The following is a 57,500-nucleotide window of genomic DNA, read 5'->3' as shown; positions in this document are numbered from 1 at the left end:
GTTTTAATAGATGTATAGTTTTGATCTTTTATTTTTAGTGTGTGCTTGAACTTGGCTCAGTTCGCGGATTTCCTTCTCACCGTGTTAGACATTTTAATCGCTTGTTATGGTTGAGAATAATTAGTTTCATAGGTGTTCGTGTTTGGGTTGGTAAAGCTAACCTTGGGTTCTACCCACGCTGAAGTTCCAGTTTGTGTGCGCAATTCCTGTGCGCAGCTGTTAGCGTTCAATTGGTTCCTTGGCGCTCGACAAGTGCTTCGGTGAGGGCCAACCAGTTTCCCCCTTTTTGCAAAATAAACAGACACACTGTGGAGACTCTCACGGTCAGCTAACCCAAACATGTCTACGGTTTTCTTACTTTAAAGCGTTGGTTCCTCACGCTAGAGCATGATTATTAGGTGCAGAGAGTGTTGCTGTAGTAGCTCTCCAGAAGAGAATAACAGAAGTTAAGTACAGAGTCGTGGCACCTCTCGTTAATTCAGCCGGGCGAGCAGTAAAAACCCCAACAATATCATCACTTGCCCTAGATGTACGTTATAAGAATTATAAATGTTTAATGATCAGTAGTGCATGCCCACTGTGGCCCACTAACCTATCCTTAATAATTAACAAGCGATGAGTCCTCCTTCCCGTCGTCCCTTTGGTGATCAGTCTTACCGGTCCACTATGGCTCCATGACCGAGCATCGATGATAAATATATCAAGAAAGGAGAGTTTACCATCATTCTCTTTTACGAAAGTGAGTTTTATATTGAGGTGCCGCGAATCAATGTAATCAAAAAATTACATAGCATCCTGTTCATTGTGGAAGACACAGAAGGTGTCGTCAACATAACGCCTATAAAGTAGAAGGCGAGTCGAATGGTTTAAATTATTTAGTCATGTTTCCTCGCGGAAACCAAGGAAAAGATTAGCTAGGATGGGTGCTAACGGAGAACCCATCGCTGCCCCATCAACTTGATCATAAAATCTTCCATTAAAGAGAAAATGAGTCTCAGCTGTAGCGAATGAAAACAATTTCTTGAGGTCGAATTTTTTATCGAAAATTTAGGGTCATGCTTGAAAATAAGATCAACAGCAATATCGATAGTTTCATTCAACGGAATATTGGTAAAAAGACTTTCAACATCAAAGGAAATAAGAAACTTGTTGTTAAGATCGAAACTCCTGAGCTCTTCAACAAAAGAGAACGAATCTGTGACCGAATACTTGTGAGGTAAAAGTGGAGCAAGTAGAGAACTTAAATACTTGGCTAAATTATAATTATAAGCTCTAATAGAAGATACAATAGGTCTGAGAGGTGGTTGATTGTGATTTTCACGTTTCTTATGTAATTTGGGAAGGCCCTAACATTTTGCTGGTTGTGAACCCTTGGGAAAAATCTTGATGATAGGTATCATTATCAATAGAATGCTTTTTCTTGAGTAAACTAATGAAATGTTTAATTCTGCCTTCTCTTAATATAGTGGGATCTTTGTCTAGTAGTTTGAATTTAGATTTATCATTAAGTACATGAAAACATTGTGTCTTCCACAATGAACAGGATGCTATGCCATTTTTTGATTACATTAATTCACGGCACCCCAACATAAAATTCACTTTCGAAAAAGAGAATGATAGTAAACTCTCCTTTCTTGATATATTTAGCGACAACTCTTCGAATGATTGTGTTTTTTCGGTTTTTCATAAAAAAAAACCTACACTGGTCTCCTAACAAATTTCTTTAGTTTTATTCCATCATGCTGCAAAATTGGCCTTATCCGAACTCTTATTAACCGTATCTACAAAATTAACAACACCTATTCCGGCCTTGAAAACGATCTTAAGAAACTTTCCGACACTTTAAAACTTAATTCTTTTCCTTTCAAGCGGTATCTTGACGGGTCCTCCTCTCAAAATAGCCGGAACTCAAGTTGATGACAATAATACACGTTACTTTAAACTCCCTTTTGTCGGCTATTATTCTAAAATAGCGAGCCTCAAACTCCGACAACTCACTAAGCGCTTTTGTAAATCGGACCTAAATATCAAACTAGTTTTCACGTCTTTTAAAATTAAAGACCTGTTCAGTGTTAAAGATCGTACTCCTGATGCTCTAATATCCATGATAGTTTATCAATTTTCTTGTGCGGGATGTACTTCCCGTTCTATTGGCGGAACTAGTCGCCACTTCTCTACTAGGATAAAGGAGCACAAGGAAGTTAGAAAAACTCGCATATTTTTAAGCATTTCAACACATCTCCTTCTTGTAAGAACAAATACTCCCTTTCTTGCTTTAGTATTCTGGATTCTGCTAACAACTCAATTGATTTAAAACTCAAAGAAGCTTTTTATAGAGATAAGATCAAACCTGAACTTAATAAACAATTACAGCATTATAACACATTTCTAGCGTTTTAGTTCACACCTTTGATGTTTGATGTCACGTTGTAATTAGTACCCGCTTTTATATTACATCATACTGTAAATATTTTATTCATCTACTTGTCTGTTATATAATTAAACAAAGGCTGATAGTTTCTAAAGAAACTGTTTGGGGCTGCGTTCAAAATATATGATTTTCATATATTTATTCTATCTCAAAGTTGAAATTGTAAATTGGCCACCGTTACGATAATAAAAGCTGACGTTTCGAGCGTTAGCCCTTCGTCGGAGCGAATGCGTTCGAAACGTCAGCTTTTATAATCGTAACGGTGGCCAATTTACCATTTCAACTTTGTTATATAATTACTTACGTTCTGTTACTCATTGATTGAAGATGGCATAAGCATACCGAAACATGTCTCTCAAAAAGTAGTCTATTTCTTACAATACTTATGAAGGCATGTAATGATAGGAATTAGGCGGGATTATTGGGAAGCATGCCTGTCTTTAAAAGATATCGACCAACTGTTTTGACCAAATTATCATTGAGTATATCAACAAATGGTCGTATTAACGAGGTGGTCCGTGGTAAGGCGGGGTTTCATTGTACATTTAAATAAAAAGCCACTGCGAATGTTAACAATTAAGGTAATCTAATTTGCCATGAAAAAAAGTCCCTAAAATGCGAAATACAGATTGCGAACTCCTTGCATCCGAACAGTTTTGTAAGGGTGGCGGAAGGCTCTACGTGACCCGTGATTAAGCCAAAAAATTGATTCGTGACGTGTGAATTTTGCGGTGATCATTGAAATTACATTACTGTTTAATGAACACGTGACGAGTGCATATGACGAGTACCCTCTCCCCTCCCATCCCCCTCCTCTTACGTGAGAACGCAACATTGAAAGGATTTTTCCGGGAACTTGTCTGCAAGACATACATTTGAAAACTGTGGCGAACAAAATACTTGAATTATTAATAACTTTTTTTCAGCTCAGCAAGTATTAACAAAACAACTAAAAACCTCCGTTTCACCTGCTAAATATCTACGTTCACATTCTGAAATGACTGCTAAATTAATCTATAATATAGCTAGCAGAGTCGTGCAATCAAATTCAGTATACGTAAGCGTGCTCAAAATCGTGATAGTGCACGCTGATAGCGTGAGCAAATTAATTGCTTCGCCAGAATTCTTTTTTTTGCGCGAGCAGTTATTGTTAGCACGGGGAAAAATAATGTATTTCGCGACAGTAATGGATACAAACAGAGACTGGGCCCAGTAGTCCCAAAACGAAGACAATTTTCCGACCTTTTCCCTTGGGTTAGAGTTCGTAAATGAGGCAGAAAAAAAGAAAAACAACGGAAAAGGAGAAAAATAAAACCAATCCCTTTTTTGCTTAATATTCCGCTTACCGCGAGCAATCACTTCTGATATTGTTGTCCGTTTTTCGCGTCGAAAAGAAAAGAAGCTAGAGTTGCTCTCGGCTATTGCCTCGGGAAACTCCTACACTTCTTTCGTGCTCTCCAAACTTCCCACGTGTTCCATAACTCGATGGTGCACGCTAAAGCATGAACCAATTGTGAATTTACTTAGAGACGTTCTTCTTTTAAACTAACTTCTGAATGAATTTTGTCTTTCCTTGGAGGCATACTCGTTTAATAACGGTGCCGAACAAAACTCTAGCTTCTTGAGTGCTTTCCAAACTTCCAATAGTGCACAGATAAAATTATGAACCAATTGTTTTATAACATAGCCTGTGGAATTGTGCATCAAATCCAACGCGAAAAACGGACAACAGTATCAGAAGTGATTGTTCGCGGTAAGCGGAATATTAAACAAAATAGGGATTGGAATTATTTATAACTATATTCAGCTCAGAAAATATTAACAAAACAACTAAAAACCTTCCATTTCACCTGCTAAATATCTATGTTCACATTCTGATATGACTGCTAAATTAATTTTACTCAGACACATTCTCCTTTCAAGCTAAACGAACAAGAATTAAGTCTTTCCTTAGATCTATGCTTAATATTTTTATTCCAAAAATATTGATATCAATATCACTATCAGCATGCTTATTTTACGTAACAAGGGCTGCTGCTCGTGTCAGTGCTATGAATTCAGAAACATCTTACTTCATTCTACAGTGCAGGGTCGGCCAAACATTTTAGCATATAAATACTATACTTAGCATTATGACTATGCTTAGTGAAAGAGTGTTGATGTTGGGTTGCATAACGGCATAAACTGATTATAAATGAAAAAAGAATGAGGCTACAAGTAGAGTCTCAGTGTCGTAAACTGATTGACAAGTTCTAACCATTACTCGTTATACTTTTGTTCAGAAATGCACGCAGTAACAAATATGGCTGATTTTGATAAATTTTAGTGAAATTCGTCACAGAAATCAGCATAAACGAAAACAGAAATTGACATGAAATACAACATAGTGAAATGAAAATGTGCCGCGATATCACGTTCTGTCAGAAGCCTGTCATATTGGTTTTGTAAAAGAATCACGGTTCAGATGATGCCGCTAAAGCTAAGTTACGTGAAGGACTGTTCAACATTAATTTATCAAATGAATGAAAATCAGAAACGGAGAACTTAAAAGCTTAATTTTCCATGGAGTTCAAGCAATCGCCAACTTGTATTTTCAATGTTCTACATTTGAAGTCGACCGATGATATCGGTTTAGGCAGCTTCTTTTGTGTATAACAAAACAACTTTAAAGACTTTAAACATGTTTAAGCATTACGTGTCTTTCAAACAAGCTCAAACACCTGCCGACAACTCAGGGAAAGAACTGTAAACACCTAAATATCAGTGAGGCATTCTTAAAAACGGATTTATTTCACCCCTATAACCAAATAGTTTTGCTAGCTGATACTGTCTTCTTAAAGTAATTTGGATTAGACGACTTCTTTGAAAAAAGTTTTAAAGTCACGTGTCAGTTACTGTGAGCATGAAATGGCAGAATTTGGCGTCGTACTGTCCTACTGACAGATGACGTTAGAGGAGATTTAAGATCTGGTGTTGCTTGAAATTTAAAATTATTACAATAAGTTGACAAATAAAGAGTTTAAAGCTTGGACATTAAAGGGGTTGAGGAAGAATGAAACGGATCTCTATGTTTGAACATAAACGATTGCTGGCCACTAGGAAGAATATGTTAGAATACTGAATGACAATAAAAATCGTTGATATTTTCCATTACAGGTCCTCGATTGATGGATTGTGTATGAGACCTGTTTATCTAAACAATTAGCCATAAGGATATTTTATGTATTGGTTTACACTAACTTTGCCGAAAAGTCGCACAATACAAATAGCATAATACCTATCGCTTTTCGGTCGCAGCGTGAGTTCAGTTTGCAGCTGCTACTGAAAATGGAGTTTGGAGTATTAAACCTATTCAGGAGTTATCTTAGTGTACTCATGATTATCGTCACTCTACCAGATCCATCTAAAGGTTTGTTGAATGTATCAGAATCAGAGATATAGCAAATTTTAATTTCGGTGAAAGAAACAAATGTTTTTATCGTCTTTTCACGAGCGAGGGAAATTGAAAAACTACTGCGGCTTCCACAAGTAATTAAACCTTGGACCTTCAAATTCCATCTTTCTTATTCTATTTATCCACTTAACGGATGAATCAGAATCCTTGGTTTATGCTACTGGCGATTTCAACTGTTTTTTTTCTAAGTGTGACTAATTATTTTTTTAGATAATAAGTGTTAGCGTTAATAAATGTTAAAGCACCTTTATTTCCCTCCTCATTCCTAGGTACAAAAGTTCAAGTTGATGCGCGCAATAAAACCCTGAGCCGCGGCACTGATAGAGGAATGGCATATGCCAGGTTTAAGCCTCACAAGTTTTCCTATCTCAACCTCACCAGCATCGGTTCAGATTTTGTTCTGAAAGGCAGCGAATGTGGGCTCGCCTGTGTCAACATTCCGTCATGTTTCTCTTTTAACTTGGGCGCGTTTCACGATGTAATTGGTAAAGTGATCTGTGAATTGCTTCCATCGGACATTTACAACAACTCAGAGAAGTTTGTCTTCAGTCAAAGTCACCATCACTATAGTATCGCGGTGAGTGGAAAATGGTAATACTTAATTAATTTATCAAAATATTGATTGATTTCTTTTTTTTTTTTTAGTGCAAATTAGCATCGCAAACAACACTGAGAACTGGCCATTATTATCTCCGGGGGGACACTCTGACCCTAACCCTAATCCTAGCCCTAGCCCCCTACCTACACCCTCATCGGCAGTAATTTGCAGTTTTTTTTTTCTATATTCCTTACTTTATTTGCTGGCAGCGACGACTCACCCCGTCCTTTCCATGTGATCCATCCCAAAGTCCTTTCTCTCTCTCAGGCGATAAATACTGATTGGTCCCTTAGAGAGACCTAATTTTTGTGTTTTCCTCTTTCTGTTTAGTCTCCATGCATCAGTTGGCCTTGTCAGAACAAAGGGACATGCGCCGCACAGTATGAGGAGAACAGTTACTTGTGCGTTTGCGCAGAAGGGTTCACAGGGAAACATTGTGAATTGGGTAAGAAAGCATCAACTATATTGCTGCATGAACTAATAAATTGAAGTGCATTTATTCGTTCATTTATTGCTCTGATGGAATATTGCTAGAAATACTTTTCACGTGAAAGTAATTTGTCTTTCTCCTTTAGCAAAGATGGTGCTTTAAATGTAATTTTCCAAATTCAGTAACTCGTAGCAGTTTCCAACCTTCATTTTCAAGTTATTTTTAATTTTCTTCAGGTGAGTTTTCTCGCGTATCAGATTAATTTTTTTCTTCTCTTTTTTTCTTTAAGATGTTGATGAGTGCAGTGCTTCCATTCGGGTTTGTGACGTCAACGCCAATTGTCGGAACACTTACGGCTCCTATCGGTGTTCATGCAAAACTGGATTTACTGGAGATGGAAAGAAATGCGCGGGTAAACTTTCGTCCAAACGCTGATTCCAACCTATTTAAACTCTGTCGCGCGTTTTTTTTAACTCTCGGACGTACATGCAAATTCATATCAAAACCGTGGTCAGTTAAAGAAGGGTGGTTGGAACCATTCTCCCTGCCTTGCATTTTTGTTAAATTGCAATTTTTAATTTTTTTTTTTTACCTAATTAGATAGCCTGTTAGGTCGTCTACATTTTGACGTTTATAGAATGGGATGCATATGCAAATGTTGCTGCTGGGAGCAATGCTATTCACGTGAAAGTAATTTGTCTTTTTCCTTTAGCGAAGATAATGCTTTACATGTAATTTCCCAAGTTCGGTAACTCTTACCAGTTTCCAACCACCATTTTCAAGCTATTTTTAATTTTCTTCAGGTGAGTTTTCTCCCGTATCAGATTGTTTTTTTCTTCTTTTTTTTTCTTTAAGATGTTGATGAGTGCAGTGCTTCCATTCGGGCTTGTGATGTCAACGCCAATTGTCGGAACACTTACGGCTCCTATTGGTGCTCATGCAAGACTGGATTTACTGGAGATGGAAAGAAATGCGCAGGTAAACTTTCGTCCAAACGCTGATTCGAACCGATTTAAACTCGGTCGCGCGTGTTTTAACCCTTGGACGTACATGCAAACTCATATCAAAACCATGGTTGAAGAAGGGTGGTTGGAACCATTCTCCCTTCCTTGCATTTTTTGTTAAATTGAAATTTTTGAATTTTTGAATTTGACCTAATTAGATGGCCTGTTAGGTCGTCTACATGTTGACGTTTATAGAATGAGATGCATATGCAAATGTTGCTGCTGGGAGCAATGCTATTCACGTGAAAGTAATTTGTCTTTTTCATTTAGCAAAGATAGTGCTTTACATGTAATTTCTCAAATTTGGTAACTCTTACCAATCATCATTTTGTGTTTTGCTGATTTACAAGCTATTTACAATTTTCGTCAGGTGAAGTTTTCTGCCGTATTACATTTTTTTTTTCTTCTTTTTTGTCCTTAGATATTGATGAGTGCAGCGCTTCCATTCGGGCTTGTGATGTCAACTCCAATTGTCGGAACACTTACGGCTCCTATCGGTGTTCATGTAAAACTGGATTTATTGGAGATGGAAAGAAATGCGCTGGTAAACTTTCTTCCAAACGCTGATTCGAACCGATTTAAACTCGGTCGCACGTTTTTTAACCCTTGGACGTACATGCAAACGCATATAAAAACCGTGGTTATAGAAGGGTGATTGGAACCATTCCCCCTCCCTTGCATTTTCGTTAGATTGCAATTTTTTAAAGTTTTTCTTTACCTAATTAGATAGCCTTTTAGGTCGTCTACATGTTCACGTTGATAGAATGGGATGCATATGCAAATGTTACTGTTGGGGGTCTGTGACGTCATCCAGCTGGTAGACTTTTCAATTTTTACAATTTTTCCAGCAAACATTTTTCGCTTGTCAAAAGATCAGTAGCTATTGAACTCGACAGGAAATAGACTAGACTCAGAAAAATAAATAGTAGGTTTACTGTACTTCCCTTTTCAACTTTCGTAATCCGTATCAACCCGTAAACTACTACCCACTTGGCGTTTAGTATCTCCTATTTATTACATCACTCCCAACGCCCGTTGGTAAGATAAAGCGAATCCTGTGTTGTGATTGGCTACCCGAGTGGGCAAGATGGGCCCATCTTGCCCGCTCGGGATTGCCCGCATCGATCCCGCGCATGAGGAAAATCATTATTAGAAATACATTCGTAATTCTTAAACAATTCCGGCTATGAAAACGCAAAAGGCGGCAGAAGATAGTCAAAACAAAGAAAACAGTTATGACTCTCGTGAGTTTATTGTGCTACAAACATAGTTGGCTTTTTTCCTCAGCTCTAGCAGTAAACACGTCATTCTTGATTCTTACTAAAGCGAAATCTTTTTGCAATGTGATAAATCCCTTATTAACCAAGCTCGTTCGTTCAAGATGGCTGGATATTAGCCTCGTGTCTTTTTTTTTTTTTCGCATTTTTATAGACCTCCACTTCATCTCGGTCCATAAAAATGCAAAAAAAGAACTCGGCCGATATCCAGCCATCTTGACCGAACAAGCCTGGTTAATGACACAGATATCTACCAGCTAGCCGATTCCACCAAGTTCACAGCAAATATGTTTCGAAGGTAAACGAACACCTGTCGTGGATAGTTGCCCAGATAAAATCCTCTTGATAAAATCTAAAAAGCCAAGAGGGGGCATGTAGTATCCTTTTCCCCTCTGCCTTTGCACGTCTAGGTTCAATCCAAAAATCGTCCGACAACCCCCAGGGGATAGATACTGACTAGTCCCTGACCAGGTGGTCTTCCTACTAAAATTTGTCCTCTTCACAAGTCGATTTTCCCCCCAATGATCATACGTCAACTTTTTTCATTCAAGATTAAGCTTGCTAATTTGTTTCAGATTTCAATGAGTGTTTAAGTAACTCTTTTCGGGGTTGTGACGTAAACGCGAACTGCCACAACACTTTTGGCTCTTACGGCTGCTCTTGCAAAACTGGATTTGTTGGAGACGGGAAATCATGTACAGGTACACTTGGCTCAAATAATGTGCTAATCACTTTGAAGCTTCAAACCCCCCCTCCCCTCTCGGGCAGCCCACGGGCATTTGACTGTCCTTCGGGCCCGGGGGGTATGAAAATTAAACTTTGCCTGGGTAGGGTTAATTTGGGGTCTGAATTAGTTGTTGCTTCGGCAGGTGTTAAAGAGAGTTATTTTATATTTGGTGGATCTGATGGAGAAGGTCTGTCGAACCTCAAAAACTGAGACAGTTATTTCCTCAAAAACAAAATGAAATAAGAAAAGTCAGCGAATACCATTTACTTGTGAAGTGAGGCGACAACTTTAAGCATAGCAAGAATCTTTAAAGCGTATGGCAATACTTGTATATAAAAGAGTAAATTTTCCTTTTAAAATTGAAGATTTCAAACAGGCTGACCCGAATCAGAATACTATTTTTCCTTGGGTGGGATTCTGGGTGGAAATCACTCACCCACCCACTCTCTCCTCAGCTGTTCCAACCTCGTTACCAGGGCTTTTTCCCTGGAAACAAGGTTGCAGCTATTCTTGCATTTTCTTCCCTACCCCCTCCCCGTTAATACCTCGACATTCTCTGCATGTCGCCAACAGAAGCTCTTCACCAAGTTAGTTTGCATAGTTAATTCGAATAAATAACACTTTGAATGGAACTAGTTCTCGGATGTGTCTGCATCTTATCAGAGCTTATCACAGCACTGCTGTATTGTAATTTACGAAATGTTTCCATCAACTATTGCTGGTGCCTTTATTTGTGTCATTTCTATATAGATATTGACGAGTGTAGTTCTTCAAATGGATGTGATGTCAATGCCGATTGCCATAATAACCAGGGCTCGTATAGTTGTTCCTGCAAATCTGGATTTATTGGTAATGGAAAATCTTGCCAAAGTAAGAGTACTGGCTTTGAATAATGCATTAAATCTATAATTAGTACCACAAGATATACTAGAAGCAAAGATTGTAGTCCCTTAAAGAAACTCAGTCATGAACTGCAATGATAAACACACTTTGTCGTCAGTCAGTAATGATAAAAGTTGAGCGATCGCTTTTTGTTTCCTCTAACAGGGGCTAGAAACTGCGGGGAGCTTTATAACACTGGAGCCAGAAGCAATGGCGTTTATATAATTGACCCTGATGGCTCAGGTGACTTTAATGTTTACTGTGACCACACAACCTCTGGCGGGGGTTGGACTGTGTTCCAGAAGAGACTGGACGGCTCTGTTGACTTCTTTCGCACCTGGTACCATTACAAACACGGCTTTGGATACACAACAAGCGAGTTTTGGCTCGGACTGGGCAAAATACACCGCCTGACTAGTAGCGGGGTCTATGAACTTCGCATAGATTTGGAGGATTTTGATGGGAATGCTGTTTACGCTGAGTACACCACGTTCAAAGTTGAGAGCGAAGGATCTGATTACACTTTAAGAATCGGAAGCTATTCAGGTAAATTTGCTCTCAGGGACCGGACATGGTAAATAAAAGAAAATAATGCTTAAGAACACTAATTGCCAGGGAGGGGGGGAGGCCAATTGGCTACATATAAAGAGTTGAATTGGGGGTAACCGAGATTATAGCCCACCACTAATTTTGGAGCGATTTTATTGGTTACTTTACGTCATGTGGTGCAAAATCACATGACAGTTATCACGCAATAACCCCCGTCCGCGTCGATATTTGTCCTCCGATTTTTTCCGTGAAAAAGAAACATAGTCAAAACAAGAGTTTCAACTTTTCCGTTCTCCTATTTACATGTAAGGAAACCAAACTGGTTTTTTTGAGTCTAGCGATAGTGACATTAAGGAGCTGGTCGCAAAAGTCAAGTTTTTGAACAGCACGTCGAAAAATGTGAACCAAAAGCGCCAAGTTTTCGAGTTGTTGATCTAAGGGGCATTATGAGAGTTAATTTCAAATGACAGCTTGTCAAGTTTTGGTCCAATCACTCTCAAAATAAAGTTACTTAAACCAATCGAATGTACTTGCTTGCTTGCGTCAATCACGCGCATTTGCCATTCGGATCACCGCTGGCTTTTTCACTGTGTTAACGCTGTTACGAGGATCGAATTATTTTCACTGAATCTGTCACGCAATCCCAGACTTTTCTAGAATTACCTATTGTCTGTAATATTCCAAAAACTTCTTTCATGCGACTCAGCAGTTTCCAAAAATAGTACAACTTGTAATGCGCTGTAAATTGTAATAGAACATTCTAGATACCTAACGTAAATGTATGAAAGCTGGCTTGTGAGAAGTACAAAGAAGATTTGCCTGAGGGCTTACCCTCGTGGCTGGCTGACTGAACTTGGGGAGGCTATGATGTGATGAGGCGATTACCTTTTGACCTTGCGATTTCCGGAGAGAAGAAAGAGATGAAAAAGACGATAGCCAGAAAGGAAGAGGATAAAGAATTTATCGTTCACTATGAAGTCCTCCGGAAGAGTTTGTGTACACGAAAGAATGTGATGAATCAAGCAAGCCAAGCGTTGTGGTCTTCAGTCGGCGGAAGTTGAAGTTTGAAGTTGATCTGGGACGATGAACACTTGGACGGCATGAAGGATTGTAAGCCTGCTTTACGAACTGCTTAACTTAATCTTTGACCTAAGTAACTTAGACAGTGTAAAACTAATTAAATAATAGTTAAAATGGGTAACTGCTTGTTGTTACGTTTTTGTTGCGTGCCTTATATCGTACTCGGGAGTCTATTTTTATTTCATGTTAAAAGCTGGATCATTGGATAATGCAATTCAAGACTTTTTACTGGCTTAGCCATTGTGGTATATGAGCCAATATACCATAATCTAATATCTATACATTGTAACATCCGGTTTCTTCTTACAAAATAAAGTCGAGAAGATTTGTCTGGTATCTTGGGGGCGTTTTTTTATTAAAACAATTATTCCACTCGCGCTTTTGGATAAGAGATTATTAGCCAACTCAGCGCTACGCGCCTCGTTGGCTATCTATCATCTCATATCCAACGCGCACTCGTGGAATAATTGTTAAATATGCTCTGTTAGCGGACATCTGTTGGTCATTCATGCACGTAACAACGCGCAGTTTAATTGCGATGTGATAATTAATGGAAGGAATATAAAATAGATAAACCCCGTTCTCTCTTGCTGGTATGTCGGCTGATAATGTCCTTGGCTGAGAGATTGTCCTCAAAATTTCATATTTTCCTTTATAGCTTCGCTTCTCGGCCAATTATATTCATTTTTTGGACAATCTCCCAGCCGTGGACATTATCACCCGACAAACCTGCCGCCCGAAGGGGTTTATTTATTAAATAAATTCAGCGAGTAGCAGAGACTAATAAAAGTCGAGCATCCTAACTTTTTGGCCAAACTACCTCCTCTTGAGTTCCTATCAGTTAAGGACTGTTTGATAAAGTCTTTTAACAAGTGCTAACAGTATAATCATCATCTCTCGACGACAATAATTTTGATCGAATCATTTCAGGAACTGCCGGAGACTCGCTTTCTTATCACGATGGTTACCCATTTACAACAAAAGACCGAGACAATGATTCACAGGAGAAAGTTAACTGTGGCGAGGTTTGTAAAGGAGGGTGGTGGTACAAAGCGTGTTGGAAGAGCAATCTAAATAGTTACTATCACCGAAGAAACTACCAAGCACAAAACGATTGGTACAATGGCGTTGGCTGGGCCCACTGGAAAGGACATGATTACTCACTTAAAAGAACTGAAATGAAGATACGACCAGTAAGCTTTTAGTTACCCGCTGTGGCCTCGGGGTTTTTCGAGTTCTTTTCATCGTAATGATGTTTTGGAGAAAATCTTCGATGATTCGCAAGGATTTTGGCTGTGTGAAAATAAAATTTACCTGATATCCCCTCCCCCTCCACCCTCTAGGCTCGATGGTATAGTCCTCCCTCATCAAAAGTCAATGTTCTATAGTTCCCACCTTTATAATCTGTTAGGTTAGCTAAGACTCACCCCCCTAGGCCTCCATTCCCATAAAAACGATCCTGTGATTTCCCCCAAAACCCTCAACCTCCTCGTCCTCCCCTCCCCAAGGTGATAAATTATGATTGGTCACGCCTCAGAATAAACCAAAAGAGGATCTTCTCTTGAATAAATGGAGCATAAATTGGAAATCCATGAAGGTTACTTCTGTTGGACACCTTAACTGGAGTCTTAATATTTAAGTATTAGATTAACGTTCAGGACCATGATATGGAGCGAAAAACGTTTTCAGTTTCTTATCGCTTTTTGGTACACCCTATTAGCTTTGCTTGGCCCTCAGTATGTTAATGTAGATACTTATACCGGTGTCATAGCATGTTTTGTGTACAATTATGTGACGTATTAGCATTATAGCTGTCTTTATGAATCAAAACAGTAGCTGATATTGATACTTGAAATCTGTGAAACTTATGTCTATCTAGTGATGTCAATGTACTGTAAATAATGGGCTCTCAAGCGAATAAATTTTGAGGGATGTTTGTGAACGACCTCGTTGTTTCCTTTGGTATTAGTCGAATTAATCGTTGAAAGAAGAAAGTAACTGATAACCCCGCAAATTGTCGTCTAGCTTCGCTAACAAAATCCGACTTTTTCCATGGGTTACAACATATTTGTGGTCATCATCTTGATCAATTCAGTCTTGCACGAATAACTTCGAAAGCACATGCTTCTTGTAAAGCGGAACCCATAGTGGTTAATTCCAGGTTTCCAGTTTGCCACACCGCATTTATCTCCTTGGGGATCGTTTAGAGGGAGAAACAGAGCCAGACAGAAAGACGGAGAGAGACCACTAACGGTGTGTTTTTCGTTACTCGTAATGATCATACAGGTCTTTGCGCATTGCACCGAAAGCAAACAAAGCAATTATCCTGAGGAAAAGACATGGAAATGAGTAAACGGTTAAGGAAGAAAGGCTTATTAACTTTTATCGAGCTTATGAGCTGCGTTTTGTCATCGAATTCAACTGATTTTACCACTGGCCATCGGTATAATTTACATCTTTCCACAGAAATTGTAGTCTCCTTCGCAGCCGTTGTTTGAGCTCGTCACGCAACGCTCCCTCCCAAACCCACCGGCTGCTTAAAGCAGAACCACATTCCTTTCCCTGGTTTTAGCCAATCACGATTTCGCTCATATAATTCTGAGTAAGTCCCGCCAAGACTAGTCGTCCAATCAAAACTCGTATTCTATCAGCGTCTCATTGAGCAAAGAAAATGGCAACTCTCAAAGAAGCTTTTGTTTCGACCGCTTCCAAATTCAAAATTCCTAGTTTAAATGATTCCCAGAAGCTGATATTGACAAAATTCTTTTGCAAAAAAAAAAAAGATGTATTTGTAAACCTGCCTACAGGGTTTGGAAAATCCTTGATTTATCAGGCTCTTCCACTCGTGTGCGATCACTTCAACAATCTTGCTCGCATATCGTTGTTATAGTTTCTCCGCTCGTAAGTCTTATGGAGGATCAGGTCAATTACCTGCAAAGTATTTGAGTCAGCGCGGTAAAAATTAGTTCCCAAGCAGAGATTGACCGCCCTAGTATTGAGTATGGAAAATATTCGTTAGTTTTCGGCTCACCAGAAACGTGGCTCAAGAATGATCGTTGGCTATCGATGCTAGGAAATCATGTATACCGTGTGAGGTTATATGCTGTGGCAATATCGATGAAGCACGTGTTATAAGACAGTGGTAAGACAAGAACCAATTCCTTACTTCTCTTAACGTGCCATTTTAGCTTCGTCTTATGTTATTTAAGTTTATATATTTTCCTTTTACAATTAAGTCGAGTGGTTAACAATAGGAATGTTTTCTCACTTTTTCGAGGGCATTTCCAAAGCAGATGTGATAGACGTAAGCTTAATTTATAAAGGTGTTATCGTGTTCACAGTCCTGTCAAAGAGCTCTTCTCCTCGTCCGTCCGCAGCAGTCTCTTTCCCCTGGGTTTTTCTCTTGTCAAATGAACTTTTACCAAAAATGTAAATTTTATCCTTTGTGAGTGAAATCGAGGAACAAATGAAGCATCTTGAACTACCTTCTATCAATTTCTTCGGAGTTACATCCATGGGTAATTTTTGAGATGACTAGCCACTCTAGAAAGCGCCGATGAATTAACGCGGGGAACTTACGTCATTGAAATTTGATTGGTTTTGTCGTGAAACCAAAGGCGACGTGTGATTGGTGCAAACGCGCATTATCATATGCAGTCACCGTGAAATCTAAACAAAGGGAAAGGAATGTGGCTCGGGTTTAAGCACAGGCGGTTGGTGGGCGAGGGAGCGTTGTTACCTTTGCGGCTTATTTTAATAAAAACGTGCCTTAAGCACGATAAGGAACTGTTTAACCCTGATTGGGAATATAGCGACCCATACCAGGACTACAACATACGTAACAAGCGACTTCAAAATCTTAAAGCACGTGGGAATAAGTCACGTGATATTACGCAACGAAACAACCGGAAATGAAAATAACGAAACGGAATTAAAATGGTAGCCACAAGCGTTGCGTGACGAGCCCAAACAACGGCTGCGAAGGAGACTACAGAAATTGAGACTTTGAGAGACCGCTCATTTGTGTAAATTGTATAGTCCTAATATTGGAGGTGTGTCAGGGGCGTGACTGATACAAGCGATTCCAGCTTCCCTCGGTCTGACATTCTTTCCAGTCTACCGCCAAAAGAACAACAAGATGGCGTCTGAAATGTTAGTACTTGAGAACTTCATCGGTGGAAAATTCGTACCTTGTACGAATCACATTGACAGCTATGACAAATCAACGGGGAAGGTGCACTGTAAGGTTCCAGACTGTAATGAAGACGAAGTCGATTTAGCTGTCAAGGCTGCAAATGAGGCGTTTGAAAGGTAGTATGTGATTGGCGACCACAGTTTGTCATTGCTTAATTGATCGCACATTGTTGCGGTTGAAACACACGCTGGTTCTGCTCTTGGTTAACAAGGCTATTTCCTCAGGCGAAGGAATTGCAGTTCCAAATTTAGTCATTGGATAAAGATGAAATCATGAATTCTTGGATTGACTCGATCAATCTTAAATGAAATTGCGAAATCTCTATGCTTTGATGTGCAATCATTGAACAGGAAAATTTAAATATGACTTTTTACTCATGCAAAAAAATTAATCAACGTTAGTTGGTTAATTCCAATGCTTAATAGGAACAAAGAATATATCTCGCGTGCACAGTATTTAAACCCTACTCAAGGTTTATCGAGGAACAAGTTTTTAAAGCAGGTGGCAAGTTTAGAGAACATGATTTACATTTAGGTTTATTGAATTCGTTGCATACACACATACATACATACATACATACATACATACATACATACATACATACATTCATACGTACATACGCACGTAATATCATTTTACTTTTAATAACTTTTTACTATTTACTTTTAATAACATTTTACTTTTAATAACATTTTACTTTTAATAACTTTACTTTAATATCATTTTACTTTTGAACTCTTTGGTTTGTTTGACTTATATATCGTATAATTGTGGACATTTTCTGATGACATTTTCAATGCAGCTGATCTGTCACCACACCAGAGTATAGGGCAGGTATAATGAGAAAGATTGCTGATCTCATTGAAACCCAATTTGATGAATTTGCTGAGGCAGAGTCAAAAGACCAAGGGAAACCAGTGTTGCTGGCAAGGACAGTTGACATTCCACGTGCTTGCCTTAACTTTAGATTCTTTGCTTCAACAATTATAAGTTCCTCAGCTGAAAACCAGTAAGTGCTTGAGACAATTTTAATTAACTACCATAAGTGACAAAGAAAGAATTTCTCTATATGATCACAATACAGTATCAAGCAGACAAGTGATGCGAATAAACAAGAATAATTATATGCAATTATGGGTTTATTGGTTGATCCAATTCCAAATTGTCTAATATAATAATAATAATAATAATAATAATAATAATAATAACAATAATATTCATTGATTTGTATTGCGCAAATATCAATCCAGAGAAAATAATTAACATGATAAGAATTGTATAATAGACAGTCGGTGGAGTTACCGGTGAAAACTCGGGACCAATAGTAATCAAGAAACTGTAGTGAGTGTCTGGATTTATCTCTCACTGGTACATTTAGGTAATGACAAGGTTAATCATGCTTGATTATTAAAATCAGTTATTTCTAAAAATATTCTGCTGCCAGCCAACCTTTGCTTCTTGAATTGACCATCCATGCAATTCTTTATGTAATAGTTCAGCATCCTGCTTTATCACATGATACATGTCTATAGCTGCCCAAAGATGTTAATTTGCCATTTGAAGTATAGCAATATTGCAGAAGTTCTCCCTCTCTGATTACAGGCATCCCAAGCTCATGTCTTGAAGAAAAAAATGAAAGATTATTTCTTGATAGCTTTACTTGTTGTGTAACATGGTTTTCGTCTACATGAGGAACCATTGAGAATTTGAACGCATTATGATAAAGAATGGCATTGACCACTTTCATAAATAGCTGCCGGATTAATATTCTTTTGTTTGAATTTAAATTAGCCTCTTTGGCCTTGCTTGAGATAATGTATTCTTTTGAATTTTGTACTGGAGAATGAGGCTAGTAGGGCTAATTTAAATTTAAACAAAAGAATATTAATCCAGCAGCCATTTATGAAAGTGGTCTATAGGGACAAAATATGGTCAATTTACAACACTAAATATTTTGAAATATGAACACTTTACCTGTAAGATTGATAAAACTTACTCACCCTTACCACACAGTCATAACAAAGCAAGCCCAAAACAGCAGAAATTGCCAAAATAATACCATCATGATGATGGACATACAAGGAGTGAGTAAGTTTTATCAATCTTAGATGTAAAATGTTCATATTTTGGAATATTTTCAGAGATTTCCTTAAGCCCCAGCGACCGGCAAAAATCGCCAGTTAGTCATCTTGGGCGTACCGGCTACTCAGATCCAAATAATAATAATAAAGAAAACTTTGTTTTGCATCCTACGGCAACTTATCCATTTGCGACGCCTACTTCTCTTTGGGTAAATATATTCCAAAATAAATAACGTTTTCCTTTAAGAGCCAAGTGTCCTCAAATGGTTTTGACTGAATAAACCTGAAAGTTTCGTCAAGAATTTCGCCACACCATCACTTGCATTGATTCTGGCTGCAGAAGTCGCTTGAACATTGCACATTTAGCAAACGAAACAGGCTCAAATTTCAAGGCAGCGGTTACCGACGAAAAGCAATCCATATATATAAGACAACATACTCTCAAAACACATGCCAAAATACACTTCTCTCAGCTCTTCCCTCCTCCCATATCCTCCCCCCCTTGTGCCAGAAGTGCATGGAAGGCACTTGCACACCGTTATAAATTCCTCTGCTGGCTACTCCATTTTATTCTCCTCCTACTCCAAAATTTAGGGAGAACCCTGTATTTTGTGTTATAAATTGACCATATTCTGTTCTTCTGACTATTCCTTATGATGCATTCCAATTTTCAACAGTTCCTCATGTAGCTTAACACGGTGTCACACTATGCATGACACTTTCATGAAATGAACTTTTGCTTTTCTTTCAAACATGAGATGCCTGTGCTTTAACACCTTTGGCACAATAAACTGACACTTAAGCAAGTTAACTTTATTTTCATTGTAATAGTGCCAATGTTCTAGAAAGTGTTGGTGTACTGAATTGCACTATCCGGAGTCCAGTTGGCGTGGCTGGATTGATCTCCCCTTGGAATTTGCCTATTTATCTCCTGACTTTCAAGATTGCACCTGCAATTGCTTCTGGAAACACTGTTGTCTGCAAACCAAGTGAAATGACATCTGTGACAGCATGGATGATGGCAAAGGTGCTCAATGAAGCAGGTACAAAACTGAGTAACTGTCAGTACAAGGCTGTGCTTTGAAAAAAAAAAAATGAAAAGAGCCCTGCCGTGCTCTGAAAGTGTGAAATCCAGAGTGCCTAGCATATGCTTTTTATGAAAAAACTAAGATTCCTGAGTCGCCTAAGAGCAAAAATAAGGCGTCAGGGGTGTTATATGAAGTAGTTTTTGGGGCTTCCCCAGAATCCCGGAGGAGTGATTAAAAAGCATGGCTTCATTTACTGTCATTCGCCTCCTTGAGTATTGCCATCTTCTATAGTGATAAAAAAGGGGCAATCAGGCACTGCTAGACCACAGTCCTGTAGTAGTTTCACCTAATCCTTTCACTCCCAGAAGTGATTATTAGTCATAACTTCTCAATATAATATCCCATACATTCATTATTCAGTCAACATATAACAAGAATACTCAAACCTATCGGATTGTTATCTTGATCTAATATCAAATTCACATGTGGACTAATTTATAAGGAAATTTATTATATGGCTATGTCTCGCAAGGACTGGGAACTATGGAATTCACAAATTTGATTGGCTGAAATCAATACTGAAAGCGGTCTAGATTTTGATTCCCATCTAGTCCAGCATTTAGACCAGTCTAGAAAAAAGATACAAAGAATATGAAAAATTGGCCTTAGAGACACAGCCATATAATAAACATCTTTAGTTATTAACTGAGCTAGGTCGATCTGTATGGGAGAATCTTGACCTCAATCGCCGGTACAGACCTCACTGCTTTTGGTCTGTACTGGTGACCTCGGTCAAGATTCTCCCATACAGACCTCCCGCTCGGTTAATAAGAACTAAATATTTAATTCATCAGGTAAAGTGGAGAATTAACAATCAGATCTTGGGATGAGTTATAGAGTTACCGGCAACCCTTTCTCTCTAAGGAGAGACCAAGACGTGATTTCTCCTTACGATATCAATACAGAATCGAGAAGAAAAGTGATGAGAATATACAAATTAAAATATCAACAAGGGGATTATTATTTTGATCCAACAACAAACTCTCGGAGCCAACTTTCTAGGAATTATAACATAACCAAAGTAAAGTGCACTCTCTGATTGGTCAACTCAGTAAAGCGCATGCTCTGATTGGTCAATTTGGCATCCACCATTTGCCCATGGGTGTATGCTACTCAGACATGAGCAAATGCAAAGACTAGTTTTCCATGCATGCTTGTTTTTTCTAGTCATGTAAGATTTGCTAAATAAAAGAAAACTATTTTACTACAATGTTATGTTTTAATAATGAAATAAATGGTAAACACCACAGTGTATACTATTGAGTTATGGATGCACTTGGTAGGTTTGCTAAGCACTCAAGAAGGTAGAGTCGTTCTCGTCTATCACCTTGCATGACTCTTACGCTTCTTTCCTGCTTAGCAACCTCCCGTGTGCATCCATAGCTCAATAGTATTAATTACACTGTGGTGTTTACCATTAAATGTCTGGCAGACACTAGTGAGAATAAGTGCTTAGATCTTGGGTATCATTTACAGGCTGAAAATTAAAGAAGCCTTTTTTATATTATTGTGCTTGTTGTTTACACCATTATAATAATATAATAACTATGCTCAGAAGATAATTACTAAAATTTTATAACTCAACAGTTGTACAGTCATGTTTCTCCTAAACATCAGTTTTTCACTGTGTTTAACTCACAAAGTATGCTTCAGAGCCTGAGTATTTAGTCATTTTTAATCAAGTGTCAATACTTAAATCTTGGATTGCAGGAAACATAAACTAATGATGTTAGTTTATGTTTACTTTGTCTTTAGATTGGTGCTGAAAATCTTGTGCCATCCTTGCAACCAATAAGTTGCAAGTCTTAAGCCAGTTGCATCTTGTTTGTATCATTTTCAGGCAGTTTCAACTGTAGCTTGTTTGACTTTGAGTTCTTCCCAATATTAGGCTCTTCTGATATTTTTCTTTGTCCTGATTTGCCTTTTTTCAACATTCAATCAGAATTCTTCCCCTTTAATGCATCTTGTCTTCGTTCACGGCTGTAGGCCTGCCTCCTGGTGTTGTTAACCTAGTGATGGGCACGGGACCCAAAGCGGGCGCTGCCATCGTTAGACACCCTGATGTTCCTGTGATTTCATTCACTGGTTCAACTGTCACAGGTCAAGCCATCACAGAAATGACAGCTCCTTACTATAAGAAAACTTCATTGGAAGTGAGTACGGTACTGTTTTTAAGTACCAAATGTGAATATAATCATGTACATGTCCAGAACATGGTGCAGGTACTTTAAATTTAGACTGCAGGTTGAAAGGTAAAATCTATCCTGGTTGATAATTAATATTCTCTGTTTCCAACCTTATTAATTATGGTTAGCAGGGCTTGACACTCACTTTTCAACTTACTAGCCATGTGGCTGGTGACATCTCAGATGTTACGGCAATTTTAGTTTGTTTAATATTAGCCAAACTGGCTAGAAGAAATTGAAAACCACCAGCTAAAACTGAATTTCTACTAGTTTGTGGCAAGGGGGCTACCGTTAGTGTCGAGTCCTCATTAGAACTGTAAAATGAAGAAACGTATTAGAAACAAACTTGAATGAAAAATTAGTAATAACTTAATAATAACTTACAGTGACTGTAAGAGTGAAAGTGACTGTCTCTATTTGGACTTGAATATTTTATGAATATTTATTATTTATTTATTTTTTTTTGTGTGTTTTTTATTTTATAAATATTTTATGATTCTGTGTGTGTGTGATGAGCTCAGCTCATCTCTTGTGATCTGTCAGTCTGTACACCAGACAAGTAAATCAATACCATTAAGTATTAAAATGTAATTGACAGATACATGTATGTTCACATTTCTTTCTTGAGTATACAATGCATTCTATTATTTCACTCATTTTTTTTTCAGCTTGGAGGGAAGAATGCAGCAATTATTTTTGATGATGCAGATTTAGAGAAATCCATAGCAACAACTGTCAGGTGTATTTGCAAATTTATCTGTTTAGTATTAAAAGATAATAATTAAAACACAGTTTATAACGTTAAAAACTTCAAGTTGGGTTAAAGCAACCATACTTTGGGGCGACAGAACTTCTCTTGGGGGTAACAGAACTTGGGGAGACTGTGCAAGGGGGGGGGGGGGCATCGTCACCTGTTACCATCCAAGGTAGACTGGAGAAATCAAGCTTCATGGTACCTTGATGTGTCTTAGAAAACAGTCTGACCACCATGCAGTTCTCTCACATTTTTTACTATTTTCGGTGTGCATTTGTACACTCAACTGGTGATTATTCAAGAATTTGAATATGTTTTCAACAAATTTTTTTCTCTAAAAATTTCACACTTACAGGTATCTGTGTTACATGAATCTTTTGAATCAAACTCTATTTTTTGTGAACAAGTTTGTTTTGTGTGGTGACTGAGAAATAGTGTTGAGCGGCCAAGTGGTCAATTGACATTTCCATTCAGAGCTCAGCTTTTGACTCTTTACTGGCAGTGTTTTTGATTATGTATTCTTGGCTTGTTTAAGGTGAAAACGGTTTTAAGGATCTATATGCACACAAATATCTTACCAATGGTAAAAATATGAATACTTCTTGATTTCTACTTCAGGTCCAGTTTCGCTAATCAAGGAGAGATTTGTCTCTGCACTAGTAGAGTTTATGTGCAAAAAGGAATTTATGACCAATTTTTGGAGGTTTTGTGGAACGAACGAGGTACAGCATTTTTTATTCTCTATGTTATGATTGTGAAATACACAAATCTGATGTGTAGGAACTGTTGTATCAGAACCGTTAAGAGTTGTTGAGATCTTTTACCATTCCATATCTCTTTGTATACTAGGCAACTCAAGGTCGGTGCTCCAAAAGATCCAGCAACCAATGTCGGGGCGTTAGTCAGCAAGGAACACTTGGCTAAGGTATTATCATTATCTTTATCGTTATGGTTAGTGTTAGCGTCAGCGTTATTGGTATCGTGGTCGTTATTGTGATATTTATTTAAAACGTTACCTTTAGCTTTATTGTTACCGTTAGCGTTATCATTATTCGTTAGCGTTATCGTTATTGTTAGCTTCAGCGTTTTTGGCGTCGTTATCGTTGTCGTTTGCGTCATCGTTACCGTTACCGCTGTCGTTAGTGATAGCGTTATCATTATCGTTAGTGTCAGCGTTATTCGTATCGTTGTCGTTAGAGTTATCAATATCGTCAGCGTTAGCGTTATTGGTGTCGTTATCAATGTTGTTAGCGTTGGTGTTATCGTTATATCCGTTGTGCATGTAGCGTATTACGTGCCTTGCATCATATCCATATCGTGTTGTTTCCTCTCAAGGTCCTTGGATATGTGAAACTTGCTGTGAATGAAGGTGGAAAAATTGTTTGTGGCGAAGGAAAGGACTCTCCTTTGGAACTCCCGAACCCTTATACGGAGGTAAACACAGTTGTGTACGTTTGTTTACTTTAGTGTGGTGATAGCAGGTTTGTTTTCAGTTTTCAATATTTTGTTATTTTGTTATTTTTTTTTTTACGTCATAGGGATACTTCATGCGACCCACGGTGATCACTGGTTTGTCAGACAACACCCGCTGCATGCAAGAAGAGATATTTGGTGAGCGAGGACAGCGCAATTACTTCACTTCTCAGACCTCTTTCTTAAATGGCGGGATTAGTGTCGTGTGCGCTATAAAGTACGCTCTGATTGGCTATCGCTTGGTCAATAGTGCTGGGTCTCTGTATGAGATTTCCTTCTGTTTTTACAGGTCCAGTAGTGGCGATTGTACCATTTGAAAACGAGGAAGAGGTACGTGTTATAAGGAAACGGAATAATGCAAACTTATATTACCGCGCACGTGTCTTGCAGCTTCACGCGTGCTTGACGCACGTGCAATTTCCACACATTACACATGCAAAATATGCCCAAATGCGTGAAATTAAAAGTATGTGTAAAATGCGTGTGAATTACACGCAATCAATCAACCAGTGAACTCATTGAATACGTGTACTTTGAAAAACCTTTGTAATAAGACACAATGTGAATTCTGTACTGCGACTCCCTATTATCTATGAGCCAGAGAGCGTCTCAGTGGAGAAAACATATCGAATAGATCTGTTGTACAATTAACAGTCGATAAACTGGATGGCAATCTTCTTTGCCGCCGTTTTTTTTTCTTTTTGATCTAGTCTCGGGTGTGCTCCCTTAGGCAAATCTCCTGTCGATGTTTACTCAGCATCTGTCTGTGTTTTGTTTTAGTTTTGTTTGTGTGTCTGTTAGTTACATTTTTTTTTTTATTTGTCCTATCTTTTTTTTTTCCTGGGCTTTTCCTGTCAGGTTATCAAGCGAGCCAATGGTGTCAAGTATGGACTAGCTGCAGTGATTTGGTCAGAGAATCTGTCGCGCACTCACCGAGTAGCTAAACGCTTACAGGTACAAGAAAGAAGTGAAAGAAAGTTTTCTGAACGGCGCGTACTTTAATATTCCTATTTGCTGACAGACTTATCAGTTCATGGCAAGGTCTTTTTTGTTTACGAAATTGCCTGATCTTTTCGACATCTGTCTTTTAGTTTAGTCGTAGTCAGCGTCATAGTAATAAGTTTTTGGTCCAATGTTTTTATTGTACAGTACAGTGCAAACAAATTTTTTTATCGAGCGAGCGCTGTCCTACTGTCAGTTGTGACAAAATGAATAACATGTTTCTTAAGTCGATAACATTGTGACAACTGTGTTGTGATTGTGTCGCTTACTGCAAATGTGAAATGTCGCCAAATGTTTTGGTATAACAACGTTAAAACACAGCTTTGCTTATATTTCGCCAGGCAGGGACAGTGTGGTGCAATTGCTGGTTGGTCCGTGACCTTAACATGCCTTTTGGAGGAGTCAAAGCTTCTGGGATTGGCCGAGAAGGAGCCAGAGAGTCTATGAGTTCTACACAAAAGTAAAAACAGTTTGCGTGGAGATGTAGTGTCCACCGTATCATTATTTTTAGGCGTGAAGAGTTAAGCCACTAACATAGCTAGGGCAAGGTGCCCGTAACCCCCCCCCCCCCCCCCCTTGGTCGGCCTTCTTTTGAGCAAACAACCTATAATATTCAGGTGGTGAAAACGCTATGACAATATCTGATATCACACATTTCCATTCGATGTTGATTGGTCGATCAAAACGATGCGGTCTTGACAAAATCTCTCAAGGGGACCAGACAGCTAACTGGTTTGTTTGTCGACTGCAGGCCGCTGGCTACCCTCGCCGGGCTTATTTTTGTTACCCAACATACTGTGCGATCGGCGAACGGGCCCACAAATGTTTCAACCAGCCAAATTCGAAATTGGAAAGCCAATCGATCTGGTGATGAAAGCATCGCTAGTGAAAGATCTGTGGGAGGAATTGGGAATCGAGTGAATGGAAATGGAACTGCAACATCTCTGCTTTGATTTTCTGGAGGAATCGAGACTGGTGGTAATTTTTTGGCGGAATTATTCGCTTCGGGCGACGGACGCTTCTAAAATAGGTTTCCGGCCTTGTCTTTCTTTTAGCAGTTGAACACCAATATAGCGCTAACTCGCCGAAAACGCTTCAAAATGGCCTGAGACGCTAGGAATCAACAAAGAAAACAACAAGGCAATAAGGTAAGCCCATTTTATTTCAAAACAAGACATTTTTTTCTCTCTTTTAAGGCAAACCTATAACATCCCATACAAACCTTTATAAATATAAAACGTTGCGCAACACAGTAAGAGTCACGTCCGCTTTTCTAGTAGTGAGCTTGGGCTGCCTGTGCTTACTCGGATGAAAAAGGGATAACACTATGAGGGAAGTCCCGATGTCGTAAATGATTGACAAATTCTAACCGTTGTCTAAAAATTATCGTAGTCACGAAAATGGCAGATTTTGATAAATTTTGGTGAATCTCGTCAAGGCAAAATCAACTTCGCGGAGTTGATGATTTTGATAAATTTTAGTCAAATTCGTCAAAGCGAAATCAGCTCGGCCGCGTGGATGATTTTAATGAAGTTTCGCCATTTTCGTTAATTACTGCAGGCATTTCTGGACATATCTTATTAGTAATCGAAAAGGTAACCCTAAAAAACATTTCCCATTTGCGATGTGTCATTTTGGGTGAGTAAAAGCTTAGACATTATCTTGCTATACATATGCTATTTCTAAAGGTGTCGACCAGTTTTTAACGTGTTTTAAAGCAATGAAAGTTAATCATCAACCTTTTGTGATAATTGAAATTGTTTTAACAACAACAAACATATGAAACATATGTATGAACTGCGGTTATGAAACGTATATGTGCACGATCCTTCGCAGTAAAGCACTATTTGAGCAATAGTGAAAATCAGACCTGAAAAAAATTTCAGGCCTGTACGGGATTCGAACCACTGACCTGGTTCGAATCCCGTACAGGCCTGAAATTTTTTTCAGGTCTGATTTTCACTATTGCTCAAATAGTGCTTTACTGCGAAGGATCGTGCACATATACGTTTCATAACCGCAGTTCATACATATGTTTCATATGTTTGTTGTTGTTTGATTTATCTTCTACGGGTTTATGTCGAATTAATTTGATGGCCTGCTCCCAGTTGGCTTGTTAGCTCAATTGGTAGAGCGCTGCACTAGTATCGCAGAGGTCAGTGGTTCGAATCCCGTACAGGCCTGAAATTTTTTTCAGGTCTGATTTTCACTATTGCTCAAATAGTGCTTTACTGCGAAGGATCGTGCACATATACGTTTCATAACCGCAGTTCATACATATGTTTCATGTTTGTTGTTGTTTGATTTATCTTCTACGGGTTTATGTCGAATTAATTTGATGGCCTGCTCCCAGTTGGCTTGTTAGCTCAATTGGTAGAGCGCTGCACTAGTATCGCAGAGGTCAGTGGTTCGAATCCCGTACAGGCCTGAAATTTTTTTCAGGTCTGATTTTCACTATTGCTCAAATAGTGCTTTACTGCGAAGGATCGTGCACATATATGAAATTGTTTTGTCACTTTTTTATTTACCTTGACCGAAAGAAACTAAGTATTTAATTATTCCTAAAATGGCCAAATTAAAATTTTTAACCGTTGGCCGGGTGAAGCCATTACTTTTACCCCATGAAGGAAAAAAAAAAAAAAAGAGACAAAATGGAAAAAAAAGCTGATAGAAAATGATTAAAAAAATAAAAAAATTGCGAAACGAAGCAGACAAAATGGGAAGACCATAGACGAAAACATAACATGACATGAAATACAACATGGTGAAAATAAAATCTACCACGGTATCACATTCCTTCAGGAGCCTGATATATTGGTTTTGTAAAAGTGTCACGGTCTAAACCTATTCATGTAGCCAAAGCTAAGTTAAAAAACTGGAAGCAATGGATGTTTATAGGAACCAATAGATATATTTTCAATGTCCTACATTTGAAGTCGAAATCAGTTTAAGCAGCTTCTACAAATTAAAGAAAATACATTTTAAACCGTGTGTAACAAAACAGCTTCAAAACAATAAGCATTACGTCTTGCAAAACACCTGCCGACAACAGGGAGATACTGTAACCACATAAGTATCCTTGAGGTATTCTTAAAAACGGATTTGGTCACCCTTATTCCCAAATAGTTATGCTAGTTGATACGGTTTTTTTTTTTAAGGTAATCCGTATTTTTAAACTATTTTTAAAAATTTCTTAAGTAACAAGTTAATTAGTTGCTGCGAGCATGATATAGGATAGCAGAGCTTCCTGCTGTCAGATGACATAAAAGGTAATTTAATAAATGATCTGGCGTTGCTCTCGAACTTGAAGAGGAAGAACAGGTATACCATTTCAAAATTATTACAAATAAAGATTTTAAAGCTTGGAAATAAAAGGGGTTAGAGAGTTAAACTGATCTACAAATCCTGACACATACGATTGCAGCTCTATTAAGAATACCATCAAGGGAACTAACCAACACAATTAAGTTCGCTGATACTTTTCATTGAGGCTCTTAATTGATGTATTGTGTACGAAACCTGTCTATGTAAACAATTAGCCATTAGGGTATTTCATGTATTGTTTTACACTAAGTTTGCCAAAAAGTTGCAGAATTGAACTCAAATAATAGCATCTCTTTTCAATCGCGAGGTGAGATCTCTTTGTAGCTGCTACTGAGAATGGAGTCTGGAGTATTAAAACTTTTCAGGGGTTATTTTGGTGTACTCGTGATTATCGTCACTCTAACAAATGCATCTTATGGTATGTAGTGAATTATGTGGATTTTTCGGAATTTCTATAAAGTATAGTTGTGTGGGATTTTATCTATTTTGTTCCCCCCTTAAGTAGATGATGAATACATTAAACCTCTCAGCCGAGGCACAGGCGAAGGTTTTGCTTACGCCAACTTTGAGCCTCACAAGTTTTCCTATCTCAACATCACCGGTATTGGGTCAGATCTTGTTCTAAAAGACAGCGAATGTGGACTTACTTGTGCCACCACACCGTCATGTTTTTCCTTCAACTTGGGCGTGTTCTACGACTTTATGGGTAGAGTGTTGTGCGAACTTCTTCCATCAGACGTGTTCAACAACTCGGCCAAGTTTGTCCACAGTCGCAATCATCATCACTACAGTATCACGGTAAGGGAAAAACTCGAATGTTTGTTTTTTATAACGTATATAAAGCAAAACAAAACAAAACGAAATAAAACTTAAGCATTTTTCCTTCGCTTTTGCAATTATGCAGAACACCTAGCTTGAAACTGAGTACTGATTTATGAAACAATAATGAAACCTCTGCAGCCATACGCGCAGTTCTGTTATTTTGAAATGAAAAGCCAGATAAAAGAGAGTTTCTTTAGAATATATCCAATCCACTCGGAGTTATGATAATCCCATTGAGAAGCCGGTTAAGGTTCATGCAAATAGAAGCTTTCTTTTGGTTGCTATAAGGTGCGACAAAAGTCTTGACGACCAGAGGAACTGTAGGTGCCAAAAATATCCGTTGAATACACCATGTTATTAATTAGATCATTCTTTTCAATTGAAAATTTTGGCCAAACCATAATCTTAAGGCAAATGTTGGAGACAGTGTGGCCGAGTGGTTAGAGTGTCGGACTTGTAATCCACCGCTCCCGGGTTCGAGTCCCACCCTGACCACTGGATTTGTTTCACGGTAGCCCCGAGTTCAGATCCTTGGCCAGGCTTGTAAATAGCCAACTGGTTTGCCTCCGGCCAGTTGGGGTTTTTAATGGTGTTTCTTAATGATGTTACGTTCAATTTAGACCATTAATTTGTTTCATTTGTTATCAAGGACCACAATGGAACCTGCTGGTTCACCAGTAATTGTGTAATCCTATAAAAGTTATTATTAATTTTTTTTTTCCTTAAACACTTGCAATAGGGCGTCTCTGTTTTTTCTTCACAGTCTCCATGCATCAGTTGGCCTTGTCAGAACAATGGGACATGCGCTGCACAGTACGAGGAGAACAGTTACTTGTGCGTTTGCGCAGAAGGATTTATAGGGAAACATTGTAAATTGGGTAAGAAAGCTACAGCGCTGCATGAGCTTGGAGTGCATTATTCATTCATTTATTACACTGATGGAATGTTGTTAGCAATGCGTTTCACGTAAAAGCAATTTGTCTTATTGATTTAGCGAAGTTGGCGCTTTAAAATCCAAACTCTCACCAAATAATTTATCTCAACCACCATTTTCCGCATCGCTAATTTACAAGCTATTAATATCTTTCTGTCATATCAAGTTTACTTCCCTATCAACTTGTGTTTCCAGCAGCAACATTTGCATATACATTTAGACGACCTAACAGGCTATCTAATTAGGTAAAAAAAAAAAAAAAAGCCCATCTTGCCCGCTCGGGATTGCCCGCATCGATCCCGCGCATGAGGAAAATCATTATTAGAAATACATTCGTAATTTTTAACCAATTCCGGCTATGGAAACGCAAAAGGCGGTAGAAGATAGTCAAAACAAAGAAAACAGTTATGACACTCGAGAGTTTATTGTGCTACAAACACAGTTGGCTTTATTTTCTCGGCTCTAGAAGTAAACTCGTCATTCTTAATTCTTACTAAAGCGAAATCTTTTTTCAATGTAATAAATCCTTCATTAACCAAACTTATTCGTTCAAGATGGCTGGATATTAGCCCGTGTTTTTTTTCCGCATTTTTATAGACCTCGACTTCATCTCGGTCCATAAAAATGCAAAAAAGAACTCGGCCGATATCTAGCCACCTTGACCGAACAAGCTTGGTTAATGACGCATATATCTATCAGCTAGCCGATTCCACCAAGTTCACAGCAAATATGTCTCGAAGGTAAACGAACACCTGTCGTGGATAGTTGCCTCGATAAAATCCTCTTGATAAAACCTAAAAAACCAAGAGGAGGCAGGTGGCATCCTTTTCCCCCTCTGCCTTTGTACGTTTAGGTTCAATCCAAAAATCGTCCGACAACCCCCAGGGGATAGATACTGACTAGTCCCTGACTAGGTGGTCTTCGTAAAAAAATTTGTCCTCCCCGCAAGCCGATTTGCCCCCCAAAGATCATATGTAAACTTTTTTCATTCAAGAATAAGCTTGCTAATTTGTTTCAGATTTCAATGAGTGTTTAAGTCACTCTTTTCGGGCTTGTGACGTAAACGCGAAATGCTACAACACTTTTGGCTCTTACGGCTGTTCTTGCAAAACTGGATTTGTTGGAGACGGGAAATCATGTACAGGTACACTTGGCTCAAATAATGTGCTAATCACTTGGAAGCTTCAACCCCCCCTCCCTTCCCTCTCGGGCAACCCACGGGCATTTTACTGTCCTTCGGGCCCGGGGGTATGAAAATTGAACCTTGCCTGGGTAGGGTTAATTTGGGGTCTGAATTAGTTGTTGCTTCAGCAGGTGTTAAAGAGAGTTGTTTCATATTTGGTATATCATATATTTGGTATTTCACATTTATTTTCCGCATGGCTAATTTACAAGCTATTAATATCTTTCTGTCATAACAAGTTTACTTGCCTATCAACTTGTGTTTTTGACCACGAATATTGACCAGTGTAGTATAGTACTGCTGTAATAGCCGAGTAGAGCACGAATCGTTAACTCTTCACTAGATATCAATCTTTGTTCACTACAGATTTGTGTCCCGAATAACGATCTCAGAGAAACTTGCGCAGGGAGCTCGACCCACTCCCCCACTCGTTTTTGAAATAGGGAGTAGTAATTCTCCTTACTGAGTGGTATACCGTTTCTTATGATGCTAGGGAAGAAAATCAGGAATTGGATCGACAATAAATCCCTAGTTGATATATTTTTCTTTATACTTGTCTACTCGGCATTGTAATGATATTGTGAGGGGAAATTCTGTCTTAAGAACGAGTCTCCTGTAAGAATCAAACATCTTGGGAAATGAAAGTTTTCAACCCCTCTTCAAATTTTGCATGCAGTTAGGCACTCAGGTGGGATGCATGAAGATACCCTTTTTAAAGGTTGCAACACTCTTTTTGCCATAGTAACAACGACTGCATATATTCGTCCTTTAGCTTCATTTTGAGATTAATTGCAAGAAGGTTTATTAATTTTTTTCTGCCCATTTCACATTGTTGTTCCTTCTACAGATTTCAAAAATTGTGGCGATGTGTTTAATTCAGGAAAAAAGAGCAGTGGTATCTCCTCCATCAACCCTGATGGTTCAGGGGCCTTTAATGTTTTCTGCGACCAAGCAACAGACGGTGGGGGGTGGACAGTGTTTCAGAAGAGACTGGATGGCTCTGTTGATTTTTATCTTAACTGGGCTAGCTACAAAACTGGCTTTGGTGGCTTGAATGGAGAGTTTTGGCTTGGACTGGACAAAATACATCGCCTTATTAACAGCGGTAGTTACAAGCTTCGCGTTGATTTGGAAGACATGTCGGGAAATACAGCCTATGCCGAGTACAATACAATTACGGTTGGCAGCGAGGCAACTAAGTACCAGCTGAACATCGGAAGTTACTCGGGTGAGTTTTGAAATGATTTTTGCATAGTACCTTTCTTTTAATTACGAACATGTGACTGTTTGGAGAATTTATCTTAAAACCACGCCACAAATATATAAAAATCCACCAGCATGTTGTCCAATGCCTTCCTTCTAAAACAGTCAGTACTGTAAAATAATTACAAAAAAAGACAGGAATAGTTTTCTTTATTTTTTAGGCAACGCAAGTGACTCTTTGGCTTATCATAATGGTTGTCAATTTATCACAAAGGATGTGTCCTCTTCCAGTTGTGCTGTGAATAATAAAGGGGCCTGGTGGTATAAAAGCTGTTATCATAGCAACCTTAATGGTGTTTATCATCACGGAGTATACACCCGTGATGATAGCATTCGGTGGCGTGGATTCCTGAGTCACTCAGCTAAAAGAGCTGAAATGAAGATGAGACCGATCAATTTCTAAAAGTTGAAGCCTTTTGCCAAACAAATTCCTAAAGTCGACAACGCGAAACATTTGAGAAATTATTCTCTTTTAAACACTCCAGGAATGGCGGGAAGGGGAGGGGGAGTGGGTGGGGAAGTTGAAGCAGAAATGGAAGTATTAAGAAGAGTGTTTTTCTCCTCTTCCTCTTCCTTCATCCTCTTTCCCCGTAAACACATCGCGTGGGACCCTGTAGTAAGCTATTAAAACACACGCATTAATTTTTCTGCGATTCTATTGGCTACTCTTCGTCACGTGGCGTAAAATCACTGAACTGCTATTAAGCGATAACCCTCGTCCACGTTGATACTTTCCACCGATTACTTCCGTCGAAAACAAACAAAGGCAGTGGAAGAAAGCCAGCTCAAGAGTTTTATTTTTCCATCTGTACACTTTACCTGGAAGAGAAACGAACTCGTTTTGTAGAGTCCAGTGATTGGATGGTGACATAGAAAATACAGTTCTCAAATACTGCACTGGAAGGACGCACAAAAATGTTAACAAATCCCTTCTGATCATGAATTTTGGTACGTCGGCTGATAACGTTCTTGGCCGAATGGTTGTCCTCGAAATTTCATAGTTGCCCTCCAAGTTCACTTCTCGGCTACATATTAATTCTCCGGACAATAACCTAGCCGCGAACTTTATCAGTCGGCACATTAGCCGCCCGAAGAGGTTTATCTTCTAAGTAACGTAAACATGTATTACACGACCAATCACGATTTGAAAATTTCTTGATGTTGTGTGCTTAAAACATGACTTTGTACGATTCCTAGCTTACCATGATGTAGAAATTTCGATACATCATTATAGCAGGAATTTCCATGCATCCTTTTGCAACGTAAACTGCTTTTCAGTTAGTTACTGAAAACTTACTTTCCTTTCAAAATATATTTTTCCTTCATTTGGGAAAGAGTAAAATTGCATAGTTACCACTGCTATCTACTGAGTTAAGATTGGGAAATCTGTTAAGAAAAATAACGTCTCTTTTTGGATGAAAAAAAAAACAACAACAACTACAACCAAGAAGTTAGTTTGTTCTTAAATAATCCTTCTCCAGTTGAGAAAAGCACAGCAATCTGCCTGGAATCTTTTTTCCAGTCCTTTTTAAACTTATCTTGCTTGTTTCGAGGTTATTCCAGGAAATGTCCCATTAGACTAAAATTTCCATCTGATTGGAAGATTTTTTTTCAGAGTGGTATCAATCCAGCAGTTTAATGTAAATAATCACGTGTGTACTTGATTGTGAATTTGAGTTTACTGCGGTTTCATGAAATGTATCAGAGCGATCCTCATGAAACCGCAATACACATATTTGATTTTCATATATCCAAATTCATTGATTTATCACTTCGACGGGTTTAATAGTTGCAGCCTTAATATAGACATTCCTTGCTGTTGCTGTTAGCGCAGTTGATAAAGCACTGCACTGGTATCGCTGAGATCATAGGTTCAAATCCCGTACGAGCCTGAACTTTCTTAAGGCCTTATTTCTACTCACGGTTTTAGAAGTAGGGTTTATTACTGCGAGAATCGGTTTCATACCTTACTTGATTGTGTCATAAAATATTTAGCTAGTTTAAAATAAGTTAGTTAGTTAATCAGTTCAGTATGATTTAGTTATTCGTTTATATTTAGAATGTAGTTACAATCTGTATAAATTTAAATTCCCAAGTTATTTACTACATAACCGTACAAAGGTTTGTTCGCTATGTCGTGAAACTCAGGGCCCTTGTATTCCTTTCTTTTGGAGATCTAAATAAATCTTCCGTTGAAATGTAAGTTGCCGTCTTCCGCATCGGAGGACTAGTCTGGTTTTCCAAATTCCAAATTTCTGTTGATTTCAACTTTTTTTACTGCTTTATTTGGTGTATCACTGCACCGTTCCATCCGCGATCGCCACATATTTTGTTTTGCTACATGATACGCTGGTCAGTTTTAGGCAAAAGGTTCCGTTTCATCCCATTTGATTGTTCCGTCGAGAATGCGTGACATCTCGGGGATGTCACGCAGTGTATAAGGGACGGTTTGTGAGAAATCATGGGTTTCGGGCAAGCGGTTTTTCTGTTTTTTTCCCCTTCTCCCTTCCCCGCGCGTTGTCACTCGTACCAAATCTCTACCCACCCAATACGGTGACAGAATATGAATATTCGCCGCACTGAATCTCGCACTTGAAAACACAAACTACCGCCTACAAGCGAGCTAAAGGCTTTCAGAATAACTACTGTGTACCGAATTAGTTAATTCTCTCTGCCACCCTTCGAGAGGATTTTTCACGCGTTATTCTAGATCCTTGTGATTTTTCCTTTTCATTCTTTCCAGATGAATGCAAACTATCATTGATGCGCTGTGAAACGCATGCGCATCCAATTGGGTCTCTCTTACGTTTTACCTCAGTGGAATAACTGTAATATTGACCGCCAATAAACGATGCAAATGCTATACAAGCACTATGGAAACACTCAGTATTTTTCTCATAACTCAGTCATATCGCCCATATCCAGAAGAGCTATGAGGAGATCTCGAACTTAATCAAACGACTTCCCATGGTTTATTCGATGTGTAGACGTTTAAACTTAGACAAGATTAACTGATATCAATAATAAGCATGGGAAATATTGTTATGTAAAGCAACTTTGAAAATAGGGATGGAAAATTTTATTTTAAAAATCAATATGAAGACGTTGGGAATTAATGACTACATTATTTTTTTCTGAAAAAAAAAATTGAAGATGAACTTCGGTAATGAACAACAGCTCTCGATCAGGCCTGAAGACTCTTCGAAGTTCCACTTTTCATGAATATCACGTGTTTGTTTTAATAATCAAAAAAAGTGTTTGCGGTAGTGAAATTATAAGTTTCGTCTTATGTCTTTCAAAAGATTGATTCATCAACGATTTGCTGATGAAAAGTTTGTCGGTTGCAAACTGGGGAGAAATAAGACTCAAGGCGTAGAAAATTTGCGTGGAAAAACTTGAGTGATGGTTAATAAGTTGAAGGATACATCATTTGTCAAAAAGTACTTTAAATTATAAGATCTCAAAAAGTAGCCTATTCTTTCGAAAATTGTCTTCATAGAGACTTGAGGCTCCCATATTTATTGTTTTTGGGCAACCTGACGGATCAGCTGACAAGCACTAGCAAAATTAAAAGAGATTGTTGCGCTGTGGGCCAAGTAATAAGACAAAAAAAATTTAATAAGTAGGTTTTAAACGCAGATAAATGGAGATGTTTACCATCATCACCTAGTTTTATAAAACAACCTTCCACGTAGAGTTTCGTAATTCAATAATTGTCAATACACAATAAAGCGAAAGGAATATCTAAAGGGGGTTTTAAAGGCCTTTTTAAAACGTTTCATTTTAAATAAGTTGAATTTTTGTGGTAGATATTGCTTTCTAAACCAGTTTTTTGAAGAAACGATGTGAAAAATTCCGCTTTAAAAATGTCATACGCAATCGTTGGGTTGGGGCATTCGACAATTCACTTTGTATATATCGGTTAGGCAATGTATGCTACTCTCTCTGAAGGCGATCCTCTCGACTTCTCGTCGAGAGAAAGCTTTCCCTTTTTTTCTTTCCTCATGATAATTGTTTAAGACAATATTTAGCTTTCATAGTTTGGCTGTTCTCCAATCCTCCTTTTTTTGTGTCGCCACAAACTACAACTGATTTCAGGCCAGATCGCCCGTGTGGACAGCGATCGAAAGTGTCGAGCGCGCTCACGAAATGTTTTTTTGCTACAAATTAAAAGATGCACTTAGTCATTTCACAAACAAAATATGGAAACTTCACTTGGAATCAGTGGAGAACCTTCTCTTCGACTTTAATTTGCATATCAAAAACTCACTAAATTGGAAGAAAGAATGCTTAAACTGCAGGTGCAAGCACAGAGGGCACACACAAGTGGAGTGTCGGGTCGTTTGTTCGAAACATAAAAAAAATTTATGGGAGAATATTGAAGAGTCGTAATATCGTAAACTTTTATCAAGGAATGTCAATGTTAAGGCTCAAAATAAATGTAAACCTACCTCACTTGCTGTGTATTGTCGTTTCTGTGGCTCTAAATGGCGAATTTGAGCGATTTGATGAGTTTTGCGTTGACTGTTACTTCACGTTATTAAGAGACAAGGGTGGAAAGCTCATTTTCGACCGCTCCAGCGCGAAGCCGATTTTCACCTAGAAATTAGAATCGCCCGGCTTCCAAATCAAACACCAGATAAACTTAAAGGTTGACGCTTCTTCTCGTATGATTCAAACGAAGATCCATTCAAAATCCAAGCGCTAACTGCCGAAAAAGTTTCGAGAAATGTAGCTTTCCAAGCGATCGGCATCCGCGGTACAGATTTCGTGTGCTAGGGAGCAACCGTCACGCTGTTTGCTCCACACTGATTGGATGATGGTAAACAATGCCTGTTTCAAATGACTCATGTGAGAGGGGAGTCAGGGGCATATTCTCGCCGGCGATTCATCTACTGACTAGTCTGGTGGGAGGTTTATGGCTCGTGACTGAAAGGTAAACAGAAATTATGCGTTCTATCGTTGCATTTCTATATCGTTTAGTCTCTGAGAAAGTTAATTTACCTTGTGATGTTCATCCGCCATGACAACCGGAAAGCATGGCCCATACAAATATCCATGATCCTTTGCAATGTCTTAGAACCTCCGCTAGGACATCTTCCGGTAGAATAATATCAAAACATTACAAGGACTCTTCAATATTCTCCCATACATTTCTTTAAATTTCGAACAAACGAACAGACACGCCGCTTGTGTGGGCTCCCTGTGGTGCAAGTCGGGTGAAAAAAACCCTCAGCGAGAGCGATAGTTAACAAAAGAGTCTGTTTCATTGACGCTATGATCTCTAGAATTTTGTCCTAAAATTTCTCAGGAAATTTGGTCAGAATACCACAGAGGTATTAATTTGAATATTTAAGCTTTTTTATGCGCTTGCTTTTTCACAGAGTTTAACTGATAATTTCGTTTCTCATTTGATGCTGCTTATAATTACTAAAACAGGTGCAAGAAGAGTCCCTAAGGACATAGACATTGAAAGGTGGAAATAACGGTCTGACGAGAAAACTAAACAAATTAACTGTCTCAAAACACATTAATTAATCTCGCGTTTCGCTGTGACGGGTGGTTAAACATCCATTTATCAAGGCCACATGTGATTGGCTAACACGTTTCTAGAGAGTGTAGCCTTAAATTGGTGGTATATCTCAGTCAACAAACTGCTGTTAAGCTCCTCGGTTTGCTCAATAGCTCCAAAACATCGAAAGGATTTCTGTTCAGCTGGTTTTTTGCGGACATGGGAGTTTTTCTCCTCTTTTTCCTTATCTCTGTGGTTCTTCCCCTCGGACAATTACAGTCCTGCCCAGGTGGTATGTTTTTAAGCTTGTATTTTTTGAGAAGAAACCTTTCTTATTCTGCTCCTAATTGTTCAGCTATGCAATATATCGAAAGAAAAAAAAAAAAAAGGAAACGCACATTTTCGAGAACTGAAATTCTCTTATATAGAGGCCTAACTGACAAAATGGCTACTGAAACTCATCGTCCATTTTAAAATGCTGTTATCTTTTGCTCATTCAAAATTATTCTTGATTCCTTTTCACAATATGTGAGGTGTGGTCGAAAAGTTTTTATGACCGAACAACATCCGCAATTACTTTATTGGTCATGTTTCTTACAGCTTATAACCTCGAATTCTTTTCAGACACTCATATAAAGATCCACTAAAGTTTTATCAAGATCCTTTAAAATTGATGAATATATTTTCGCAAATTCCCTTATTTTGGCTCTTGCACGAACTGAAGGAAGAGCCTAAAGTTAGCCTTGCACTCAGGGAAATAAAAATTGATACATGAACTGACTAGTTGGAAAGGCAATTTTTTTATATATATTCCGAAAAATTGCCTTCCTTCTTTTTACATTCTCCTGTGGAATAAGAATCTCTCTTTGGGTGCATAATTATTCAGTGGTGTCATAGTTAGTTGACATAATTTGTTTTTTATCACGATCACGAAACCCGCGGGTCTCCACTAAAACGGGACCGAAGCTCTGCTTCACGTCGCGCTAGTTTGCTAACGGGATTAACGGGAGATAAAAATTATAACTGTTAATGTGGGATAAATTGGCTACAATATTTTTATGTATTCGTTTACACTAACATTGCCAAAAAGCTGTACAGTACAAAAAGAATAATACCGATCGCTTTTCAGTCGCAGCGTGAGTTCAATTTGCAACTGCTACTGAAAATGGAGTTTGGAGTATTAAAACTTTTCAGGAGTTATCTTAGTGTACTCATGATTATCGTCACCTTACCAGACCCAAAGTTATGTTGAATATATCAGAATCAGAAGTATGGCAAATTTTAATTTCGGTGAAAGAAACAAATGTTTCTTTCGTCATTTCACGAGCGAGGGAAATGGAATAACTAGTGAGCTTCCACAAGTAATCAAACCTTACACGTTCCAATTCCATCTTTTTTTCTTGGTTTTCACCTACGTGACCTTAGTTCTTGAAAAGCGTCGTTGATCGCCATAGTTGAACCCCCTTAAAAAGTAAACAGAGACGTGTAGAGAGAGATGTGTGTGAGTTGTAGTGCGATTGTTCTCTGTATAATACCTGGCTGTGGAGTAAAATCTGGAAACAAGGAAGGTATTGGTCTATTCCGCATACCTATCGTTGTTGATAAGAACGGTGAAAGTTACAAACAGCTGACAGAAGATCGCCGAAACGCGTGGATTTCACAGATAAGCCGAGACGACACGAAATCGAACGGCTTGAAAAGTGAGAGAGTGTGTGGTAGACACTTTATTTCTGGGAAGCCTGCCTTACTCTAGGACAGATACAACGTCGACTGGAAGCCTACAATTAACCTGGGAAAAAAGGATTACTCAAAAGAGCCCGATTAGCAGGCAGCGGCGGCGAGAGCCATCAGGGCAAAAGATCGCAAAAGCGAGGCAATCGCTTCTTGAACAATAACAACGCGATCATGAGGCGGCACGCGAGCGAGCAGCTAAGCGCCGTAAACTTAACGAAAGTGACCAGCAGGTCTCGAAGATTGATTTCCCTGCATCATCAGGGGAAGAGAGATTGGAAAGCGAGAGTATGACTTCGGAAATTTCCGATTTCCAGGTGCAAGAGCCGCCGGAAAAAGAGGGGTGTCACGAAAACTAACACCCCGAAAACTAAGACTCGCGCTCTTTTCATAGATTGTCACTTTTCCAGTGGGTCCTAGTTTTCGTAATTACGAAAGCTCATTACGAAAACTAAGACATAAATAGAATATGTTGAAATGTAAAAAGCGAATAGTAGACATCAATTAACACCCAGTCTTTTCAATGATTAATCACTTCTCCGGTGGGTCTTAGTTTTCGTCATTACGAAACCTCATTAAACTTAAAACTTAAAATGGCGTTAAACTTAACTTAACATAATCAACCACTACCCACAAATAACATAGCTAGTCTCGGCGGGAAGTGTGTGGACGCTAAAACATCTTACATAGATTTCGGTTCAACAAAAGATTCAATAAATATACAAGAAACAGAAATTAAATCTTAAATCATTAATATTTACGAAAACTAAGACCCAATCATATTTTTCTTATTTATTAATATTTTGAAGGTGAGCGGGAGAGTTTATACATCGTCTTGATTTGTTAACGTTGCTTTTCCGGTTGGATCGAAGAAACTGGTTGCTTTAAGATTAAGTAGAATTTTCTATAGCCTTTCCTTGCGTTTGGAAGTATTTTCTCGCGCGACGGGCGATTCTTAAATTTCCTCCCAGACACTAAGGTATTTTTAGAATTGTTTTGCAACTGTTTTGAATCGTGCTACAAGTTAAGATGCAAAAATAATGGAACTTGAGGGAACTTTTTAAATGGAACAGTTCAGACTTAATAAGGGTTTGCCCACTTTATAAGTAGTGTCGTTACTTGTAAAATTAACGGAAAACGTTTTTTATCACATTTCAGGTGGGATCTTAGTTTTCGTAATTACGAAAGCTGATTACGAAAACTAAGACCCCATCTTATTTTTCTTGTTTATCAATTCGCTATTAGATAAGATGCAATGTGTTCTATTTCTCTCGGGCGAATCTTCTGTGGCATGGTACTATGTATAGGAAAATGATGTGTACGTGTAGTCTCAAACGCGACATGTTTATCTACATCTGTACCGCCACCGACCGCGGTTCCAATTTTCCTAGAGCACTAACGACTACAGTATATATGGGTTGGCTATCAATCTGTTGCTGGTGAAGATAGGTAGGCAGGGAGTTAGGGCGAGCGTTTTCTTTTTTCCCACGAGATCTAGTTGAAAATTGTTGAGTGAAAGCTTCACACGAAATGTCGGGAAGTAGTGACAAATCTGCTGCAAGCAACTTTAAGCCGGGATTTTTTGTCCTAGACAGGGTTCTAAAATAGCAGGTGTTTCAAGGTCTAAACCTATTCATGTAGCCAAAGCTAAGTTAAAAAACTGGAAGCAATGGATGTTTATAGGAACCAATAGATATATTTTCAATGTCCTACATTTGAAGTCGAAATCAGTTTAAGCAGCTTCTACAAATTAAAGAAAATGCATTTTAAACCGTGTGTAACAAAACAGCTTCAAAACAATAAGCATTACGTCTTGCAAAACACCTGCCGACAACAGGGAGATACTGTAACCACATAAGTATCCCTGAGGTATTCTTAAAAACGGAATTGGTCACCCTTATTCCCAAATAGTTATGCTAGTTGATACGGTTTTTTTTTTTTTTAAGGTAATCTGGATTTTTAAACTATTTTTAAAAATTTCTTAAGTAATAAGTTAATTAGTTGCTGCGAGCATGATATAGGATAGCAGAGCTTCCCGCTGTCAGATGACATAAAAGGTAATTTAATAAATGATCTGGTGTTGCTCTCGAACTTGAAGAGGAAGAACAGGTATACCATTTCAAAATTATTACAAATAAAGATTTTAAAGCTTGGAAATAAAAGGGGTTAGAGAATTAAACAGATCTACAAATCCTGACACATACGATTGCAGCTCTATTAAGAATATCATCAAGGGAACTAAACAACACAACAAAGTTCACTGATATTTTTCATTAAGGCTCTCAATTGATGTATTGTGTACGAAACCTGTCTATGTAAACAATTAGCCATTAGGGTATTTCATGTATTGTTTTACACTAAGTTTGCCAAAAAGTTGCAGAATTGAACTCAAATAATAGCATCTCTTTTCAATCGCGAGGTGAGATCTCTTTGTAGCTGCTACTGAGAATGGAGTCTGGAGTATTAAAACTTTTCAGGGGTTATTTTGGTGTACTCATGATTATCGTCACTTTAACAAATGCATCTTATCGTATGTGGTGAATTATGTGGATTTTTCGGAATTTCTATAAAGTATAGTTGTGTGTGATTTTATCTATTTTGTTCCCCCCTTAAGTAGATGATGAATACATTAAACCTCTCAGCCGAGGCACAGGCGAAGGTTTTGCTTACGCCAACTTTGAGCCTCACAAGTTTTCCTATCTCAACATCACCGGTATTGGGTCAGATCTTGTTCTAAAAGACAGCGAATGTGGACTTACTTGTGCCACCACACCGTCATGTTTTTCCTTCAACTTGGGCGTGTTCTACGACTTTATGGGTAGAGTGTTGTGCGAACTTCTTCCATCAGACGTGTTCAACAACTCTGCCAAGTTTGTCCACAGTCGCAATCATCATCACTACAGTATCACGGTAAGGGAAAAACTCGAATGTTTGCTTTTTATAACGTATATAAAGCAAAACAAAACAAAACGAAATAAAACTTAAGCATTTTTCCTTCGCTTTTGCAATTATGCAGAACACATAGCTTGAAACTGAGTATTGATTCATGAAACAACAATGAAACCTCTGCAGCCATACGCGCAGTTTTGTTATTTTGAAATGAAGAGCCAGATAAAAGAGAGTTTCTTTAGAATATATCCAATCCACTCGGAGTGATGATAATCCCATTGAGAAGCCGGTTAAGGTTCATGCAAATAGAAGCTTTCTTTTGGTTACTATAAGGTGCGACAAAAGTCTTGTCAAAAATTTTTATACTTTGAGAAAATTCATTGAATGATATTTTTTATGATACACTTTGACGACCAGAGGAACTGTAGGTGCCAAAAAGATCCGTTGAATACATATCTCTTATTAACCAAGCGCGAGGGCCGTACTGGGAGAATATCGGCCCGAGGTCTTGACAGTACGGACCGAGCGCAGCGAGGTCTGTACAAAAAGACCGAGGGCCGATATTCTTCCAGTACGGTCCCGAGCAAGCTTGGTTAATAAGAGATTTATTAAACGACTGAAGTTCAAAGAGACACAAATGCGGTATCATTCGGGACCATTCGGGACAGTGCCCGGTCCAATACTTAGAGAATATTGACCAGCAATAGAGCATTTTGATTGGTTGATTATAGTTATTGGCCTCTGACTTCCCGAGTCGTGTAATAAACCATGTTATTAATTAGATCATTCTTTTCAATTGAAAATTTTGGCCAAACCATAATCTTAAGGCAAATGTTGGAGACAGTGTGGCCGAGTGGTTAGAGTGTCGGACTTGTAATCCACCGCTCCCGGGTTCGAGTCCCACCCTGACCACTGGATTTGTTTCACGGTGACCCTGAGTTCAGATCCTTGGCCAGGCTTCTAAATAGCCAACTGGTTTGCCTCCGGCCAGTTGGGGTTTTTAATGGTGTTTCTTAATGATGTTACGTTCAATTTAGACCATTAATTTGTTTCATTTGTTATCAAGGACCACAATGGAACCTGCTGGTTCACCAGTAATTGTGTAATCCTATAAAAGTTATTATTAATTTTTTTTTTCCTTAAACACTTGCAATAGGGCGTCTCTGTTTTTTCTTCACAGTCTCCATGTATCAGTTGGCCTTGTCAGAACAATGGGACATGCGCTGCACAGTACGAGGAGAACAGTTACTTGTGCGTTTGCGCAGAAGGATTTATAGGGAAACATTGTGAATTGGGTAAGAAAGCTACAGCGCTGCATGAGCTTGGAGTGCATTATTCATTCATTTATTACACTGATGGAATGTTGTTAGTAATGCGTTTCACGTAAAAGCAATTTGTCTTATTGATTTAGCGAAGTTGGCGCTTTAAAATCCAAACTCTCACCAAATAATTTATCTCAACCACCATTTTCCGCATGGCTAATTTACAAGCTATTAATATCTTTCTGTCATGTCAAGTTTACCTCCCTATCAACTTGTGTTTCCAGCAGCAACATTTGCATATACATTTAGACGACCTAACAGGCTATCTAATTAGGTAAAAAAAAAAAAAAAAAAGCCCATCTTGCCCGCTCGGGATTGCCCGCATCGATCCCGCGCATGAGGAAAATCATTATTAGAAATACATTCGTAATTTTTAACCAATTCCGGCTATGGAAACGCAAAAGGCGGCAGAAGATAGTCAAACCAAAGAAAACAGTAATGACACTCGAGAGTTTATTGTGCTACAAACACAGTTGGCTTTATTTTCTCGGCTCTAGAAGTAAACTCGTCATTCTTAACTCTTACTAAAGCGAAATCTTTTTTCAATGTAATAAATCCTTTATTAACCAAACTTATTCGTTCAAGATGGCTGGATATTAGCCTCGTGTTTTTTTTCCGCATTTTTATAGACCTCGACTTCATCTCGGTCCATAAAAATGCAAAAAAGAACTCGGCCGATATCTAGCCACCTTGACCGAACAAGCTTGGTTAATGACGCATATATCTATCAGCTAGCCGATTCCACCAAGTTCACAGCAAATATGTCTCGAAGGTAAACGAACACCTGTCGTGGATAGTTGCCTCGATAAAATCCTCTTGATAAAACCTAAAAAACCAAGAGGGGGCAGGTGGCATCCTTTTCCCCCTCTGCCTTTGTACGTTTAGGTTCAATCCAAAAATCGTCCGACAACCCCCAGGGGATAGATACTGACTAGTCCCTGACTAGGTGGTCTTCGTACTAAAATTTGTCCTCCCCGCAAGCCGATTTGCCCCCCAAAGATCATATGTAAACTTTTTTCATTCAAGAATAAGCTTGCTAATTTGTTTCAGATTTCAATGAGTGTTTAAGTCACTCTTTTCGGGCTTGTGACGTAAACGCGAAATGCTACAACACTTTTGGCTCTTACGGCTGTTCTTGCAAAACTGGATTTGTTGGAGACGGGAAATCATGTACAGGTACACTTGGCTCAAATAATGTGCTAATCACTTCGAAGCTTCAACCCCCCCTCCCTTCCCTCTCGGGCAACCCACGGGCATTTGACTGTCCTTCGGGCCCGGGGGTATGAAAATTGAACTTTGCCTGGGTAGGGTTAATTTTGGGGTCTGAATTAGTTGTTGCTACAGCAGGTGTTAAAGAGAGTTGTTTCATATTTGGTATATCATATATTTGGTATATCATATATTTGGTATATCATATATTTGGTATTTCATATTTATTTTCCGCATGGCTAATTTACAAGCTATTAATATCTTTCTGTCATAACAAGTTTACTTCCCTATCAACTTGTGATTTTGACCACGAATATTGACCAGTGTAGTATAGTACTGCTGTAATAGCCGAGTAGAGCACGAATCGTTAACTCTTCACTAGATATCAATCTTTGTTCACTACAGATTTGTGTCCCGAATAACGATCTCAGAGAAACTTGCGCAGGGAGCTCGACCCACTCCCCCACTCGTTTTTGAAATAGGGAGTAGTAATTCTACTTACTGAGTGGTATACCGTTTCTTATGATGCTAGGGAAGAAAATCAGGAATTGGATCGACAATAAATCCCTAGTTGATATATTTTTCTTTATACTTGTCTACTCGGCATTGTAATGATGTTGTGAGGGGAAATTCTGTCTTAAGAACGAGTCTCCTGTAAGAATCAAACATCTTGGGAAATAAAAGTTTTCAACCCCTCTTCAAATTTTGCATGCAGTTAGGCACTCAGGTGGGATGCATGAAAATACCCTTTTTAAAGGTTGCAACACTCTTTTTGCCATAGTAACAACGACTGCATATATTCGTCCTCTAGCTTCATTTTGAGATTAATTGCAAGAAGGTTTATTAATTTTTTTCTGCCCATTTCACCCTGTTGTTCCTTCTACAGATTTAAAAAATTGTGGCGATGTGTTTAATTCAGGAAAAAAGAGCAGTGGTATCTTCTCCATCGACCCTGATGGTTCAGGGGCCTTTAATGTTTTCTGCGACCAAGCAACAGACGGTGGGGGGTGGACAGTGTTTCAGAAGAGACTGGATGGCTCTGTTGATTTTTATCTTAACTGGGCTAGCTACAAAACTGGCTTTGGTGGCTTGAATGGTGAGTTTTGGCTTGGACTGGACAAAATACATCGCCTTACTAACAGCGGTAGTTACAAGCTTCGCGTCGATTTGGAAGACATGTCGGGAAATACAGCCTATGCCGAGTACAATACTTTTACTGTTGGCAGCGAGGCAACTAAGTACCAACTGAACGTCGGAAGTTACTCGGGTGAGTTTTGCAATGATTTTTGCATAGTACCTTTCTTTTAATTACGAACATGTGACTGTTTGGAGAATTTATCTTAAAACCAGGCCACAAATATATAAAAGTCCAGCAGCATGATGTCCAATGCCTTCCTTCTAAAACAGTCAGTACTGTAAAATAATTACAAAAAAAAAACAGGAATAGTTTTCTTTATTTTTTAGGCAACGCAAGTGACTCTTTGGCTTATCATAATGGTTGTCAATTTATCACAAAGGATGTTTCCTCTTCCAGTTGTGCTGTGACTTATAAAGGGGCCTGGTGGTATAAAAGCTGTTATCATAGCAACCTTAATGGTGTTTATCATCACGGAGTAAACACCAGTACTGATAGCATTCGGTGGCATGGATTCCTGAGTCACTCAGCTAAAAGAGCTGAAATGAAGATGAGACCGATCAACTTCTAAAGGTTGAAGCCTTTTGCCAAACAAATTCCTAAAGTCGATAACCCGAAACATTTCAGAAATTAGTCTCTTTTAAAGACTCGAGGAGTGGCGGAAAGGGGAAGGGGAGTGGGTGGGGAAGCTAAAGCAGAAATGGAAGTATTAAGTAGAGTGTTTTTCTCCTCTTCCTTCATCCTCTTTCCCCGTAAACACATCACGTGGGACCCTGTAGTAAGCTATTAAAACACACGCATTAATTCTTCTGCGATTCTATTGGTTACTCTTCGACACGTGGCGGAAAATCACTGAACTGCTATTAAGCGATAACCCTCGTCTACGTTGATACTTTCCACCGATTACTTCCGTCGAAAAGAAACAAAGGCAGTGGAAGAAAGCTAGCTCAAGAGTTTTATTTTTCCATCTGTACCCTTTACCTGGAAGAGAAACGAACTCGTTTTGTAGAGTCCAGTGATTGGATGGTGACATAGAAAATACAGTTCTCAAATACTGCTCTGGAAGGACGCTTAAAAATGTTAACAAACCCCTTCTGATCATGAATTATGGAACGTCGGCTGATAACGTCCTTGGCCGAATTGTTGTCCTCGAAATTTCATATTTGCCCTCCAAGTTCACTGCTCGGCTACATATTAATTCTCCGGACAATAACCTAGCCGCGAACTTTATCAGTCGGCACATCAGCCGCCCGAAGAGGTTTATCTTTTAAGTAACGTAAACATGTATTACACGACCAATCACGATTTGAAAATTTCTTTATGTTGTGTGCTTAAAACATGACTTTGTACGATTCCTAGCTTAGCATGATGTAGAAATCTCGATACATCATTATAGCAAGAATTTCCATGCATCCTTTTGCAACGTAAACTGCTTCTCAGTTAGTTACTGAAAACTTACTTTCCTTTCAAAATATAGTTTTCCTTCATTTGGGAAAGAGTAAAATTGCATAGTTACCACTGCTATCTACTGAGTTCAGATTGGGAAATCTATTAAGAAAAATAACGTCTCTTTTTGGATAAAAAAAAACAACAACAACAACAACTACAACCAACAAGTTAGTTTGTTCTTAAATGATCCTTCTCCAGTTTGAGAAAAGCACAGCAATCTGCTTGGAATCTTTTTTTCAGTCCTTTTTAAACTTATCTTGCTTGTTTCCAGTTTATTCCAGGAAATGTCCCATTAGATCAAAATTTCCATCTGATTGGAAGATTTTTTTTCAGAGTGGTATCAATCCAGCAGTTTAATGTAAATAATCACGTGTGTACTTGATTGTGAATTTGAGTTTACTGCGGTTTCATGAAATGTATCAGAGCGATCCTCGCAGTAATATTGATTACTGCGAGGACCGCTTTCACACATTTCATGAAACCGCAATACACATATTTGATTTTCATATATTCAAATTCATTGATTTATCACTTCGACGGGTTTAATAGTGCCAGCCTTAACATAGACATTCCTTGCTGTTGCTGTTAGCGCAGTTGATAAAGCACTGCACTGGTATCGCTGAGATCATAGGTTCAAATCCAGTACGAGCCTGAACTTTTTTCAGGCCTTATTTCTACTCACGGTTTTAGAAGTAGGGTTTATTACTGCGAGAATCGGTTTCATACCTTACTTGATTGTGTCATAAAATATTTAGCTAGTTTAAAATAAGTTAGTTAGTCAGTTCAGTATGATTTAGTTATTCGTTTATGTTTAGAATGTAGTTACAATCTGTATAAATTTAAATTCCCAAGTTATTTACTACATAACCGTACAAAGGTTTGTTCGCTATGTCGTGAAACTCAGGGCCCTTGTATTCCTTTCTTTTGGAGATCTAAATAAATTTTCCGTTCAAATGTAAGTTGCCGTCTTCCGGAGGACTGACTAGTCTGGTTTTGCAAATTCCAAATTTCTGTTGATTTCAACTTTTTTTACCGCTTTATTTGGTGTATCACTGCACCGTTCCATCCGCGATCGCCACATATTTTGTTTTGCTACATGATACGCTAGTCAGTTTTAGACAAAAGATTCCGTTTCATCCCATTTGATTGTTCCCTCAAGAATACGTGGCATCTCGGGGATGTCACGCAGTGTATAAGGGACGGTTTGTGAGATATCATGGGTTTCGGGCAAGCGGTTTTTCTGGTTTTTTCCCCTTCTTCCTTCCGCGCGCTTTGTCACTCGTACCAAATCTCTACCCACCCAATATGGGGACCGAATATGAATATTCGCCGCACTGAATCTCGCACTTTAAAACACAAACTACCGCCTTCAAGCGAGCTAAAGGCTGTCAGAATAACTACTGTGTACTGAATTAGTTAATTTTCTCTGCCATCCCTTGGAGAAGATTTTTCAAGTGTAATTCTAGATCCTTGTGATTTTTCCTTTTCATTCTTTCCAGATATATGCAAACTATCATTGATGCGCTGTGAAACGCATGCGCATCCAATTGGGTCTCTCTTACGTTTTACCTCAGTGGAATAACTGTAATATTCACCGCCAATAAACGATGCAAATGCTTTACAAGCACTATGGAAACACTCATAGTAATTTTCTCATAACTCAATCATATCGCCCATATCCAGTGGAGCCATGAGGAGATCTCGAACTTAATCAAAGGACTTCCTATGGTTTATTCGATGTGTAGACATTTAAACTTAAACAAGATTAACTGATATGAATAATAAGAATGAGAAATATTGTTATGTAAAGCAACTTTGAAAATAGGTATGGAAAATTTTATTTTAAAAATCAATATGAAGACGTTGGGAATTAATGACTACATTTTTTTTTCTGAACAAAAAAGAATTGAAGATGAACTTCGGTAATGAACAACAGCTGTCGATCAGGCCTGAAGGCTCTTCGAGGTTCCACTTTTCATGAATATCACGTGTTTGTTTTAATAATCAAAAAAAGTGTTTGCGGTTGTGAAATTATAAGTTTCGTCTTATGTCTTCCAAAAGATTCATTCATCAACGATTTGCTGATGAAAAGTTTGTCGGTTGCAAACTAGGGAGAAATAAGACTCAAGGCGTAGAAGATTTGCATGGAAAAACTTGAGCAATGTTTAATAAGTTGAAAGATACATCATTTGTCAAAAAGTACATTAAATTATAAGATCTCAAAAAGTAGCCCATTCTTTCGAAAATTGTCTTCATAGAGACTTGAGGCTCCCATATTTATTGTTTCTGGGCAACCTGACGGATTAGCTGACAAGCACTAGCAAAATTAAAAGAGATTGTTGCGCTGAGGGCCAAGTAATAAGACAAAAAAAATTCAATAAGTAGGTTTTAAACGCAGATAAGTGGAGATGTTTACCATCATCACGTAGTTCTATAAAACAACCTTCCACGTAGAGTTTCGTAATTCAATAATTGTCAATGCACAATAAAGCGAAAGGAATATCTAAAGGGGGTTTTTAAGGCCTTTTTTAAACGTTTCATTTTAAATAAGTTGAGTTTTTGTGGTAGATACTGCTTTCTAAACCAGTTTTTTGAAGAAACGATGTGAAAAATTCCGGTTTAAAAATTGTCATACGCAATCGTTGTGTTGGGGCATTCGACAATTCACTCTGTATATATCTGTTAGGCAATGTATGCCACTCTCTCTAAGGGTGATCCTCTTGACTTCTTGTCGAGAGAGAGCTTTCCCTTTTTTTTTTCCTAATGAAAATTGTTTAAGACAATATTTAGCTTTCATAGTTTGGCTGTTCTCCAATCCTCCTTTTTTTGTGTCGCCACAAGCTACAACTGATTTCAGGCCAGATCGCCCGTGTGGACAGCGATCGAAAGTGTCGAGCGCACTCACGAAATGTTTTTTTGCTACAAACTAAAAGATGCACTTAGTCATTTCACAAATAAAATATGGAAACCTCACTTGGAATCAGTGGAGAACCTTCTCTTCGACTTTAATTTGCATATGAAAAACTCACTAAATTGGAGGAAAGAATACTTAAACTGCAGGTGCAAGCACAGGGGGCCCACACAAGTGGCGTGTCTGGTCGTTTGTTCGAAATATAAAGAAATGTATGGGAGAATATTGAAGAGTCGTAATATCGTAAACTTTTATCAAGGAATTTCAATTTTTAGGCTCAAAATAAATGTAAACCTACCTCACTTGCTGTGTATTGTCGTTTCTGTGGCTCTAAATGGCGAATTTGAGCGATTTGGTGAGTTTTGCGTTGACTGTTACTTCACGTTATAAAGAGACAAGGGTGGAAAGCTCATTTTCGACCGCTCCAGCGCGAAGCCGCTTTTCACCTAGAAATTAGAATCGCCCGGCTTCCAAATCGAACACCAGCTAAACTTAGAGGTTGAGGCTTCTTCTCGTATGATTCAATCGAAGATCCATTCAAAATCCAACCGCTAACTGCCAAATAAGTTTCGATTGTATAGTATTAAATATATTAATCAGTAGTTTCACTAGCAACCTTTGTGGCTTCTCTTGGTGTTGATGTATGGGATCCCATGAAAATGGGTTCCCACTCCACCAATGAGCAATCTTGTGATCAGTGGGTAAAAAAGGAACAAAGCGTATGCAAGGGTAGGAATGAGTGTGTAAAATGAACATAAAAGTCAGGTGTTAAAATTGAGGGAGCGACTTCTGTAACAACAGCGCGCTCCTAAACTCAATTTAAAATTGTAAAAAAAAAATATATATATATATATATATATGTTATATATTATTAAAATTAAAAAATAAATAAGTAAATAAAATCAAAATAAAATAAAATAAAATGAAGTTAAAATATTATATAAGAGTAACTATTAGAAAGAGGGGGCGAAGCATTTAGGGTTTAGGGTTAAATTGCTAATTTTATATTAGAGTTTTGGTTATAGTTAGAGTTAGTGTTAGTTAGGGTTAGGGTTAGTGTTAGATTAGGTTTAGGGTTAGGGTTAGGGTTAGTGTTGGTTAGGGTTGGGTTGGGGTTAGATTAGGTTTAGTCTTAGGTTTAGCGCTAGATTAGGGTTGGGTTAGGGGTAGGGTTGTAGTGGGGTAAAGGTTAGTCATAGGTAAGGGTTTGCTTAGGGTTTGTGGAATGGGGTCTCTGTTTTTGAGTGTGGGAAGGGAAAGGGGGTTATTGAAGAGGATAGGAAAAAAGGATTATTGATAAAAATGAAGTATTCTCCTTTTAGAATTATTTTATGGACAGGAGACTGTAGGAATGGAAAGGATATAGGTTGAAGAGTAGCAGTGTTGATCAAAGAGTGGTGAAAGAAGATGGGAGGTGTCTATCCTTGGGTTTCAGCCACGTGACCAATACCTTAGCAACGGTTACTATCCTCCATCTTGGTGTCCCTCGAGCGTAAACAAACCGTATCTAACGAAGAGTTCTTGTGAGAAAGAAGGGATGGTTTTATGCATTATTGTTGGCTGTTCGAGCAAAAGTGGAAAGCATAAAGACTAAGGATTTTTACGTATAATAATTTAATAATTTTATTATTTCTATAGCGCAAAATTCATTATATATATGATCTAATGCGCTATACCTAAGATCATCACAAATCAAGGGGAAGAACAGGAGGAACTAGAAGTTGTTTTATTGTTCGAGGCTTGCGGCTGTTGTAGATCCTCGATTTTTTGGTCGAGCTTTTCTTTAAGCTTCTTAGCCGATGAGAAATCGATGTCTTTAGCCCTCGCATACGGCACTTCATTGACCTATGTCGGCAAAATCCATGAGTATTTTACCTGAGTGCAAGTAAGCTTGGGGTGTCACGAAAACTCACACCCCGAAAACTCAGACTCCTCGAAAATTCAAGAGATAAACTCGACTCATGATCACTCCTGGTAATCCCTCGTGTATTTTGACCTTGTGGGTCTTCATCGAACTGAAGCAGCAAAAGCAAGGCCGCAAGTTGCACGTTTCGCAAAATCGTCCGATGGTTGAGTATTAAAACATTTTAGAGTGACACAAGACTTCATTTAGCTTAGATTTCCTCCATTTTCCCCGTTAATTTTGAACTTTTCATTCACAGTTAACGGGATCAAATGCGCTCGCTCCAAGACCAAAGTATTAAAATGTGGCGTGATTTTGACGAGCCGAAAGGGACATTTTGATTACCTTTTTGTACTTCGTCGCACAGATCCTTGTTGTCGCTCTGTTAAAATTCTTAAATATTTCGCGATAATAATGGATACAAACAGAGACTCGGCCCACCAGTCCCAAAACGAAGACAACTTTGCGACCCTTGGGCTAGAGTTCTTAAATGAGGCAGAAAGAGAAAAACAACGCGAAAGAAGACTCGGCATCAGCGCCGTCACGATTCGCCTCACTGAAGAGTCACTCTTGATATTGTTGTTCGTCTTTCGCGTCGGATTTGTTGCATTATTCCACCGGTTATATTATAAAAAAAACTGGTTCATGCTTTATGCTATGCACTATCGAATTATGGAGCACTTCGGAAGCTTGGAGAACACTTCGAGGGACCTGAGTTTTCGGTGTCTGAGTTTTCGTGACACCCAGCGACCTTGCCATGAATTCTAGTAGTTGCCTCTAACATAAATAAAACACTCGCGATATGTGAGCATGACTCAGCCAGTCCAGCTTTGCATCCCAAGCAATGGGCTGACAAAATAGTCCCATCGTTTTCGGAAATGACCCAAATGTTCACTAAAGGATCATTCATAAGCTGTGAATGCCAAACTCGTGCTCTCACGGCATACTTGCCGGCGATTACTTTGCCTACAACTGAGGTTACAATCCCGACACCATTTGATTAAACGCCTCTAGACTCTTGAACGCCTTGAACTGCTTCTTGGTGTAGAAGCTGGTCTCAAGAACGAGGTAACTCAGCAAGTCCGACGCTTCCACAGGAGGCAAGCATTTTGGACTGAACTTCTCGGCTGGTATGCTTGCAGGGTCAACCCCAATGACCGAGATCTTTTGCAAACAACTTTCCTTCCAACTCTCTAAGCTTTCGGCATACTCAGAGAGCACTGGGATACCTTAAGATGAATGCCAGATACTTTTATCGCTTTTTTCTTCCTGGATTTTCATGTAGTTGGCGAAATAATACGGCGATAAGAGAGAGGGCTTCACTATAGAGATCGACTAATTATTCATAAATTTGACACCCGAGGGACACCAACATGGCGGACGCTAACTTCAGCAAAGCTTGTGACGTCACCTGCAACCCAACTATACAAGTTGTTCAAAGATGGAGAGAAATGGAAATCAAACCGACCGGGTGAGGAGAGAAGGATGCATCGGCACCAAGGCTCCTTATGGTTGTGAGTCGTCAGGGGCAAAGCACAACAAGTTTTCTCTTCTATCATATCTGAGATTTTTCTTTATTTAGTATACATATTTACCTCCCCCTATATTATCAAAACTACATCTATAAATATATTTTTACCTTTGGAATAGGTTCCAATCACTTTCTAATTTCTCACTATATTTGTGTAGTTTTTCTTGCTTTCTTCAACAAGGACTCGGCCCGAGGATGTCGGGCATTGACCTGGTACCAAGTTAGAAACATTCTCGCTCGGTTGTGCTTTGCCCCTCACGACTCACAACCATAAGGAGCCCTGGTGCCGATGCATCCTTCTATCCTCACCCGGCCGGTTTGATTTCCATTTCTCTCCATCTTTGAACAAGTTTTATAGACACTTCACATCTTCTTTCACCACTCTTTGATCAACACTGCTCCTCTTCTACCTATATCCTTTCCATTCCAACAGTCTCCTGTCCATTAGATAATTCTAAAAGGAGAACACTTCATTTTTATCAATAATCCTTTTTTCCTATCCTATTCAATAACCCCCTTTCCCTTCCTACACTCAAAAACAGAGACCCCATTCCACAAACCATAAGCAAACCCTTACCTATGACTAACCTTTACCCCACAACAACCCTACCCCTAATCCAATCCTAACCTAGCACTAAACCTAAGACTAAACCTAATCTAACCCTAACACCCTAACCCTAACACCCTAACCCTAACACTAACCCTAACCCTAATATAATTATAATTCCACAAACCCTAAGCAAACCGTTACCTATTACTAACCCTAACCCTAATATAATTCTAATTCCACAAACCCTTAGCAAACCCTTACCTATTACTAACCCTAACCCCACCCAAACCCTAACTATAACCAAAACTCTAATATAAAATTAGCAATTTAACCCTAAACCCTAAATACTTCGCCCCCTCTTTCTAATAGTTATTCTTATATAATATTTTAACTTCATTTTATTTTATTTTATTTTGATTTTATTTACTTATTAATTTTTTTTATTTTAATAATATATAACATATATATATATATATATTTTTTTTTACAATTTAAAATTGAGTTTAGGAGCGCGCTGTTGTTACAGAAGTCGCTCCTTTAATTTTAACACCTAACTTTTATGTTCACTTTACACACTCATTCCCACCCTTCCATACGCTTTGTTCCTTTTTTACCCACTGATCACAAGATTGCTCATCGGTGGAGTGGGAACCCATTTTCATGGGATCCCATACATCAACACCAAGAGAAGCCACAAAAGTTGCTAGTGAAACTACTGATTAATATATTTAATACTATACAAACCTTCAACCCGTAGATCGAAGTTGACAAATAAGCAAATGAAAGCACTCGATATCTTGGAAAGAGATCACAATCTCCTTCTAACGCGACAAGCTGGAACTGGGAAGTCATTTTTGGTGCGAGCCATGTACGATCGCTTGAAGGATCAGGGGAAAAAAGTCGAAATATTTTCTGCGAGTGGCATTGCAGGCAATTTTTATTCAGACATGATACGCACTTCCACAGTTCACGCCTATTACTGTTTATAGACCACCGATCTACCCTTCAAACTAGTCATCGTAAGAGCTGTATCCAACAAGTTGGTCGAAAAAAGAATAAAAAGAGATGACACTAATTTGGGACGAAGTGAGCATGTCGAGCCGAAGAGTATTCGAGCTGGTGAATGGAATACAAGTGGTCTTCGCACCTTCGTGTGATTCTTCTTCTTTGTTCGGTGGTAAACAAGTAGTGTTGGTCGAAGACTTTCCTCAGCTACGGCCCTTGGCTAATTTTTTTTGATCATGGAAGACTTCTTTTCCGTCACGAGCCATAAACCTCACACCAGACTAGTCAGTAGATGAATCGCCGGCGCGAATATGCCCCTGACTCCCCTCTCACATGAGTCATTTGAAACAGGGCATTGTTTACCATCATCCAATCAGCGTGACGGTTGCTCCCTGGTACGCGAAATCTGTACCGCGGATGCCGATCGTTTGGAGAGCTACATTTCTCGGAACTTTTTTGGCGGTTAGCGCTTGGATTTTGAATGGATCTTCGATTGAATGACACGAGAAGAAGCGTCGCTTTTAGTTTATCTATTGTTCGATTTGGAAGCCGGGTGATTCTAATTTCTGGGTGAAAATCGGCTTCGCGCTGGAGCGGTCGAAAATGAGCTTTCCACCCTTGTCTCCTTCTTATAACGTAAAGTAACAGTCCACGCAAAACCCACCAAGTCGCTCAAATTCGCCATTTAGAACCACAGAAACGGCAATACGCAGCAAGTGAAGTAGGTTTACATTTATTTTGAGCCTTAACATAGACATTCCTTGATAAAAGTTTACGATATTACGACTCTTTAACATTCTCCCATACATTTCTTTATATTTCGCACAAACGACCAGACACGCCACTTGTGTGGGCCCCCTGTGCTGCAAGTCGGGCGAAAAAAACTCTCAGCGAGAGCGACACTTAACAGGAAATTTGGTCAGAATACCACAGAGATATTAATTTGAATATTTAAGCTTTTTTATGCGCTTGCATTTTCACAGAGTTTAACTGATAATTTCGTTTCTCTGTGACGGGTGGTTAAACATCCATATATCAAGGCCACATGTGATTGGCTAACACGTTTCTAGAGAGTGTAGCCCAGTCAACAAACTGCTGTTAAGCTCCTCGGTTTGCTCAATAGCTCCAAAACATCGAAAGGATTTCTGTTCAGCTGGTTTATTGCGGACATGGGAGTTTTTCTCCTCTTGTTCCTTATCTCTGTGGTTCTCCCCCTCGGACAATTACAGTCCTGCCCAGGTGGTATGTTTTTAAGCTTGTATTTTTTGAGAAGAAACCTTTCTTATTCTGCTCCTAATTGTTCAGCTAAGCAACATATCGAAAGAAAAAAAAAATAAGAAAACGCACATTTTCGAGAACTGAAATTCTCCTATATAGAGGCCTAACTGACAAAATGGCTACTGAAACTCATCGTCCATTTTAAAATGCTGTTATCTGTTGCTCATTCAAAATTATTCTTGATTCCTTTTCACAATATGTGAAGTGTGGTCGCAAAGTTTTTATGACCGAACAACATCCGCAATTACTTAATTGGTCATGTTTCTTACAGCTTATAACCTCGAATTCTTTTCAGACACTCATATAAACATCCACAAAAGTTTTATCAAGATCATTTA

General features: G+C 38.6%; 3 protein-coding genes and 1 pseudogene across 6 annotated transcripts; all 4 read left to right on the top strand.

The window, feature by feature from the left end:
- Nucleotides 1–5,758: 5,758 nt before the first annotated feature.
- Nucleotides 5,759–14,364, top strand: LOC111344684 (microfibril-associated glycoprotein 4-like). Its single transcript, XM_088749502.1, has 7 exons — nt 5,759–5,840; nt 6,155–6,462; nt 6,814–6,928; nt 7,769–7,891; nt 10,510–10,512; nt 10,969–11,349; nt 13,363–14,364. The coding sequence occupies exons 1-7, from the start codon at nt 5,759–5,761 to the stop codon at nt 13,635–13,637; spliced, it is 1,287 nt and encodes a 428-aa protein (XP_088605628.1). The 3' UTR covers nt 13,638–14,364.
- A 2,170-nt stretch (nt 14,365–16,534) lies between these two features.
- On the top strand, nt 16,535–25,956 carry LOC111344685 (2-aminomuconic semialdehyde dehydrogenase-like; annotated as a pseudogene). The gene is made up of 12 exons (XR_015996145.1): nt 16,535–16,743; nt 17,430–17,636; nt 19,540–19,751; nt 21,783–21,949; nt 22,651–22,721; nt 23,355–23,458; nt 23,586–23,661; nt 24,072–24,170; nt 24,275–24,347; nt 24,499–24,539; nt 25,068–25,163; nt 25,553–25,956. The product of XR_015996145.1 is annotated as a 2-aminomuconic semialdehyde dehydrogenase-like (transcript).
- A 1,165-nt stretch (nt 25,957–27,121) lies between these two features.
- LOC148739542 (ryncolin-2-like) lies at nt 27,122–34,082 on the top strand. Of its 2 annotated transcripts, XM_088747342.1 has the most exons (5): nt 27,126–29,333; nt 30,121–30,235; nt 31,310–31,435; nt 32,322–32,702; nt 32,899–34,082. In XM_088747342.1, exons 1-5 carry the CDS (start codon nt 29,238–29,240, stop codon nt 33,138–33,140), a joined length of 960 nt encoding a protein of 319 aa, XP_088603468.1. In that variant the 5' UTR covers nt 27,126–29,237; the 3' UTR covers nt 33,141–34,082. The 2 variants fall into 2 exon arrangements, with proteins under 2 accessions (XP_088603469.1, XP_088603468.1); XM_088747343.1 differs by lacking the exon at nt 31,310–31,435 and having other exon boundaries at nt 27,122–29,333.
- Nucleotides 34,083–40,807: 6,725 nt separating this feature from the next.
- LOC148739541 (ryncolin-2-like) lies at nt 40,808–48,943 on the top strand. 2 transcript variants are annotated; one of them, XM_088747344.1, is made up of 5 exons: nt 40,824–42,890; nt 44,050–44,164; nt 45,242–45,367; nt 46,287–46,667; nt 46,865–48,943. In XM_088747344.1, the coding sequence occupies exons 1-5, from the start codon at nt 42,795–42,797 to the stop codon at nt 47,104–47,106; spliced, it is 960 nt and encodes a 319-aa protein (XP_088603470.1). In that variant the 5' UTR covers nt 40,824–42,794; the 3' UTR covers nt 47,107–48,943. The 2 variants fall into 2 exon arrangements, with proteins under 2 accessions (XP_088603471.1, XP_088603470.1); XM_088747345.1 differs by lacking the exon at nt 45,242–45,367 and having other exon boundaries at nt 40,808–42,890.
- The last annotated feature ends 8,557 nt before the right edge of the window (nt 48,944–57,500 follow it).

This window comes from Stylophora pistillata, chromosome 2, assembly GCF_964205215.1.
Source record: "Stylophora pistillata chromosome 2, jaStyPist1.2, whole genome shotgun sequence".
In the NCBI taxonomy this organism is placed as follows: Eukaryota; Metazoa; Cnidaria; class Anthozoa; order Scleractinia; family Pocilloporidae; genus Stylophora; species Stylophora pistillata.
Note: the sequence above shows the minus strand (reverse complement) of the source record. Positions and strands in the feature narration are given on the sequence as shown.

What these genes read in the sequence shown, in the direction of transcription:
- LOC111344684 (XM_088749502.1), top strand. Translation starts at nt 5,759, where the DNA reads ATGGAGTTTGGAGTATTAAACCTATTCAGGAGTTATCTTAGTGTACTC. An exon ending in TCTACCAGATCCATCTAAAG is followed by an intron (nt 5,841 to 6,154) that starts GTTTGTTGAATG and finishes CCTCATTCCTAG; the next exon opens with GTACAAAAGTTCAAGTTGAT. An exon ending in AGGGAAACATTGTGAATTGG is followed by an intron (nt 6,929 to 7,768) that starts GTAAGAAAGCAT and finishes TTTTTCTTTAAG; the next exon opens with ATGTTGATGAGTGCAGTGCT.
- LOC148739542 (XM_088747342.1), top strand. Translation starts at nt 29,238, where the DNA reads ATGGGTAGAGTGTTGTGCGAACTTCTTCCATCAGACGTGTTCAACAAC. An exon ending in AGGGAAACATTGTAAATTGG is followed by an intron (nt 30,236 to 31,309) that starts GTAAGAAAGCTA and finishes AATTTGTTTCAG; the next exon opens with ATTTCAATGAGTGTTTAAGT. An exon ending in GAACATCGGAAGTTACTCGG is followed by an intron (nt 32,703 to 32,898) that starts GTGAGTTTTGAA and finishes TTTATTTTTTAG; the next exon opens with GCAACGCAAGTGACTCTTTG.
- LOC148739541 (XM_088747344.1), top strand. Translation starts at nt 42,795, where the DNA reads ATGGGTAGAGTGTTGTGCGAACTTCTTCCATCAGACGTGTTCAACAAC. An exon ending in AGGGAAACATTGTGAATTGG is followed by an intron (nt 44,165 to 45,241) that starts GTAAGAAAGCTA and finishes AATTTGTTTCAG; the next exon opens with ATTTCAATGAGTGTTTAAGT. An exon ending in GAACGTCGGAAGTTACTCGG is followed by an intron (nt 46,668 to 46,864) that starts GTGAGTTTTGCA and finishes TTTATTTTTTAG; the next exon opens with GCAACGCAAGTGACTCTTTG.